Source organism: Ovis aries, chromosome 24 (assembly GCF_016772045.2).
Source record: "Ovis aries strain OAR_USU_Benz2616 breed Rambouillet chromosome 24, ARS-UI_Ramb_v3.0, whole genome shotgun sequence".
NCBI classification, from domain to species: domain Eukaryota; kingdom Metazoa; phylum Chordata; class Mammalia; order Artiodactyla; family Bovidae; genus Ovis; species Ovis aries.
This window is the reverse complement of record NC_056077.1, coordinates 15,417,450-15,489,538: the sequence shown is the minus strand read 5'-3', so window position 1 is coordinate 15,489,538 and position 72,089 is coordinate 15,417,450. Positions and strand designations below refer to the sequence as shown.

The 72,089-nt window shown below is 43.9% G+C and overlaps 1 long non-coding RNA gene across 2 annotated transcripts; it reads right to left on the bottom strand.

Moving 5' to 3' along the window:
- Positions 1-19,739: 19,739 nt before the first annotated feature.
- LOC132658596 (uncharacterized) lies at positions 19,740-52,816 on the bottom strand. 2 transcript variants are annotated; one of them, XR_009598452.1, is made up of 5 exons: positions 52,681-52,816; positions 51,243-51,356; positions 50,538-50,655; positions 26,359-27,419; positions 19,740-24,753 (listed from the first exon to the last, which is right to left on the bottom strand). It is a non-coding gene; the product is annotated as an uncharacterized LOC132658596 (long non-coding RNA). The 2 variants fall into 2 exon arrangements; XR_009598453.1 differs by having other exon boundaries at positions 19,740-27,419.
- Positions 52,817-72,089: the final 19,273 nt, after the last annotated feature.

Below are 72,089 nucleotides of genomic sequence, written 5' to 3'. Positions count from 1 at the left end.
TCCTCCTCTAGGGGATCTTCCCGACCCAGGGATCAAAGCAGAGTCTGTTGTATCTCCTGAATTGCAGGCAGATCCTTTACCAATGAGTCACTGGAGAAGCCCCAATTGTATAAATAAATGGAGTTAATTTCAGGCACGAACTTTGTGGGGGACCATATCTTTGTCAGTGTTAAACACATAATGGAGATAATGTTTTCTTTAAATTCCCTTCCCTCAAGACATGTAGCTCCAATTCTTTCTTCCATCCTACTCCACATTCCACTCATAACACGCATAATTTTGTGTATTTATATAGCATCTTTCACTTCTCAAAGCATTTATGCATTCAGACATCCTTTTGGAATTTACGAGAGATTTATCTGCTAGGAGAGAGAGGCAACAGCATTCTTCTCTTTTGGTAAATGAGATTCGCCCTTTGAAGACATGCCCAGAGAAGCATGCCACATCACACCAGGTTACAGTCAGACTGCCCTGCAGCATGCCACCAGCATCGCTTTGGCATGAGGATTAATTTAGGCTAGTTATTATTTTTAAAACTATTTGGCTGCACCAGGTCTTAGTTGCAGCACGTCGGACCTTTGTTGCTGCTTGTGGGATAGTTGAGTTCCAGAATGCGTGATCTTTTTTAGTTCTGGCACGTGAGCTCTTAGTTGCGGCTAAGAGTTGTGGTTCTAGTTCCCTGAGCAGGGATCAGACTCTGCCCCCTTACACTGGGAGCATGGAGCCTTAGCCACTGGACCACCAGGGAAGGCCCAAGACTGATTATTTTTAAGACGCCCCCCCAGACTCAGGAAGAACCTTTGACCTTCTCCTTACTGCCTAAAGGAATGTAGATAGAGGACCTGTGCCAGGAAGGAAGCGTCACCATATATCATGATAGTGTAAGAAATAAAACCTTAAAGTGACCCATTTTCAAGGACAGCTACCTTTTGAGCGACAGCTTGCTGATGTAACAGCTACAAGGGTTACAAAGCGGGAAAGTCTGGGCAAAGGAAGGGAGAGTAGAATGCTTAAGAGTTTTCACACAGGCTCATTCTATTGGTGAGCTCAAAACACAAGAGCGGGAATAAGTGCACAGGAAAGGGGGAAAAAAGACGTTAGGGCGGGGGCCAGCCCATAAAGACGAGGGGAATGAACTTAGGTGATGTTCGGAAAGAATGTTCACCCCATAGTACTCAACCAATAAGGAACTGGCGGAGGGACCTTGCATGCTAAAATATAAAATGCTTGTTGTAACTGCCATGGCTGTGCCTGCCCACCAGATGCGATCCTGTAAGACCATCATTAAAGCCTCGCTTCCCGCTGCACCTCGTGTCTCCAAGTCCATGCTTTGGGTTTGGGCCAGTGGGGTCTATTTTCCACAATAGTACAAAGCACGTGTGTGGGCAGGAAGGAACCTAGCCAAGTCTGTTTTAAAATTTCTTTCTGTGTCCCACTGTCTCTGCCCAACCCAGCAAACATTTGTTTACCAAACAAATTTGTTTATCAAACAAATGTTTTTCCATCTCCATATAAACTGCCTTTCTCCCTTTCAAAGTCAAAAACCGCTACCCCAACATCCCCTTCTGTCTTTAGCTAAAGACGGTATTTAAGGTGATGATTTCGGCCACTTCAGCAAGTTACCCAGTTTCCCAGGGTTCCTCCCATGCACACATGCTGTTCAACTTTGGTTTGGTTTTCTCCTGTTACTCTGTCTCATGTCAATTTAATCCTTAGACCAGCCAGAAGAACCCAAAAGAGCAGGGGAAAATGCCTTGTTTCCAACATGTCAGTTTTCACCCTGGAGCAAGCAGACTTCTCTGAGAAAACTGCCATTCAGATACTTTCCCTTGATGGGAAAGACAAACCAATTGAGTTTGCTGGGCTAGAGCCCATCAATGCTACTTAATTCTTGTCTCCTACTCATGGAGTCCCAACACTTGGGGCATATGGAAGTGAATGAACTATTTGATACAGTAATTCAAAGGTCAGGCTACTGTGTTCACAGACATAAATGTAAGATACAGCCTACCACACCTGAAGAGAAATCAGTTTGTTAAAAAAAAAAATTCTAAATCAGTGATTCTCACACTTGAGCGTGCATCAGAATCCCCTGGAAGGCTTGTTAAAATCTCCATGGCTGGACCCATCCTAGGGTTTCTGATTCAGCAGGCTTGAGAGTTTGCATTTCTTTTTTTTAAATTAATTTATTTTAGTCGGAGGATCATTACTTTATAGTATGTGATCATTTTTGCCATATATCAACATGAACCAGCCACAGGCATACAGGTGTCCCCCCAGTCCTGATGCCCACACCACACCTCCCTCCCCTTCCTATCGCTCTGGGTTGTCCCAGAGCACTGGATTTGGGTGCCCTGCTTCATGCACTGACCTTGCACTGGTCATCTGGTTTACATATGGCATAAATGGAACATTACTCAGCTATGAAAAGGAATGCACTTGAGTCAGTTCTCATGAAGTGGATGAACCTGAAGCCTATAAAACAGAGTGAAGTAGGTCAGCAAGAGAAAGACGAATACCGTATATTAAGGCACGTATATAGAATTTAGAAAGACAATACCAATGCTCCTACATGCAGGGGAGCAAAGGAGACAAAGACGTAAAGAACAAACTTTCAGACTCAGTGGGAGAAGCCGAGGGTGGGGTGATTTGAGAGAATCTGCATTTCTAACAAGCCCCTGGGTGAGACCAAAGATACAGCTGAGGCCCTCTGCTTCCAGAGTGTTTTTTAAGTGTCCTGTGCCTACAAGCAACCCAGAGCTATAGTTAAAATGCAGATCTGGCATCAGGATGTCCCAGCTGTCTTTCTAACAAGATCCAGGTCATGCCAGCCTTGCCAGTCTGTGGACCACAGTGAGCAGGGAGGCTCCAAGCCCCTGGCTCTCAAAGGGATTTATTTGCAACTACCCCCTTATATTAGTCACCAGTGAGTTTATTTAAAATGTAGATGAGGATGCAGTGATGCCAAAAAGAAGTCCCATTGAGAATGACTGGACCTGCCCTCGGAGGTGAAGGGGTACATCTGCCTACAGACTCACAGACGATACAGACAAAGGGTGCACATGAACCCAACTCTGCACCCCCAGCAGGACCATCTCAGAGCCTGGAACTCAGCTCTCTTGCGTTTGCACCAAAAGTGGAATTCTCTGAGTCTCTTTAAAACAGCAAGTTGCAGTAATCCTCTTTAAAGGAAGAAAGAGCCAGCAACCCTATTCGACTTTGAGGTGACACAGACTGTGTGCTGGAAACAAGCTGGATATTCATCAGTTGGACATCCCTCAGGATATCAAGTGGAGAAGGCGATGGAACCCCACTCCAGTACTCTTGCCTGGAAAATCCCATGGATGGAAGAGCCTGGTAGGCTGCAGTCATGGGGTTGTGAAGAGTCAGACACGACTGAGCAACTTCACTTTCACTTTTGACTTTCCTGCATTGGAGAAGGAAATGGCAACCCACTCCAGCGTTCTTGCCTGGAGAGTCCCAGGGACGGGGGAGCCTGGTGGGCTGCCGTCTATGGGGTCGCACAGAGTCGGACACGACTGAAGCGACTTAGCAGCAGCAGCAGCAGCAGGATATCAAGACAGCCCCTCTCATCTTCAGCACAAAGAAAAAGAGGGAGGGAGGGAAGGAAAGAGGGGGCAGGAGACAGAGGAAATCGTGCTCTTGTTACAAGATGGCATTCAGAATAAGGTAGAAATTCAAAACAAATATTGAACAACTTGCAAATTGCTTTTTCCTGGGACTTTTCTCTTGGCTCTTTTGGTTTGTTTGCTTTAATTGAAAGCCGTGTGCGGCAATGAGCTCACGTGATAGGCCATGATCAGTTGTTCCAGATGACTGGAGCCACGTGATGCTCTATTTCTCGTCGGTTGCAGAACACATTTTATGTTTCAGGAACTACAGTACAATCTTTCTAAATATCATATCACATAACACAGAAATGACTTTGGCACTCAGGTACAATGGCACTCCCTGAGTGATGGGGGGTGGGGGTGAGGTCGTCCCTGGGTCAAAGATGAGCAGAGATCATGAAAGGCAGATGGTTCCCTGTGAACCACCTGGGAAAGGGCAGAAAACTGCACTGGGAAAAACAGATACAGAAAAATGGAACACAGCACCCAGGGATCCCAGAAAAAAGCCCAAGAATGTGGCTGGAGAATTGGAGGAACTGGGGCAGGGGTCAGACATGAAGTCACCCACTTTGTTTCCAGAGAGACTTTAACCAGCCCAATACCTTGTATGTCCTCAAGACTAGAAGCCTGTACCAAATCACTTCCCCAAATGGAGCAAGTTGTACCAATTTATTGAATCCAAATATAGAGGGCTTTTTTTTCTTTTTGTTTTTGTTTTTGTCTACTTTGAGAGTCCCTTGGACTGCAAGGAGATCCAACCAGTCCATCCTAAAGGAGATCAGTCCTGAGTGTTCATTGGAAGGACTGATATTGAAGCTGAAACTCCAATACTTTGGCCACCTGATGCGAAGAACTGACTTATTGGAAAAGACCCTGATGCTGGGAAAGACTGAGGACAGGAGGAGAAGGGGACAATGGAGGATGAGATGGTTGGATGGCATCACCAACTCAATGGACATGAGTTTGGGTAAACTCTGGGAGTTGGTGATGGACAGGGAGGCCTGGCATGCTGCAGTCCATGGGGTCACAAAGAGTCAGACATGACTGAGCAACTAAACTGAACTGAACTTTACAACAGGTAAAAATACTTTTTCAAAACAAACCAACCAATGAACACATAGATTTACTCACAGTGATAGAGCTAATACAAACATTGCTGTATGATACGCCTCTGAGTGTGCTCAGTCCCTCATTCATGTCCAGCTCTGAGGCCCCATGGACTGTAGCCCCCCAGGCTCCTCAGGCCATGGCCTTTTCCAGGCAAGAACACTGGAGTGAGTTGCCATTTTCTACTCCAGGGGATTTTCCCAACCCAGGGATCGAGCTTGTGTCTCCTGTGTCAGCAGGTGGATTCTTTACCACTGAGGCCCCTGGGAAGGGTATGACAGACACTGGGCCAGTAGTCTGATTTAGTCCCCTCAAAGTGAATGTGAAGTCACTCAGTCGTGTCTGACTCTTTGTGACCCGTGGACTATAGCCCACCAAGCTCCTCCGTCCATGGGACTCTCCAGGCAAGAACGCTGGAGTGGGTTGCCATTTCCTTCTCCAGGGGATCTTCCTGACCCAGGGATTGAACCCAGGTCTCCCACATTGCAGGCACATGCTTTAACCTCTGCACCACCAGGGAAGCCCTTAAATACAAGAATACAGTCTCTCAGAAAACCTCCTACAGAGACATAGAACTTCAGATCCAAGTATTAACATCAAAGATTTCAAGGGAGGAAAGGAAGCCAGGTTGAAAGAAGAAGGGGGAGGAGGCGGGAGAGGGGGGCAAAAGGGGTGGCCTTACAGACATCTCCTGCCACCTTGAGATACCCAGGCATTATGGGACTTTTCCCTGGGCCTCCAGAAAAGGGAGGACTGGAACTCGGCCCTACCAGAAATCAGACCAGACCAGAACCAGAATTCAAGTTCTCTGCCAAGAGGAGGTGATCAGTCTCCAATCCTCAGCTCAGGCTGAGGGCCCTTCAACCATATTCCTGCGTCCAGGACCAGGGGACTAGGAAAACAGGGAAAGATAGGAAGGGTTAAGGAGAGGAAAGAGAGGGAAGGGGAGAGAGGTCAATAAAGTCTCTTGTTCCTTACCGGTCAGGGCACTCTGGCTAGTTGTCTGCATCAGGAGGAGACCAGGGACAAAAGGGTCCCAGTTGCGGTCGCTGGGTCTGGTCCATTGGCAGGCAAGCTGGCCCCTGAGTACCCTGAGTGGTCAGGATGTCAGTCTCAGCGAAGAAGAATCCCACCAGTGTCGCCATTTGTTGCAGGAAGACAGGCTCCTTCCAGGGCCTGAAACTAGGCTCTTGTCTAACACTGGAAATGAATTGTCCGAGGAGACACATGTGCTGACAAAGCAAGAGATTTTATTGGGAAAGGGCACCCGGGTGGAGAGCAGTAGGGTAAGGAAACCCAGGAGAACTGCTCTCCTCAACCACCATACAAAGCAGATATTATTATTTCCATTTTAGAACCAGAAAACAGAGGCAATAGCTTATTCAAAGCCATACAAGTCATAAATAATAGATCAGAGAGACTGGATCCCGAAACCAGAGTTCTACTCTGTTCTACCTTTGGTAGTAAGACACAATTAGATATAGAAACCCCTATATAATGCTATTATATATGTGAAATGTCTAATGATTCCGTTGCTTTAGAAAACAGTAGCAGTTTCTTACGATGCTAAATGAAATTTACCATACGTAGAAAGGACCCAGCAATATCGTTTCTAAGTGTCGACCCAAGAGAAGTGAAAACATATGCCCACAGAAAACTTTCAGATGAATGCTCACAACAGTGTTATCAAAAATAGCCAAAAATCGAAAACCACCCAAATCCCAACAAACTGGAGAAGAAATAAACAAAATGTGGTATACCCAAACAATGGAATACAATTCAGCAATAAAAAGGGATGAGACATTGAAATATGCTACAACATGGATGAGCCTCAAAAACATTATGCTAAGTGAAAGATGCTAGACAACGCCTACGACCACATATTGTATAATGCCATATGAAATATAGCAAAGCTAAATCCATGAGACAGAACAAAAATTATGGGTACTTGGGGCTGGGGATAGAATGGTAGTGACCATAAAACAGCAGAAGGGATATTTTCAGAGTGATGTAAGTGTTCTAAAGTTGGGTTGTGATGATGGTTGCACAACTCTATATATTTACAACTTATAATTGTGCTATTAAAATAGGAGAATTTTATAATTTGTAAATTATACCTTAAAAGCTTTTTTTAAAATGTAAAAAGCTTAAAAAAAAACTAAAATCTAAAAAAAAAATTAGACAAAAGAAATGACCATTGATCTGGCAAATGATGACATGATGAGCACGCATTAAGCGCTGACCAAGGTGCCCTCATGTAGTCCTTGCAACAAGGCCTCCCTGCCTCCCTCAACCCTGGTTCTACAATGTCACTTCAAGTTCAGGAATTCTCACATTGCTTGCTCCCAACACAGAGGCTGGCAGGCAGGAGCCGCTCAGTAAATACTTGCAGAATCGTGCAATATTGCATCATAATCAAAAGATCAGACTCTGGACAATAGACAGAGTGAATCAAAACCTGACATACTAGTATATGTTAAGGGGATCCAGAATATTTAACTTTCCCCCACTATTGCAAGGGGGAAGTTAAATGCTCAATTGGATCCCCTTGCGCCTTGGTACAACCCTACTATGGAGGGAAGCGCAGGTTCTAAGACATGTTTTTGCTTTCCTGATAAAAACAGTTGTTGCAGCTGGTGCCATCCCTATCTCCTTCTTCCTGACTTAGACACAGATCTGATGTTAGGAGCACAGCAGCTATTTTGTGGACATGGGGGAATAGGAATCATGAAATTCTGGCCTATTATTGTTGAACTATTGAAACAACACCAGTGGCTACACATCACTAGACTTTCTGACATGTGAAAAAAGTCTCATTTAAGTCTTGTTTGAATTTTTCTATTACTTATACCTGAGAGCATAGATTAATTAGTATTATTTGGAGCAGAACTACAGTAGTAGTTTTTCCTTATTAGAATGCCTTAGGTTTCTCTTGCTTTCCTGCTCCCTCTTCTAAACCATGTCTAAGTCCTTTGGGGTCTGACTAGAAGACTCAGAGGCACATTGAGTTGTCCCTACTTTAGCTCCAGGGTTTTTTTTTAATAATTTTATTTTTAAATTTATTTTTGGCTGCGCTGGGTCTTCGTTGCTGTGTGAGCCTTTCTTAAGCGCAGTGCACAGGGCCTACCCTCTAGTTGTGTTGCGCAGCTTTCTCTTAGCAGTGGCTTCTATTGTTGCGGGGCATGGGCTCTAGGGCATGCGGGCTTCAGTAGCTGCAGTTCCAGGGCTTTCGAGCCCAGGCTCAATAGTTGTGGTGCAAGGGCTTAGTTGCTCTGAGGCACATAGGATCTTCCCTGACCAAGGATCAAACCCATGTCTCTTGCATTGGCAGGTAGATTCTTTTCCACTGAGCCACCAGGGAAGCCCTAGCTCCAGTTTTAAATTTGCATTTGGAATTCCTCTTTCCTAATGCTGGAAATTAAAAGATGCTTACTCCTTGGGAGAAAAGTTATGACCAACCTAGATAGCATATTCAAAACCAGAGACATTACTTTGCCGACTAAGGTCCGTCTAGTCAAGGCTATGGTTTTTCCTGTGGTCATGTATGGATGTGAGAGTTGGACTGTGAAGAAGGCTGAGCACCGAAGAATTGATGCTTTTGAACTGTGGTGTTGGAGAAGACTCTTGAGAGTCCCTTGGACTGCAAGGAGATCCAACTAATCCATTCTGAAGATCAATCCTGGGATTTCTTTGGAAGGAATGATGCTACTCTAGTACTTTGGCCACCTCATGTGAAGAGTTGACTCATTGGAAAAAGACTCTGATGCTGGGAGGGATTGGGGGCAGGAGGAGAAGGGGAAGACAGAGGATGAGATGGCTGGATGGCATCATTGACTCGATGGACGTGAGTTTGAGTGAACTCTGGGAATTGGTGATGGACAGGGAGGCCTGGCGTGCTGCGATTCATGGGGTCGCAAAGAGCAGGACACGACTGAGTGACTGAACTGAACTGAACTGAATGCTGGATTCACTGAAAATATCCCAAAGCAGCAGCCCCAATGGGAAAAAAATGAGTCTAATTTCAGAAAAGACAAGCCCATCTTCTCTCCTCACCAGCAGTCTCATAATACAATGATAATTACCAGTAATAATAATAGACAGTTAATATGCATAATTCTCCATAATCAGTGCCCCTCACTATGAGCATTCTTCATTTCTCCCATCTCTGATCTTTGTGGAAGAGGGAAATTTCATTGCAGCATCTTCCAGAAACATGTAAATGGCCCTTCAACTGGCCGCCCTGACGTCAATTCCCTCACTCTTTTCAGAATAGGAGTCAGAACATCGAGCAGTCACCAATGGCACCAGACTACCTTGTCCCTCTGCAGTGGGACCGACACTGTCCCAATCTCCAGATTTACACTGAGAGAAGGAGGCTCCAGGGAGGCACCACGGAAGACAGGATGGAGAACTCCTGAAATTTGACAGTAATATCCAGCGAGTGATCAGGCGCCGTGGGATCCAAGTGCACTGGGATGTATTCTTAGAAGACAACTGGGATTAGGGGATGGGACACAGGAGAAGAGATTAGGAGACTACGGCAGAAAGCTTCAACATAGCCCCCTAATAATGTCCTCTCCTTATGTGTGAGCCAAGTCAGGAGATTCTCTTCTAACCAACAGAACGTGGCAAGTGATGGGCTGCACCTCGGTTATTAGGTCACAAAAGACTGTGGTTCCCATCTTGTTCATATTCTCTCTGGCTCTTCTCACAAGCTTGCTCTGGTGGAGAGAGCCACACTGCGGAGAAGAAAGGATGTCCTCTGCCAATAGTCAGCAATGAGCTGAGACTTTCTGCCTGACAGCTGATGAGGAAGCAAATCCCACCAAAAAACACTGAATGGGCTCGGGAGCAGAGTCTGCTCACTGCAGAGAAGAAAGGATGGCCTCTGCCAATAGACAGCAATGAGCTGAGACACTCTGTCTGACAGCTGATGAGGAGGCAAATCCCACCAAGAAATACTGAGTGGGCTTGGGAGCAGACTCTGTTCCCACTGAACTCAAGATGTTAAAGTTCCAGCTGACAACTTGACGGCAGACTGTGAGAGACCCCAAAGCATGGGGTCCGGCTAAGCCATTCCTGGATTCCACACCCACAGAAACTGTGCTGCTTATAACTGCTAATTTAGGAGTCATTTGTTATGTGGCAACATTATGATATACTTTCATTAGTTTTTATTGGCGTAGAGCTGCCTTATAATGTGGTGTTAGTTTCTGGTATACAGCAAAGTGAATCAACTGTATGTACACATATATCTCCTCTTTTGGGGATTTCCTTCCCATTTAGGTCACCAGAGAGCATTGAGTAGAGTGCCCTGTGCTACACAGGGTTCCATTAGCCATCTGTTTTATACGCTGTTGTTATTCAGTCACTCTGTCCTATCCGACTGTTTGTGATCCCATGAACTTAGGTACTCCAGGCTTCCCTGTCCTTCAAAATCTCCTGGAGTTTGGCTAAAACTCATGCCCACTGAATCAGTGATGCCATCCAACCATCTCATCCTCTGTCATCCCCTTTCCCTCCTGCCTTCAATCTTTCCCAGCATCAGGGTCTTTTCCAATGAGTCACTTCTTCACATCAAGTGGCCAAAGTGCTGGAGCTTCCATTTAAGCATCAATCTTTCCAATGAGTATTCAGGGTTGATTTCCTTTAGGATTGACTGGTTTGATCTTCTTGCTATTGAAAGAACTCTCAAGAGTCTTCTCCAGCACCACAGTTCAAAAGCATCAGTTCTTCAGTGTTCAGCCTTCTTTATGGTCCAACTCTCACATCCGTACATTACCACTGGAAAAACCATAGCTTTGACTAGACGGACCTTTGTCAAGAAGCTAATGTCTCTGCTTTTTAATACACTATCTAGGTTTGTCAGAGCTTTTCTTCCAAGTAGCAAGCATATTTTAATTTCATGGCTGCAGTCACTGTCCACAGTGACTTTAAAGCCCAAGAAAAAAAAGTCTGTCACTGTTTTCATTGTTTTCCCAACTATTTGCCATGAAGCGATGGGACTGGATGCCATGATCTTAGCTTTTTGAGTGTTGAGTTTTAAGCCAGCTTTCTTGCTCTCCTTTTCACCTTCATCAAGAGGCTCTTTTAGTTCCTCTTCACTTTCTGCCATAAAGGTGGTGTCATCTGCATATTGAGGTTATTGATATTTCTCCCAGCAATCTTGATTCCAGTTTGAGCTTCATCCAGCCTGGCATTTTGAATGATGTATTCTGCATATAAGTTAAATAAGCAGGGTGACAATATATAACCTTGATGTACTACTTTTCCTATTTGGAACCAATCTATTGTTCCATGTCTGGTTCTAACTGTTGCTTCTTGACCTGCATACAAGTTTCTCAGGAGGCAGGTAAGGTGGTATTCCCATCTCTTGAAGAATTTTCCAGTTTGTTGTGATCCACACAGTAAAAGGCTTTAGCATAGTCAATGAAGCAGTAGATGTTTTTCTGGAATTCCCTTGCTTTATCTATGACCTGACAGATGTTTAATACCTGCTGCTGCTGCTGCTAAGTCGCTTCAGTCATGTCCAACTCTACATGACCCCATAGACAGTAGCCCACCAGGCTCTGCCGTCCCTGAGATTCTCCAGGCAAGAACACTGGAGTGGGTTGCCATTTCCTTCTCCAATGTGTGAAAGTGAAGAATGAAAGTGAAGCCGCTCAGTTGTGTCCGACTCTTCGTGACCCCATGGACAGCAGCCTACCAGGCTCCTCCATCGATGGGATTTTCCAGACAGGAGTACTGGAGTGGGGTGCCATTGCCTTCTCCTAGTAGTATGTATATGTCAACCCCAGTCTTCCAACTCATCCAACCCCTACCCGCCCCCCCACCTTGGTGTCCATATGTTTGTTTTTTACATCTATGTGTCTATTTCTAGTTTAAAAATAGGTTCAACCCCACACATATGATATTTTTAAGTGAAAATAAACACAAACTCTTTGAGTATTCAAAGTCTTTCTCTGACCCATGTTATAAGAAGAGTTTTGCAGTTGTTCTGTTTGGAGTTGTTTTTTTTTTTTTTTTTCTTTTTGTTTTTTTGCTTGTTTGATTTTGTTTTGGGGGTTTCAGTATTTATTTTTGCCCAAGCAGCTACTGATTAAATCTGGGCATTTCTTGGGTGAGTCAAGGCAGTATCAACTGTTATAATTGCTACTATTTAATCCGAGTTTGTAATATGTCAAGCACTGTGATGAACTCTATAATTATTATCTTATTTAATGCTTATAACAACCCAGTGAAAGAGGTGCTATGATCCTTTGTCCCCTTTCCGCACATGAGGATGCAGATGTTTAGAGAGTTACAGTTCTTGCCTGAGTCACATAACTAGTTAGTTGCAGAGCCAGGAGGCACACCCAGGGATTCTGACTCTCGGCCTGTTCTAATCACTTAGCAAAACTAAAGAAGAGAAAGGAGCCAGGAAGGCTAGAATAACTTATATCAGAAAGGGCACAGATCCAAAATGTTGTGAGTCAGGGGACAAGGAGGAGAAAAGCTGAGAAAGACTAAGTTTGAAAAGAGAAAGATTGGGGAGGGTTGGAAGGAATGATGAGGAATTGGGGTCACTGCTGCGCCTGCTGGTGGCAGGGAGAAAGGGAGAGAGGAATTAAGGCAGGGAAAGGAAGGACAGGGAGAGGAGGTGGAAAGAAATTGACTGATGATTTTGCTGTACAATATGTACATAACCCCTTTTTAGCATTTTCCAGAGATGCAGTAAAGATAGATTGAAACTACTTTCAGTGTAAGAGATGGGTAATACACACAACCATAAAAGAGACGGGCACTGCATCTGATTACTTTGTCTCTTCTCCATTTACAATTTCTGTGTCTTTGACCTCTTCTTTGTCTTCTGTGAGTCTGAGCTTATCCCTATTATTGTGAAAATCTCTGTCCCCCTTTTTCACACAGCTGTTCCTATCCCAGTTCCCACCCTTACCTTCTGTCTCCTGGATGATGACAACAGCCTCCTAAAAGACCTTCCTGCCTCCAGTATTCCCCCTGCAGAGCTCGTTTCTCAGTTAGCGATTAGGTGCTCCCTTCGGCAACATACACACTAAAATTGGAATCAGTTAATGATTAGGCAACCTGTTCAGTTATAACCTTCACCAGGACGTTGCTCTGCTCACACCCTTCACTTATAGAATTAAGTCCAAGCATCAAACGATGATATGAAAGACTACTGCCACCTCTTGTTTGGACTACAGTGATTGTTTCCAAGTAGTGTGAGAAAGGAGTAAACAGTAAGTCCTCTCTCACCTCCTGATCCCCAGGATTCACATCCCAGAGACAACTGCAAATCTTATTTATACTTCCAGAGATGTGAGACACGAATGTAAGCATTATGTATAGGAGCATCAAACTTCACCCACTACAACTTATATGTACAAAAAAGGCAGCAAATATAGTCAATGGATCTTAGACAAAGGAGAAAAGGGGAAACAGTGGCAAAAAGACAGTTTCATCATAAATGGGGCTGGAATAACTGGGCAGGCAAAAAAATAAAAAAAAAATATGTCTAGATACAGACCACACTCTTTACAAAAATTAAGTTAAAATGGATCATAAATCTAAATGGAAAACACAAAACTATAAAACTCTTAGAAGATTTAATAGGCAAAAATCTAGATGACCTTGGGTCTGACGACGCCTTTTTAGATACACCACCAAAGACACAATCCATGAAAGAAATAACTGATAAGCTGGACTTTGTTCAATTAAAAACTTCAATCCTGTGAGAAGACAAACTACAGACTGGGAGAAAATATTTGCAAAAGAAACATTTGATTAAAGACTATAATCCAAAGCATACAAGGAACCCTTAAAACTCAGCAATAAGAAAGCAAACAACTTGATTAAAGAATGGGTCAAAGTCTCAACAGACACCTCAGCAAAGAAGACAGACAAGCAGCAAATGAGCGTATAAAAAGAGGCTCCACATCATTTGTCTTCAGGGAAATGTACACTAAAGAAACAGTGAGATCCTGTTACATACCTATTAAAATGACCAGAACCTACAACACTGACAAGGATGTGCAGCAACAGGAACACTAATTCATTGCTGGTGGGAATGCAAAGTGGAAAAATTCCTTGGAAGACAGTTTGGCAGTTTCTTATGCAGCTAACCATAATTTTACCATGTGATCCAGCAATCTCACTTCTTGGTATTTACCCAAAGGAGTCAAAAACTCATCAGTTCAGTTCAGTCCCTCAGTCATATCCAACTCTTTGTGACCCCATGGACTGCAGCATGCCAGGCTTCCCTGTCCATCACCAGCTCCCAGAGGTTACTCACACTCATGTCCATCGAGTCAATGACGCCATCCAACCATCTCATGCTCTGTCGTCCCCTTCTCCTCCTGCCTTCAATCTTCCCCAGCATCAGGCTCATTTCCAATGAGTCAGTTCTTTGCATCAGGTGGTCCAAGTATTGGAGTTTCAGCTTCAGCGTCAGTTCTTCCAATGAATATTCAGGGTTGATTTCCTTTCAGATTGACTGGTTTGATCTCCTTGCAGTCCAAGGGACTCTCAAGAGTATTCTCCAACACCATAGTTCAAAAGCATCAATTCTTTGGTGCTAAGCTTTCTTTTTGGTCCAGCTTTCACATCCATACATGACTACTGATAAAACTAGAGCTTTGACTAGACAGACTTTGTGGATAAAGTGATGTCTCTGCTTTTTCATATGCTATCTAGGTTGGTCATAGCTTTTCTTCCAAGGAGCAAGTGTCTTTTAATTTCATGGCTGCAGCCACCATCCAGAGTGATTTTGGAGCCCAAAAAGATAAAGTCTGTCACACTTTCCATTGTTTCCCCATCTATTTCCATGAAGTGATGAGACTGGATGCCATGATCTTTGTTTTTTGAATGTTGAGTTTTAAATCAGCTTTTTCACTTTCCTCTTTCACTTTCATCAAGAGGCTCTTTAGTTCCTCTTCACTTTCTGCCCATAAGAGTGGTGTCATCTGTGTATCTGAGGTTATTGATATTTCTCCCGGCAATCTTGATTCCAGCTTGTACTTCATCCAGTCCAGGATTTCACATGATATACTCTGCATAGAAGTTAAATAAGCAGGGTGACAATATACAGCCTTGACATACTCCTTTCCCAATATGGAACCAGTCCATTGTTCTATGTCCAGTTCTAACTGTTGCTTCTTGACCTGCATACAGATTTCTCAGGAGGCAGGTCAGGTGGTCTGGTATTCCCATCTCTTGAAGAATTTTCCACAGTTTGTTGTGATCCACACAGTCAAAGGCTTTGGCATAGTCAATAAAGCAGAAGTAGATGTTTTTCTAGAACTCTCTTGCTTTTTCTATGATCCAGCGGATGTTGGCAATTTGATCTCTCATTCCTTTGCCTTTCCTAAATCCAGCTTGAACATCTAGAAGTTCTCAGTTCATGTACTGTTGAAGCCTTGATTGGAGAATTTTGAGCATTACTTTGCTAGCAATTCTTTGCACTGATCACTGAGGCAGGCTTTCTTATCTCTCCTTGCTATTCTTTGGAACTCTGCTTTCAGATGGGTATATCTTTCCTTTTCTCGTTTCCCTTTAGTTTCTCTTCTTTTCTCAGCTATTTGTAAGGCGTCCTCAGACAACTATTTTGCCTTTTTGCATTTCTTTTTCTTGGGGATGATCTTGATCACCGCCTCCTGTACAATGTCACAAACCTCCATCTATAGTTCTTCAGGTACTCTATCAGATCTAATCTCTTGAATCTATAGGTCACTTCCACTATATAATCATAAAGTATTTGATTTAGGTCATACCTGAATGGTCTAGTGGTTTCCCCTACTCTCCTTGGTATTTACCCAAAGGGGTCAAAAACTTATCTTTATACATAAACTTGCATGTGGAGGTTTATGGCATCTTTATTCATAATTGCCAAAACTTAAAAGCAAATAGGATGTCCTTCAGTAGGTGAGGGCTTTTCCAGTATTCTTGCCTAGAGAATCCCATGGACAGAGGAGCCTGGCAGGCTATTGCTGATGGGATTACAGGGTTGGAAATGACTGAGCAAGTAACGCTTTCACTTTCACTTTTCAGCAGGTGAATGAATGCCTGTGTGTAAGTTGTTTCAGTTGTCTTTGACTCTTTGCAGTCCTAAGGACTGCAGCCTGCCTGCCAGGCTCCATGGGATTCTTCAGGCAAGAATACTGGAGTGGGGTGCCATGCCCTCCTCCAGGAGATCTTTCTGACTCAGGGACCAAACCAAAGTCTCTTATGTGTCCTGCACTGGTACATGGATTCCTTACCACTAGCACCACCTGGGAAGCCCCAGGTGAATGAATAAATAGCCTAAATTTCATGCAAACAATGAAATATTATTAGCATGAAAAAGAAATGCATTATTTAGCCATGAAAAGACATAGAGGAATCTTTGATGTGTATTACAAAATGAAAGAAGCCCATCTGGAAGGGCTTCATTCATACTGTGAGCTTCCAACTCTATGATATTCTGGAAAAGGCAGAAATGACAAAACGATCTGTGATTGCTAGGGGTACAGTTGGTGAGTGAGATGAATCAGCAGGACACAGAGGATTTTAGGGCATTGATAATACTCTGTATATTATAAAGGTGGAACATGGCATCACGAAGTGAAAAAAGTTAAAAGTGTTAGTCACTCAGTCGTGTCCAAGTGTTTGCAACCCCATGGACTGTAGCTTGCCAGGCTCCTCTGTCATGGAATTCTCCAGGCAAGAAAGAATACTGGAGTGGGTTACCCTTCCTTTCTCCAGAGGATCTTCCCAACCCAGGGATTGAAGCTGAGTCTCCCACATATGAGGCAGATTCTTTACCGTCTGAGCCACCAGGGACATGTCATCACACTTTTGTCAAAACCCACAGAATGCACAACACCGAGAGTGAACCCTAAGGTAAACCATGAACTTTGGATGATTTTGATGTCTATATAGGTTCAACCTTATTTTTTAAAAATGTAGTACTTCGCTGAGTGGTGTTGATCACGAGGGAGGCTGTGCACTGCAGCAGGAAGTGCACAGTAAATCTCTGTATCTTCCTCTCAACTTTGCCGTAAACCTAAACAGCTTCAAAAATAAAATAAAATCTGTTTTAAAATTAGCAAACTTTATGTTCCCCAACTTAGTCTTGCCCAGTGCCCCATTCCACCCATAATGTGAAAACCAGCAAATGTGCCAGGTTTGGGGGAGAGGTGGGATTGTTTGTTTTGTTTTTGAGTTTGGAGCAGAGAAGGGTTTATTGCAGGATGAAGCAAGGAGAAGGGTGGCTCAGGGTCTCAAAAACCTGAGCTCCCTGAAAGGTTTTGGAAGAGCATTTTTAAAGGCCAGGAGAGAGAGGCAGATCGTAGGGTCTGTGGTCACCTCATGCACAAATCCCTGATTAGCTGATGGTGAGGTAGCAGGATGCTGTCACAGGAGTTATCATTCCCAATCCTTAGGCTCCCGGAAGTCTCGGGGGTCTGGGGGCTACGTGCTCTTGGTCATCAGGTAGTTAACATCTTCCATTAGGTGGGGTTTTCATATCTGTAAAACAGCTTAGAAATGTTCATCAAATGCTATTATCAAGGGACTTCAGAGAGGAGCTAAAGTAGAGGGTGTGGGGCATCGTTTGTCCTGGGAAGGCCCCACTGGGTCCTGCTCGGTTACAATTCTCCCCCTTTTCTTTGACATTCTCAATCTTGAGGAGGACAAGTTTTGAAAAAGAAAAGGAACAAAGGTTCAGTAACGAGGTTTAATCTTAAACTTGACAGAGTTATCCACAACGTCCTGCTCGGTTACAACTCCAGCAGACAGTGCTTTGAGAAGAGCTGGTGGTTCCTGAGTCTGGCACAGATTACTGTCACAGTTACTCCGTGTTTACTTCCAAAGCATTTCTCTCCTCCATGGCCAAAGCAGATGTCACACTAGTGATTTTAGTGCTTTTCTGGATATGAAAAGATGCAAGAATTTGGACTCATAAAATCTTCTGAAAATATCTATCTGAAGGCCTGTTCTGCCAGTTTTCCCCAGAGCACAGAGTGCCTCATTCCTGATCCCCACCCTGAACTCCTTTCAGGGGATGTTGAAGGTCAGCAGCTGCAGTGGCTCATGATTTAATCCTTATAGAGATGGGAGGCAAGGGCCAATTTTCAGTTAGCAGGGTCCCTTCAGGGTCATAAATTTGACCATAGTATGAAGGGCATTTCATGACCATTTTGCCCCATAGTGCTAGGAATGATCATTCGCAGGACTGAAAAGATTTCACTGCCAGGCCACTCAATGTGCCATTACTGGACTAGGCCTTATTAACATAATGTGACAGTTTTTTGTTGTTTTCTTTTTATATCCTCATATCAGGATGTTAAAAAAGTTGGTTCCGACTTTTTAGGAATAGTATTCAATCAAGTCTGAGGTTCAAACTCCATACCAAAGCTGTCGCTATCTTCCACAAGAAGTCACCCCAGGTCAGAAGAATATGTACATGTCCTCAGAGGAGGACAGAACCCTCAGGCCCACCTGACATCCTTCTGGACTTTTCTGGCACCCGCAACAGTATGGCCGGGACTGGCCTGTCTCTGGTGTCTCTAGATGGGAAGGCAGCCTCTCAACGTTTGTACTATTATCCCGGGACCCACCTGTAGTTTGGGCCACTTACCTCTTGTTGCCAAGTCTGTATCTTCTGAGCCCTCCTGGCTCTGATCCCAGATGGTCCATAAGTTCCCCCAGTATCTTCACATCCCCCTGCTGGAACTCTTAGGGACCTCTAGACACAGAGCTTCAGGGAATCCATTCCCCCATACTCCTCTCTGGCAAATGCCAAGGGTGTGAAAATATTTACTCTGAACTGCAGGAAATCAGGAAAGTGCCCTACCAAGCTCTGAAAGACCCCCCAGATTTATCTTCCTGATTCTAATGCTACTTCTGGTGCATCCATCAGGAAGCATGCATTTGAGACACACAGATCTTTCTCCTTCCCATCATCTCTGTTGCTCCTTCAAGACCAGAGGGGCTTCCTGTAGCACCTCCAGCAAGCAGGACACCATGATTGGTTATGAAACTCCATGCTCTCAGTTGGCCAGGCTTGCACCCTGGTGTGTAAAGAGCTTTTTGGAGTTTAGAAAGGGCAAACAAAAAAATATACAAAATTTCATCTCAGTGAAGTTTGGCTTCAAAGATTGCTTTCTTGCCATTCATTGGGGCAAAAAAGAAATGTCATCTTTGAGACTCAAGACTGAATCTCTCTGTTCCATTCCGTGTGGCTCTCTCCTCCAGGACAAAAGCCCTGTGGCTTAGCTTCATAACCCAAAGGGTGCCATGAAGAAAGAAATTGGCTTCTGAGGGAATAATGAATCCCCAAGAGGTATTTCAATCTCTGTTTTATTTATTTCCTCTCGGATATTTGTTATTTTCTTTCTTCTGCTGACCTTAGGTTTTGTTCACTCTTTTCCCTAGTTCTTTGGGTGGTATGTACTGTTGTTTATTTGAGATTTCTCTTGTTTTTTTGAGGAGAGTCTGTGTCACTATGTGCTTCCCTCTAAGAACTGCTTTTGCTCCACGCCGTAGATTTTGTATGGTTGTGTTTTCATTTTTCTCGAGGTGTTTTCAAATTGTATCCTTGATTTCATCATTGACCCACTGGTTTTTAGTAGCATGTTTCTTAGTCTCCATGTAATCACGTTCTCTCCTTTCTCTTTCTGTGACTGATTCCTAGTTCCATGTCATTGCGGTCAGATGTGGTCAATTTCCCTCCTCTTAAATTTGTTGAGGTTTGTTCAAGAGGTATTTCAAACACATTACACCTATCATATTTGGTGTGTATAGGTATAAGTGTGTGTGGTGTGTGAGAGTGCATCTATACACAAGTGACAACCTATTCTACATCAGGGGTATGCAAAACTATGGCTCCAAGTCAAATCCAGCGTGCCTCCTGTTTTTGGTATGGCCAGCAAACCCAGAATGATTTTTATAATTTTTAATGACTGGGGGAAAAAAAGAGCAGCATTTTGTGACCTATGAAAAATTTTTGAAACTCAAATTCTAGTATGCATAAAGTTTTATTGAAACACATGCTTAGCCCTTTATATGTTGTCTATTGATACTTTCACACGAGGAAAGCACAGATCATAACAGATCATAAAATATTATAGTTACCATCTGACCTTTTAAGAAACACTTTGTCACTCCCTTTTCTATACTATTCAGTTCCTTTTCTTTCTTCTTAAATATATCTTGGAGACCATTCCTTATAATATGCTGAACCTACTTCTTTCTTTTAGAAGGGTTTTTTTCCCCCAGAATTTTCCCACCACCAACACCACCCCAATGAATATTCTTGTACATCTGACTTTCTATATTTAAAACACAACACTTCTGTCTGTATTCCTCCCCTACCATAACTATGCGCCCCATGAAGGAGGTGATCTTGTTTATTTATTGTTATTTATTTATTGTTATGATCCCAGAGTAGAACTAAATAAAAACATGAATTGATGGATGATATCTGATTCCAAATATAAAATTAAAACAATCTTGGAATAGTTCAAAGAAACAGATTTGAACTTCAATCAATCACGTGTCCTTTCATATTGAAATCTATCTTCTGCACGACTCTTTGTAGGCATATAGATCTCCTCTGCCTGCCTTTTTCTTAGCAATTTGACTTATGTTTAGCAGCCATTCCCCAAGACAGCATATTCCTCTGTGACAAGATTTAATTAAACTTCCAGCAAAATAATTAGCCAGGCTATCTCAAAAGACTATTTTAAAATACCAGAGTGATACCAAGGAGCAAATAGAGTTAACACTGTCATGAGAGATCAAAGCCATCGAAAGACGTGACTAAAAATTTAACCTCCAGCAGCCGACTAATGAAGAAGTACACATTGGAACTCCTGTGATAGCCTCCCTCTCGAGCCCCATCGACAAATTCATTTGACATGGAAAATTTCCCAGAGGAAGCTTAAAACTGGTAAATTTCCATTAATTACACAGCAAAGAATGTTCTCTTCATAATTTATTATCTATCAGGAAACTTTGGGGGACACTGTAACTACCCCTTTTTGTACAGACTCTCCTTCTTCACTGGGGGAGGATGAGGGGACTGATGAACAATCTCTCAGCTGATATGAGAGCTCCTTTGGTAGAACTGCCTTAACTGTGATGGTGGTAATGGCGTCAGTTTTCACAGCGGGTCCCGTGGTGATGGTGACAGTGGGGACGGTGACAGATTCATGACAATTCCAACAAGTCCAGCTCCCAATTTAGGACCCACTTCCTTCTCCCAGGATTCTTGGGAAGGATGAGAAAAGTTCAGGAGATCCAAAGTGAGAAGACTCTATCTTTCATTTTGGCAGGACTACGTTTTTGCTGGGGTGTGGGGGCTTTCTCCAGTTGCGGAGCGCAGGCTCTCGAGCACATGGACTCAGCAGCTGTGGTGCATGGACTTAGTTACTCCGCAGCATGTGGGATCTTCATTCCCCAACCAGGGATGGAATCGGTGCCCCCTGTATTGGAAGGCAGATTCTCAACCCCTGGAACTCCAGTGAAGTCCCCAGTGAAGAAGACTTTAGGCTTTAGCCTCTAGCCCTTGGTCATTCTGCAATCATAAGAAAGTCCCCTGTCCTCTTTAAATGTCATTGTTCACCTGTACAGTGGGCATCGTACTCTCCTCTTTACCTATCTTGCACACTTGTGTGGATGACAAAAGATGCTGTCCACACTCAGGGCGATGGAAAGTGTAACTCTGCACAGCAACCCCATTCTTACTTGTGTTTTTCATGGCCTTCCATGAACATATCTATCCCCAGGCAGCCCCAAGAGATCTAAAAGTGGAAGAATAAAGGTCAGGCTCAGGTTATTTTGCAATTAACATCAGGATACAGTGACTTTCATTCTTTCCTGTGGACCTACAGTTGGCTATTATGTCTTAATTTTTTTCCCTGTGCTGGGAATATATTTACAAAGGTTTATTTACTCTTTGAAGATGTAGGTTAATCAACTTTCCAAATGGAAGTGAACAATTATTGTGCTTTCACATTTCTTAAGTATTCAGAATATCCCAATTATTATCCCCTACGAGCGATATTAATACCCAATATTTAAGCACTTCTGTGTCAAGCATGGCACTAAGTACTTTTGAAGCTGGTGCAATTATCAGACTCATTTTATGAATGAGCAAGTTAACGTCTATGGGTATTTTTCTAGGTCTAAAACTTTTTAAAATTTTCTCTGCCTCTCACACCCAATCTCCCTTCCCACTCCTACTTAAATCATTACCACCCTTCTCATTAACACCAACCTCACCACCAATCAGACATCCACAGATCTTACTCCTCTGTTCCTTGTCTTCCAAACTGCAGTGACAGACATCTGAATGAACATTTCAACAGTTAAATGGACCAGCGCATGTAACGGACCCAAAACACAGCGACTGTTAAGTGGTGGCTGGAATAGGGTCTGGTGATCCAATGCAGGAGTTCAGGGTTCCAAGGTCTTGATTCAAACTCTGGCTCCTCTGCTTGTTAAAAAGGGAGACCTTAGCCAACATGCTTCATTTCTCCAAGATGCAAATGCTTGGTGGGGATAATAGCACCTCCACTCATTGCGCTGCAGTGACGATTGAGTGAGTTGCCTACAGCACCGCGCTCAGGACCCCGTCAGGCACTATCAACATCCCACATGTGCATCTCTCATGGTTATCGTTATTTCCAACAATGTGAAACTTTTACTGGAGTTTTTTTCCTAGTGCTGTGCTCTTGCCAGAAAAACCAAATTAACCTTAGGAAGTTTATTACTTTTAAATCTTGATTGCAAACATGCCCCACCCCCCAGCAAGACCCTCATCCTCTCAATTCCTCTGTTAATACTTCTGCTGATTATTTTTCTTAAAGAGGATTAGCTTCTTGTCTCCCCCAACAAGCTCAGCAGAGAAAACAGAGATGAGGGAAATCTGTTTCAGCCATTAGCTCTGTCTCTCATGCCACTTGTGACCTCAGCGGGGCCCTGGCCAACCCTCCTCACCTCCCATCTGCACTCAGGTTTCCTTTAACAGAAACTGTAGGAGATCAACCTGCTACAGCCTGTGACCCCACCAGCAGAACAGGCCCCCAACACAGGGCTTGCAGTTCAGGGAGCCTCCAAGTGCAGTTTAAAGTCAGTATTCACATTGACACTATGGTCAGCCCTCAGAATTTGTCTCCAAATGGTTTCCATATTCAGAACTCTATTCTCCAATGCTTTGGCCCATTGGGGAGTGATTTGCATTCAGGGAGGGAAGGCTAATATTCCAGTCTTAGCAATTATTGAAACACATCCAGTCAGGACTCTAATAAATTATCTTAACCCAATTACTAAAAACATTGCAAAACATTACTATGCATCGAAGACCGTTCTGCCCAGGAATCTTTATTGGCAGCATAATTAAAAACGTACTAGCTATGGCTTCTGCTCAAATATTTGGGGATGTTTTGTGCCATTTGAATTAGTTCTCTTGGACTCTGGAGACAGCGAGATCTGCATGAATCTCCTCCATCAGTCCCTCCCCCAACTCCTTGTTTCCAACCCGCTTGTCACTGGGGTCTCTTTCCTCATCAGTGCTGCCCACAAGCCCTTTCCCACCCTAGTCCTTCTTACAGAAAGAAATACTTAAACAGGTTCTGTCTCCTCTCCTGCATCCATCTTCCTTCTCTGTTCAAAGCAAAAGACTTTTGTTAACCATCATGTATTGGGTACCCGCTGTGTGCCAGAAACTTCCACATTATCAGAATAAATCCTACAGTAACATTTCAAGGAACAACACTCCCACTGCAAGAATTAGAAAGTTTAAGAATTATGAAGGTTAAGTGAATTGCCAAAGTTCATGTAGCTGATGAGTGATAAAAACAGAATCAAACAGATCTGGTGGTCCCAAGGCCTTTCTTTCATTCTTCAGCAAGTATTGATCAACTACTTAGATGTGCTGGGCACTATGCTAGGTCCTGGGACTGGGATGGTGAACAAACCAGGCAGAGTCCCCCGCCTTGTGGGTCTTGCAAGCATCTGCCAGGTGTGTGGGTCAGGATACATCAGTGATGCTGAACTAACAAGCAAACCCCAGATGTCAGTAGATAGTGCAAACACCGCTTTCTTACCTGACAGTGGAGGTTTACTGGGACCACAGGAGGTCTCAGGGCCATATCCAGTTTTAAAGTAGATGAGGAAATATAAGCCTAGCCAAGGACTGAGAATGAGGAAGTTGGAAATGTCTGGTAAATAACACTAATGGCAACTTCAGCTCCTGCCAGACAGAGGGAAGGGAGGGAGGGATGTCATTTTCAGAACAGCAACGAGGAGCTCTGCAGTGAATTTACAAGCAAGCTGTAATACTGGCCAAGGTACCCGGCACTCCACTCACAAACCCGACATCCATCTCCAAACATCACCATCAGACCACAGGGATCCCGTATCAAACCCTACCATAATCACAGGGGCATGCGACACTCACTCCTTCACAATTCGGCTCATCTTCACAGCCCGCAGTGAGCACCAGAAAGCTGGACACAAGAGCCAAGATCTAAGGGCACGAATGGACCCAGCCTGGAGCCATCAAATGGAGAAGGCCGCGGCAGCGCTGCCTGTTGACTTAACTATTGAGAATCACTAAAAAGCCCTGACCAAACGGCCGCAAGGATGGGGTTCTTCCTTGAGATCATTAAAGACATCATTCGGTGTTGGTTCTCCTTTCACTGTGGGAGAGTTCCTGGACTAAACTGCATTATCTAATTTAAACTGTACAACAATGTTGAGGAGAACATATTGGTTCCATTTTACAGATGACACAGGATCCAAAAGATTAAGTAAGCAACTCACAAAGTGGCAGAACAAGGCTTTGAACCCAACTCTGTCCCATACCTGAGCACCCAGAAGCCTGGAGCATCCAGAGCCTTGATCAGAAGCGCTGTAGCAGAGACCTTGATTCCAGCGCTTCAGAATCTAAGAGGCTGGAAGCTGTGGCTGAGACCAGAGATCAGAAAAATGGTTTGCAGTCCAAGACAGAAGTGACAATATACCAGAGTTACTGTGAGAAGAGAAACCTATTTTAAGCAACTACAATGTGCCAGAACACCAGACAAGCCCAGACGGTGCATTTCCACAGTGCACGTGACCTAGGCTTAAGGCATCATCTCGTTTACTCTTCACAACATCACTGCTAGCTGGGTATTTTATGGATAATAAATCTGTGTCTAAGGCCACACAGGAGACAGAGTCCCCCCCCCCAGGAATCCTGGGACTATCTGACTGCGTATTTTCTACCATCACAGTTCCTCTTGAGGGGTCATAGGGGAAGACCAAGGAGCCCCCAACACATGCAAACATGGATTTTCCATTGAGGTCTAGTTGAGTCACAATATTATGTAAGTTTCAGGCATACAACACAGTGATTTTCAATTTCTTTTTGATTTACAATTTTTAAAGATTATATTCCATTCATAGTTAATGTAACACATTGCCTATATTCCCTGCACTGTGCAATCTATCTTTGTAACTTATTTTACACATAGTAGGTTGCACCTCTTAATTCTCCACCCTTATCTTGCCCCTCCCTGCTTCCCTCTCCCCACTAATAACCACCAGTTTGTTCTCTTCATTTGTGAGTCTGTTTCTTTTTTTGTTATGTTTACTAGTTTGTTTTACTTTTTAGACTCCACATATAAGTGATAATATACAGTATTTGCCTTTCTCTGTCTGAATTATTTCACTAAGCATGACAGCCTTCAAGCCCAGTGATGCTCTTACAAATGGGAAAAATTCATTCTTTTCTGTGGCTGAGTAATATTCCTTTGTATACAAGATGTAATATATATATACACATACACACATTAAGACCTTTTCATGTGCCTCTTGGCAAATGTGAATTTTGATGACTATTTCAAAAAAAAATCACAGCATCATCTGGGAATGGGTCTTGGTTCTTCTCCTAAATGGAATTGTGTCCCACTCCAAACCAAGCCCATTACCTTGCCAGGGGATAGCAACACCACCACCTCTACCACCAACAACAGTAATAATAATAGAAAGAAAGAGGAGAGGTCAATTAGGGAATTCTTAGTTAATGCTGACATGTTCTGAGTACCTTACAAGCACCACCTCATTAAATCTTCACAGAAAGCCCCAAAAGGTAATAAGTACTATTATTCCCTTTTTACAGGCAAGGAGGCTAAGATTCAGAATTGTCACATATGTTTCCCAAGGTCAGCTGCTAGTGGGCAGAAGAACCAAGGCTCAAACCCACACCTGCATGCAAAGTCCATCCTCTTCAACAGCTAGAACATCTGCCTCGGAGGAAAAGCAGAAAGGGCTTTATATGGATCACGGCTTGGGGAGTGAGGGACACAACTTTTTCCCCTTCCTGTCAGGGGTGAAAAAGGAAGCAGAAAACAGGCTTGTTTCCTTTCCAAAGGAGATTCTTTCTCAAGGGTCTGCTAGGTAGCCTCCTCTTGGTACCCCACCCAGCTCTCCTTTCTGGCAGGTGCACCCATCCTCCAGCTGCTGTGAGTCTCCACTGACAGCGACACACAGCTGCCCACCACCCTCTCCAGGGAACTGCATCAGCCTCTCGCACTGAGGCAGGACCAACTCTGTGCTGGATTCCAGCTCCAGAGCTCCCCAGTGTGACACTAACCTCCATCCTGCTTGGTTCCTCTGCCCCATCCTGCTTCCATCACTCCCTTCCAGCCCCTCATCTTCCAAAAGTCACTGGCACAGGAATCCATGCCTCAGGCTGTGCATCTGCAGAACCAAATGCTAGTTACCCCATCGTCTACTCCCAGCACTGCAGCTCCTGAATGCGAGCTTCTGCTTCTCCGCCTCAGAGGCAGGAGAAACAGGAGAAGGGAAACTGAGGGACTTGAGGACCCAGGGATGGAGGGAGGTGTGAGGCCAGGCAACTGACAGAGGGCAGCCAGCCTGGCAGTGCCCCGCCGCCCCCACGCCAGCCTGCCCTCGGCCTCATACACTTTGGGTAATTAAGAACAGATGGCCCATTGCCTCCGCCAAGCCCCATTAACTCCTTAATGCTGCTCTTCTGGAGGCCGGACGGTAGACTGGAAAAGCCAGCTTCAGAGGTCATCTAATTAAATGATGCCCGGCACACAGGGCTGGCCAGTCTCTCTTCTCAGGCTGGCAGCTGCCCCCGTTGCTTCATCAGAGCTGCCGTCGGTGACCAGATGGGCTGGGAAGGGGGCCTGGGTGGGCTTAATGGGGAAAACATGCTGAGCTCACAGAGTGTTGGCTTAAAAGTCAAGGGACAGGCATTGCCCCGTGGCCTTGGACAAGTCATTTAATCTGGGTCTCAGTTTCACCACCTGCCAAATAGCAACAGTAATAATAACCATAGTAACAGCATCAGCAGTAATTTTAACATTGTTCTAATGGCAATTATTATTCCTTTAATAACCAGAATAATCAGTCTAGTGGTAATACACTCTGCGCCAAACCTTTTACATGTGATCTCTTCTTTAACTGTCATAACTTCCCTTTGAAATGGTACCTGTTATGATCTCCTTTTTATAAGATGGAAAAACAGAGGCTCGGAGAGGTTCAGCAGAAAAAAATCATCAAGTTCACACACCTGGCAAGAATCAGAGGGAGGACCTGAACCTCAGTCTCACTGACTCCAGGGCCCCTGGTCTTCCCCATCAGGTGCCAGCACTCCACGCCCCCTGCCTTGCGGGATGTTCAAATCTGAGGAAAAGAAGAAACCACAGAAGCGTTTTGCGTTCCTTGGCACACCAAAGAATCTTTGACTTCTCTCCCTCCAAAAAGATTTTAATTAAAGCACCTCATTCTTTATTCAGTTCGTTCTTTGCCCACATTATCTTCTCAGACCTAAAAATTGCAGGCTTGTCCTAAAAATTCTAGGTTCTGTGTAGTGCTTCCAGCTACCTTAAACAAAAGAAAGGTAAGATATGCATATATACGTGTTTGGGATAAAGCTGATTAAGGAGGAGGCTCTGTGAAGGGCGCTATGTCCTTGATCAATGAAAGAACCCAAGAAACTGAAAAGTTAGTGTTTCCTTTTTTTTCTTCTATGTATTCATTCAGCTTTACTGCATGAGGTCTTAATTGCAGCACGCGGGCTCCGGAGTGCTAGGGCTCAGTAGTTGTGGCCCACAGGCTTAGTTACCCCTAGGCATGTGGAACCTTAGCTCCCCAACCAGGGATTGAACCGGTGTCCCCTGCCTTGGCTGGTGGATTCCTAACCACTGGACCACCAAGGAAGGCCTGCTGGTATCTCATTTGAGAAAGCTGGGCAAGCCAGGTGAGCTGCAAGTGAACAGAACCCAGGCAAGAGATGAGGGATTCAGGCAGACCTGGAGGGCACAGGGAGCTGACCTTCCACGCATACCCCATTGGGGTTGACTGATTTAAGTGGGGCTGGTTGCCTGATTTGGGGCACGGACGTGAGAGACATCAAAGAAATAGTCATTCTAGTGTGCTTTGGCAAAAGCTGTTTTAATTCTTGGTCTAGGTGATTGTTATATGAGCGTATTCAGTTTGTGAAAATTCATTGAGCTGCTCACTTATGTAAATGTGCTTTTCTGAATATATATATTATACTTCAATCAAGAGTTTGTTAAATAAAGGAAAATAGCCCCAGTGAAAAACAGCAAGTGCTTTGGAACGCCCAAATTGCTACCCAGGTTTACTGTTTTGATGTTCTTACTGTGTTGTAAACAACTCCCCTCCCTCATTCTGAAAGTCTGTTCTCCATCTCAAAACAAAGGGGTGCTCAGCTCACTGGATACCTGCTCACTTGAGTCTCCACATTGTGTGGGAATGGTCCTCAGCTCACCTCTGGAAGGGCTCATATGCATCATTTAGGTAGATTTTATCACTCTCTGGTCTCCAAATGCCTTAAACTCCCAGGTCTTTCCCTACCACATCCACTCCTTGGTAGAGCCCTTGATGAGCCTCAGGCAGCTCGGTGGAGTTCTGCATCCACCTAGTTCAAACCAAAAGTAAGTTCAGTTCCCTAAAAATGCCAGATGCCAAGAGCATGGATCAGCAGTGCCCTGTTGGGTGGCCACCTCCTTAGCCTCCTTCAACCCACTCTTTCTTTTTTATTTATTTTTAATTGAAGGATAATTGCTTTACAGTATTGTGTGGGTTTCTACCAAATATCAACATGAATCAACCACAGCTTCAACCCACTCTTCATCCTGCTCAGCTCTGCTATATCTCCCTGGGTCTCTATGTACCTTGACTCCTCCATTTTCTTGTCTTTTTTTTTTTTTTTAAGATTTCTTTGAGGTGGACCATTTTTAAAGTCTTTCTTCAATTTCTTACAACATTGCTTCTGTTTTCTTTTTTTTTTTTAATGCTTTGGTTTTTTGGCCACAAGGCATGTGGGATCTCAGCTCCCTGACCCTGTGCACCGGAAGTCAAGGTCTTAACCGTTGGACCGCCACGGAAGTTCCTCCATCTTGCCTTCTAATTCCATCTGAGGCCTCGGATTCTTCACTTTACTGCTCCCTGCCTCCCCCAGTTTCACACCATTTTCTCCTCTGGTCCTCTCCAATCACCATCACCATCCACCTCGTTCAAACCAAAAGCTTAGAATCACCTCTGCTTCTCTCTTCTCCCCTCTGCCCACTCCGTGATCCATCAACGTCTCCCTAACCTCCCCCGACACATCACTCCACCCCAAGCTCCCATTTATCCTCCCTCCAAACTACCTCACACCCAGAGCCAGCTTTTTAAAATGTAAGTCAGATTAAGGCAGAGCCCTGCTCTGAACCACCATTGGTCTTCTAATCCCATGGAGAACAAACGCCAAACTTATGATCAAGCTTTGCAAGGCCTGTTCAGGTTGCCATCTGCTTGCTTACAGCCAGCCTCCTTCAGCCCCAGTCATGAGTACCAATCTCCATTCCTCAGTCACTCCGAACTCATCCCCAACACAGACCTTCCACGTGCACTGTTCCCTCTAAACACTTTTTCTTTGGCTTTTCCCATAGATGCTGCCTTTTCATTCTCCAGTCTCAAGGAAAGCTCATCTCTATGGAGAGACCCTCCCTGACCACAGTCTAAATTGTCCCTGAATTATTCTCCCTCACATTACCTTGTTATCACTTAATCAGAATTTTTCCTCATCCTACTCTACTGTGTGTCTTCCACCCAAAGAGCAAGGATCATGATCACAGAGACCTTCTGTCCTGTTCCATGATGAGTCCCCAGCTCCTGGCACAGTCAGGACTCGATAAATGAATACACCTGGCACTCTCCCCAGCGTTACTCACCTGGGCTGCCCAGAGCAGAAGTGGCCTGCCTCTGGCCCATTTCCCAGCTGGCATCCCAATTCATGAAAAGATACATGGGTCATGAAACAGTGGTTCTTGATCCTTCCTGAGATGCTTCTGCTTCCATAACTTCACACCTTGCTCTCAAATTTTCAAAGCCAACAGGAAAAGCAAGGTCCTTCTTTTTTTTAAGATGATTACTTAAATTTATTTATTTATCTATTTATTTGGTTGTGCTGTGTGGCATGCAGGATCCTGGTTCTCTGACCAGGGATTGAATGCATGCTGCCTGAAGGCACAGATTCTTAACCACTGGACTGTCAGGGAAATCTCAACAAGCTCCTTCTTGAATCAGGTCTGCAACACTCCTTTCCAAGTACCAGTGGTCTCTTGGGTGGACTCATGCTCCTCCTTCAACTGGGAGGCAGCCAAATGAAACAACAGATACAAGAGTCTAGACCCCAGAGTAGGAAGGACCCAAGCTCAAATTCTGGCTTCATCATATTTATTAGTGATTTGCCCTAATACTAATCCTCATCAGCCTTAGTTTCTCCTTCTGTAAAATAACAATAAATCTGTCTGCCTCAAGATGGTCTGAGGCATTATGGACTTATTTAAAGGGTAAACCATTTCCATGAGTGTTACAAGGTCTAGAAGGTAAATAGCAGAATAGATGATGTGTGTGCTGCTGTGCTAAGTCACTTCAGCCGTGTCCGACTCTTTGCGACCCCATGTCTGTGGGATTATCCCAGCAAGAATACTGGAGTGGGTTGCCGTTTCTTCCTCCAGGGGATCTTCCCAATCCAGGGATCAAATCCCCATCTCTTATGTCTCCTGCACTGGCAGGCGGGTTCTTTACCACTAGTGCCACCTGGGAAGCCACAGAGCCCTCAGTAAATGCTATCTATAATTCATACCAATTTCTCTGGGAAGCTCACAGATCTTAGTCTACATTTTCCTTCCTCTATGTCTGACTTAGGTGCTCTACCCACAGGCAGCTCTGAGGCCCAGTACTCAATGTGTTCCCTGGATCCCATCTCATTCTGAGTGAAAGCCAGTTCCTATACCGAGATTCTGCATAACTGAGTCCCATCATTTCTTTAACCCTTTTTGCATCACTCTCCCCATCACTCCACTCTCCTCCAGCCACACTGGACCCTGTGCTGTTCCTCAAACCTTCCAGTCACTCTCCAGACCCACTATTTCCTCTTCTTATAACCTGCTTGCCCTCAGCAATCTGCTTTATTCTCACCCTCCCCTCCCTTGGGACCTTGATCAAATAACTGCTTCATGAGGCTTTTCTTAAGCCACTGTGGTGGCTAACTAATGGTCCCCTGAAGACATCCAGGTCCTAATCCCAGGAACCTATGAACAGGTTGCACTGTGTGGTAAAATGGTCTTTGCACACGTGATTAAGTTAAATCTCAGTAGGAGAAGACTGTTCTAAACTATCAAGGTGGGCCTGATGTAATCACAAGGGTTCTTATAAGAGGAAGCAAGAGGGTCAGAGTCAGAGAAAGAAAGACATTGGAAGATGCTAAGATGTTGGCTTTGAAGTGGGGGCCGGGGTGGGGGGCGGGCTATGAGCTAAGGAATGCAGGTGGCCTTCAGAAGCTAGAACAGGCAATAAAATGGATTCCCCCAGAGAGCTCAGAGAAGGGACGCAGGCCTGCTGCATCCATTTAAACCTTTGACCTCCGGAACTGTGATACAATGCGCTTATGCTATTTTAAGCCATTGGATTTATGGTAACTTACTAGAGCAACAATAGAAAACAGATTCATCCACTAATCTAAAATTATATTCTCCACCAAATGTATACACATTAACATGTATTTGCACAAAACACACACAAATGTATGCATCCATGTAGACAAATAAAACATACACATTCTTTACCCCCTCTTTCTTCATGATCTTCACAACACTCACCATTTGACAATCAAAATAAATGAGAAAACGATGGCACTTATCTCCCACAAGACACATATACACCCAGAAATAAACACTTCTTTGAAGACTGATTTTTGTCTATTTTGGTGACTGCTAGAAAAAGGCCTGGCATTATTGAGTAGACAGACATTCAATTTGTTGACTGCATGCTTTCTTCATCTTAGCACTTATATATATTCTATTTCTTATGATTTATATAAAATCTATGTCATCCCTCAACTTTCAGCCCTTGAAGATAACAACCTGTCTCTCTCAGTCACTACTATATCATTCCATCACTAATACAGCACCTTGTCCCCCATAAGATTCCCCACAAGCACACGCAGAACAACTGTGTCAACACTGTCACATTCTTCCTATACATCTGAGCCCCAGCGTTGTCAGAATTCCACCCCGTCAAGAGCCCTCACATTTTACTTGATTGCAAATATGTTTAATTCCTGGTTCACTGGAGCAGCAAGAAGGAAAAAAAGCCACTTGAGTTTGCAATTTACAAAGCAAATCTGCCCAGCAGAAATATTCATCTTCAGAAGACAGTGGGATCCAATCATTTTTTAGAAGAGAAGGCAACCCACCCTGTTCTTCATACTTCGTAGTTGTATTGTTTGCAAACCTTCTGCAAGCACTTTGAGGCCAAGGCTGATCATTTTCCTTCAAGGAGCTCATTTCCTGGAGCTGGTGGTAATTTTGTCTCTGAGGAAGGAACACAGCAGGCAGGAAAACTGAGACTGTGTGACCGAAGTCCTTCTTGGGGAAAGGATGTGTGAAAATCCAGCCCATTCCCCTTGACTTGCTAATTAGAATTCCAGGAGGACAGGGCGGTGCAGCCATTGAAACCCTTGGAATAATCAGATGAACAGGGATATCCCCAAGAAGGAGTGGACTAGGACATATTTGAATTATATTATATTCACTTTAAATAACCACAAAGAAATAATTTAGGTGAGTTAGGGACAATCCATACGTGTTAGTTGCCTTTGCTTTTTTATTCCCTCTTTCATAGATCTATCTCATCCTGCCACGTTGGAAAAGATGTTTGCTTTTTGATTTCCAGACCCATATGTGGGCCCCTAAGGAGCAGGGGCTTCCCTAATAGCTCAGTTAGTGAAGAATCTGCCTGCAATGCAGGAAACCCTGGTTCAGTTCCTGGGTCAGCAAGATTCCCTGGAGAAAGGGTAGGCTACCCACTCCAGTATTCTTGGACATCCCTTATGGCTCACCTGGTAAAGAATCCGCTCACAATGTGGGAGACCTGGGTTCAATCCCTGGATTGGGAACATCCCCTGGAGAAGGGAAAGGCTACCTACTCCAGTATTCCGTCCTGGAGAATTCCATTGACTGTATAGTCCATGGGGAGGCAAAGAGTTGGACACAGCTGAGTGACTTTCACCTCACTTCAAAGAGTACAGACCATGTATCATTTTTCTTTGCATTTCTGGAGCCATTATAGTGCCTGACACCTTCTAGTCATTGTATTAAATGTTTTAATAGGTGAGCCTCTCAAACCAAGAATAAGTACTCCTGTACCAAATGCCTGTGTCTCCACTGGACTGGTACTCACCCAGGGCACTGGTTCAAACTATAGCATCTCAGGCCCCTTCCCTAGAGAACTGAATTCTGTCTATCTCACAGCTCTGATCATCAGGCAAGCTTAAGAAACATGTTTACATCCAACTGTTTAACACATCCTTACCTGAAGTGTCCATGTGTTATATTTCCCATCACAGGGCAATCTTCATCAGGTGAAGTTTCTCACATTCTAAAATAGGAAGCAGGGCCTTTCCATTTCCAGCCATGTATTCCCTCCCTATTGATATTCAACCCTCCAAAAGAAGCCTTATATAGTTGGCCCTGAGTATCTGTAGGTTCCACATCTGAGGATTCAATCAACCACAGATCAAAAAAATTTTTTTAATTCTAGAAAGTACAAGAAAGCACGACTTGAATTTGCCACATGACAGTAACTCTTCATATAGCATTGACATTGTATTAAGTATTATAAGTGAGTAATCTAGAGGTGATCTAAGTAACCTAGAGGTGACTTAAAGGATACACGAAGATGTGCATAGGTTCTATGCAAACTCTATATGAGGGACCTGAGTGTCCTGGAACTGATCCCCATCCCACCGCTCACCCCACCCCCAGCAGATACCAAGGGATGGCTCTCTGTTCTCACTCTCATTACCAGAGCCTTCAAAGATTCCTACCATAGGACAAGACAGTAGAGCCCATGGGTCTGTATTCTGTCTGACGGTGCCAGACTTGACTGCCTGGAAGTCCTCACATCTGAAAGCCGGCCCTCCTGGCTCTTGGACTCCCTGACACAATATCCTTCCTGCCTGTTCAGCAGATGTGCTGGCTTGTGCTTATTTTATCTCATTACCTGCGTCTCTCTTGAGGAACAAGGCCTAGGCAGTGGCTTTAGACCTGTCCTCTGGAGCACTCTGGGCTTCCCAGGTGGCGCTAGTGATAAAGAACCTGCCTGCCAATGCAGGAGACGTGAGAGATGCAGGTTTGATCCCTGGGTTGGGAAGACACCCTGGAGGAGGGCATGGCGACGCATGCCAGTATACGTGCCTAGAGAATCCCATGGACAGAGAATCCTGGTAGGCTACAGACTATAGGGTCAAAAAGAGTCAGACATGACTGAAGTGACTTAGCATGTGTGCACACGGGGAGCCTTTAGCCACCAAGGAGGCCCCAGGACTCCATCTTCTTCCCACTAGGACAGATTCTTATTTTCCTAGTTCCCACAGTAGACCTTCTCCTGCAAAATTTGATTCAAACAAAGAGTTCCATGGATCAAAAAGGTTTAAAAGCTACTAGTGTAAAGCACCATTTTTGAGCTGTACCATAATATTATTTTGACCTTCATCTCTCGAGGTCCCATTAGAACAAAAAGGAACTGCCCTTTAGGATGTTGAAAAGCCAGACCCCAGAACTATAGCTTTCATTTATACTCCGCTGACTGACCAAACTGACTGACCCCTACGCCTGGACATCAACTTTTGTCAATTCTTGGAAGTAGAAGAAACCTCGGAACAAATTAATACTTTCTGTATTAGTCAGTGATATACTGCTGCATAAGAAATTACCCCAACACTTAGTGCCTCAAATGACAACATTTATCAACTCACAGTTCCTGTGGGCAAGGAATCCAGGCATCACTTAGCTGGGCCATTTAATTCAGGCTCTGACGAGACTGCTGTCAAGATATCAGCCAGGCCTGCAGTCATCTCAGGCCTGAACAGAGAAGGCTCTGCTTCCTAGACCACCTACATGGTTGTTGGTAGGATTCAGTTTCTCAGAGGTAATGGACTAAGGGCCTCAGTTCCTCTCTAGCTGTGGGCAGAAACTTGTGCCAGGGAGCTTCTCCATCCTCCAACTGACAGTTCACAACATAGCAACGGGCTTCCATCAGAGTCAGCAAGTGAGGAAGAGCGTGCAGACTGGATAGGAGCAACCTAACCTTTTAGTTACCTAATCTCGGGAGTGCCATCCCATCCATTCCGCTGTTCTGTTCATCAGAAGCCAGGCCCTAGGACCAGTCCACACTCAAGGGAAGAACGTGGATACCAGGCGATGGGGACCACTGGGAGCCGTTGTAGAAGCTACCCACCATTCCTTCTAAGGGATGTGCGTGTGCATGCTAAGTCACTTCAGTCGTGTCCGACTCTGCAGCCTTGTAGACTGTAGCTCGCCAGGCTCCTCTGGAGCGGGCTGTCATGCCCTCCTACAGGGGATCTTCTCCATCCAGGGATCAAACCCATGTCTCTTAGGTCTCCTGCATTGGCAGAAGGGTTCTTTACCACTAGCGCCACCTGGGAAGGCCTTCTAAAGGATACCTATCAGGTAATCTAGTCAGAACCAATGGGATAAGATATGGTCAGACAGACCTAAGTTCAAACCTTGGGTCTGCCTCTTACTATTTTAATTGAACTTTTTATTTTGTATTGGAGTATAGCCAATTAATTTCAGGTGAACAGCAAAGGGATTCAGCCATACCTATACATGTATCCATTCTCCCCTAAATTCCCCTCCCATCCAGGCTGCCACATAACATCAAGCAGAGTTCCATGTGCTCTCCAGGTCCTTGTTGGTTATCCATTTAAAATATAGCAATGTGTACAAATTCCCTAACTATCCCTTCCCCCCTCCTTCCCTCCACCTTCCGCTTCTTCCCCACAACCATAAGTTCTTTCTCTGTCAGTCTATTTCTGTTTCTGTTTTGTAAGTTCATTTGTATCATTTCTTTTGAGATTCCACATATAAGGGATGCCATTCGGTATTTCTTCTCTGACTTACATCACTCAGTATTCTCTAGGTCTACCCATGTTGCTGCACATTGCATTATCTCATTCTTTTTAATCTGCCTCTTACTATTACACCTACTCCTGATAATAATGACAATGATTGCTCTTGCTACTAATTATTAGGCTCTTCGCAGATCTTCACAAGCATTAACGTTTTCCGATGGTCACAACATCCTTTTGAGAAAGTCCTTTTACTGCACCCACTGCACAGATGAGGAAACTGAGGCTTAGAGGCATTTAGCCACTTGTCCAAGATCTCACAGCTAGTGAGCAGAAGCCAGATTCAACCACAGTGCTTCCTGTGCTGAGACCCCAAGGTTATGCTCTGATTGCTAACTTATCTCCTATGACCTCTTCCAGGAAAAAGTGATACTAACACTCACCTTCAAGGGCTAGTGGAGAAGATTAAAGAAGCTAATGAAATAAAGACACATAGTCAAAGATCAATACAGGGAGGCATTTTGTGTAACAAACATTTGCAGAGCACTTTATCTCTGCCAGCGCTGTGCTGGTTCAGGCTTTACTTACCCAGTCTCATTCAGTACTCACTCCAGCCCACAAGATAGGGATAGTAAGTGCTTACACTGGCTTATTATAGCTGGGCTCGCTGAGCCTGTGAAATGACTCGAGGAGGAAGGTGCTTGGAGCACTGCAGGGCATGTGAGCCCAACCCCCAGCCTCTGGCCCCTGGATTCTTTGCCAGGGTTCTTGGGCTGCTGAAGTCAGCTTCATCCTCCCATGTGCCATGTGCAGCTGCGCCTGCCCTGGGAACATGCTTCAACAGCTAACTAATACACCAGCTCACTCCTCCCACCAGAAGTATAACTCTGAGCTACATATTACACAGTGTCCATCAGCACCTCCTGGAGTGACTTCCACTGTGTTGTCTCACTGGCAGTAGGCTGAAAGATACCACCTTTAGGACTGCCTTCCCTTCCCTGTCTCACTTCTCCACTCACCTACCCATGTTTTCTGACTCTTCCAGTTAAATTAGGGCTTCCCTGGTGGCTCAGATGGTAAAGAATCTGCCGGCAGTGCAGGAGACCCTGGTTCAATCCCTGAGTTGGGAAGATCCTTTGGAGAAGGGAACAGCTACCCACTCCAGTATTCTTGCCTGGAGAATTCCATGGGCAGAGGAGCCTGGTTGAACCTCCCAGATAAATTACTTGCACTCAAATCTTTGTCTCAGTGTCTGCTTCCAAGGAAGCTAAAACTGAGACAATACTATTATTACTGTTATCCCATGTTTCAGATGAGAACTCTGAAGCACAGAGAGGTGAAGTTAACTTGCCTAAGGTCAAACAGCTAGGAAGCAGTAGAGTCAGAATTCAAACCCAGGCAGTCTGACTCTTTACATGATGCATGATCATGTTTTTCTTTCTGACTAAGCTGGGTAAATAGAGTAAGATCCATTGCCTTATGGTGCCGAGCAAGGTGTCTTTCCACACCAAAGCAGTGTCACCGGCGGCTAGGTGTGCAAAGAGTTTCATGAACTACTACAAAGACCAACTCATTCTCTAATGAAAATGTCAGCTCCCCCGACACAGCTAGCTGTGATCCCCTGAAAGACATGATTATGGAATCCATGCTAATGGTATTATCATGCAGCAAGGATTTCTGGTGTGCTTGTAAACCTAAAGCTGTAATTGCCAAAAAGAACCCGTCGCCCACAAATCAAGCCCCTCTGTATTGACAATTACATCCAGTGTTGCATGGAATTTAATGCCTAAATAATGAAGTCAAAGAACAATGCTGGAGATGGAGCATTTGAATATACTTGATTGATTCATTTCTTGAACCCATTTAATAACCCACTTAGTTGGTGACGGTTAAGTGCAGCAGACTTAGAAAGAACATAACACACTAGAGAGAAAACATTTCACAGATTAATAACTGGATATGGGTACAAGCTGGCGCTCCCCTAATAGCAGCACAAAAATAGGTTATCGTCAAAAATCTGAATTTAATGTTCCAAAGTGAGGATCCGTGCTTTTCTTTTCCACAGTTCCATACTTATCACCACAGGCTAATGAAACATAAATCAGAAATCAGGAGCTAATAAATGCAATTCTGGGGGAGTATTTCTTTTATCTAATACCTTCCAAGATCGTGATCTTTGTTCAAGATCTTTAATGCTCAGATTACAATGTCTGAATAGTAAGCATATTCGATTATGATTGGACTCTCCAAAAGGCTAATTTATGAACCCTGCAGCCTAACACATGTGCATCATTTAAAGGAGGATTTGCTCACAGTTCATTTATACCAATTTCTCCAGTGTAGAGATAAACGCTCTTCCGTTGCCTCTATGAATACAGTCATTCACATATGTATCTGGCTGGTTTGTTTGATTTGTACGGAAGGATGTACAATTAAATGATACTGACTCGGTGTGTAAAGCAATTTGGGCAGGAATTTTGCTTTGGGGGAGGAGGTGGTTGGTCCACAGCAGTCACTCTCTCAGGTGGGACAGTGACAGAATGGGCTTCCTCCTGCCATCGTTCTTTCTGAAATAATTTCATGGTGTCTGTCGGAAAATATTTTCCCCCAAGAAACTCAGTCTTAATGTGAGTTTATCAACATCCTCATCCCAATAATCTGCTGTGAGATTTACACCCTGTTTATCATGGAATGGCCACACCCTGGAGCAAAGTGAGAACTGCTTTGTGACTTTGCTGTAGGGAACTAGCAGAGGAGTGAAAGCATTCCCACGTGCTTGAACCATCCTGTGCTGAAAAGAACCTGGTCCACTCATCCTGCAGGCTACTGACTTTTGCCACAGCCTCAGTTATTTGTTTCGTAATTATTGCCAAAGAGTATACAGGATACCAATTCAGTAAAATGGCACAATCAGCACTCAGAGGTTAGGACAAAACTGGGGAAAATGTCACACAGAGACTTACATTTCAACTCTGCATATTTATACCAACTGATTCTGAGACCCCTGGCAATCAAGACATCAGGGGAACCTCATCCCTTATTTGGCTCCATAGGGAGAACAAACATTTTCCTGGGCAAGCACCTGTAAAGTGTGCCTCGGAGAGCTAGTAACATCCCCCCAACATCCTCTCCTCCACACACATCCCTTCCATGGACAGGCTCCTCTTGTTGAGTACAGAATGCCTACATGCAATTTGAAAATAAAATAAGTGCCCCCTGGGTGGGAACAGGCAAGCTTACTGAGCCTTAATACAAGGAACAATACATCTCTTCCTCCAGGAAGAGTCAAAGAAAACAGCACAGCAAACAGATGCTGGCTCGATTTCAGCTTCCACATACTCCTTTGGCAGGACTGTACACAGGGACCTGGATTTAATTCTAAAATTTTTTCATGCAGGGCTTCAGACGGGACCACAGAGAGGTAGGGTGGGCAAAACTCTCAACAATGGGAATACTATTGGTCTCCCTGAAGCAAGGGTCAGCCTCTGGTGAAAATCAACATGTGTCTAAGGGAAATTCAAAGGAAAACAATTCTACAGGATCCGAGATAAAGTAGTCCTACTTCTCTCAACAAGCTCAGGATATACCTTCGAAGAGAATGGAGAAATTGGTAAACACTCAGCTAAGTAACGGGTGCCATTAATAAGAGCAATGCCCAACCCAGAGGCAGACCTGCCAGGACGTGTAAGGGTCTTCCACCCTGGGGCAGGAATGGCAGAACGGAGGCAAGGCTGAGATACTGGTACAATTTCTACCTTCTCTCTTTTATTTCAATAAGTAAGCCCCCTCTTTCCTTTTTTAAAGTCCCTCTCTTGATGAGCTTGATTTAATGAGCCATTCAAGTGGGCTGGCAAGCATAGAAACAGGCTATAAATTAGGAAAACAGCCCAGAAATCATTTGGTTCCACAGAGTAAAGGATAACTGTGGGTGGTGGGAGCTTAAAGAGGAATGCCAGAGTTGCGTCTCTTTGACAGTGGGGAAGAAAGAGAAGGGAATGAGAAATGAAATGAAGCTCTGGGACTTGCTACTTTGAAGCAATCCTCTGTAATCCTCTAATATTGAAAAGCCAACCAAAGACACCTGGTTAGCATATCAGGCTATTGTATTTTCCATAAGCATGGTGCCACTCAGTGGGAGAGTGCTATATGCCTATAAACAGTCCTCAAAAGAGACCCTCCCACTGAAAAAGCCACACCCCAATCGTGAGGGGAGGAGCCTCTTATAGATATAATTGGTACTGGCCAACCAGGGAGCACTATGCAAATTATAAGTCTTCTGATTGGACAGAGTCCGGGACGATGCCAACCTATGCCTATGCAATAGGGTTTAACCCTTCTGTTCCTGTTTTCACCGTCTGTCCGGAACCAAGAATAGCTTCACTCTTAGACTCTTAACTCATTAAGCAGGCAGAAAAGGTTTGGGGGCTCCTGGTGCTTGAGCTACAGAAAGCTAGCTAGTACAATGGAAGACCAGGGGGATATTCCTCCCCCTGTTCCAAGAGTTTTCTTCATGACCTATCGTATTATGGTCAACATCCAGAATGAACAACTAATAACTGCAAAAATGCCTTGAGGGGCTTCACCTATTTACATATAAATAGTTCTGACCAGAGTTGGCCACCAGCAACGGTTAATTTAATTTACTATCCCTTGGCGAAAGAATAGTCATTGGTTTTCCAGCACTTTTAACCTTGGTAGACCCTTGGGAAATAAAAATTAGATTGAGAGAAAATTACCAGTGGTGGAGAACAGTATAAAAGTGACAGTAACATATATAAACCTCCGGCAGGAGTGGAATAAAGTGGCATATTATTGTTTGCTGGCTCCCAACGTTCAATATTTCTTCTGTGATTTACACTTCACCATTGTCTCACCCCCCGGAGTATTTCTGACCACTCGGGGCAGTCTCTCCCAAGATACACATCCTTGTTACTGTCAGAGAAGGACCAGATTACCTGGCTAAACAGCAAGAGATATTTAGACAAACAGCCATGAGAAAACGGAACTCAACAAACAAGAGTTTAAAGAGACGCCTGGAATGAAGCAGGGGAGTGTCTGGGTGGCGGAGGCTGTTCTTCTGCTTTCTCTGTAGAATTCTACAGTAATGCTCAGCTCTGATGCCAGGTTCTGGCTAATGCTGCCCCTTTCAGCCTCACTGCTAACCATGGATGTTGCCACTCCATGAAACTTCCTGTGTTTACACACACACACACACACACACACACACACACACACACACACACACACACCTATTCCACAATGGTGCCTCTTCCCTGAACATTAACTCACATGATATCCTCTGCCTGGACCACCTTTCATCCCCTTCCCTGTTTTGCCTATCTAGCTCCTAACTGCCCTTCAAAGCAGCCCAGGTTATCACCTCTTCTAGGAAGCATTCCCGGATCATCTCTAGGCCAGGTGAGCACCTGCTTTGTCTCAGTCCCAGGAACTTCCCTCTTATATTGTTCGTATCCATCTTGTCCGTGTGTTTTCATCATCCCCACTCCAGAACACACGAGTCTGTTGTGATTGCCTAAAGAACTGAAATTTAAGTCCAGAGAGAAAGGTCAGGGTTCAAAACAAGCAATGGAGGCATGGAGCTCAGGAAACTTCTAACGGACATCTCCAGCTGGACAGGTTTCCTCACATAGGCTTTTTCCTTCCTGCATATACCACAATTGTGTCCTGATTGTATTTGTGTAATTATTTGATTAATGCACACACATGCATACATACACAAGATTATAAAAACCCATATTTTTAGTATTTAGTACAGTGCCTAGCACATATATACCCTATAAACATGTAGTAGTTAATTAATAGCTTAATTAATTAATCAGCACATATGAACAGATAAGAGAGACAAAAGCAGAAATAAGGTCATAGATGGGGCTAAATTCCAAAGTTCATTTTTATGTCTACCTGGCACAAAATAGACATGGACACTGTATGAAAATAATGGATATTGAGCTCTAATTCTAATGAAATTATATCCAGGCCTGGGACGGTGTGTGTCTGAGACTTATGTTTAAACAAATATTGAAACCACCATGGTATTTCTCTTTCCCAATAGATCCCAAAACCTACAATTTATGGAGTATAAGCAGATTTAAACAATGAAGCTGTCTAAATCTGACCAAAACCTTCATTTTACATGTAATGAAGTAAAGCAAGATTTTATTCACTTATCCACTGGCATGATAACATCTCTTGGAGAAAACACTGTCTTTGTTTAGGAGACACTTTAATTAACAATTTGAAGTAGTGAATGAGGCCAAAAAGTTATGTGCAAGTCACAGGAGAAGAACACCAAAGTGGCTTGGATAAAAGGCGACCACAGTTAACCATTGATTCTCTTATTTTCTCAAGTTCAGTTATGAGTGGAATTTGCAAGTTTGGGGCAGAGAAGAATTGCTCCGATCATAGGAAGGGATCCAGAGCACCAAACTGGGTGTCAAAGAAGGAAAACACAGACATAATATAATAGTAATACACTTGGGAAGTTTTCAATTTGCTTGTGATGTGGTAACTTATTGTGATAGCTCATTGCTTTGTCTCCCCAACAACCTCTTCAGTAAATTGTGCTTGACTCTTGTGTTAGTGGGTTTTACCTGAGGGCGTGGGGCTCAAACAATATGATCAGTAGCATCATATAGCAGACATTTGGATGTTAAAGGAATAGGGAAAATGATTCTTAGCCAAGCTAAACAACTTGTCAAAGGACCCTCTGCTAGCCACAGACTGAACCATTTCAGATCAGCTTTATCTCTCCCTCTCTCATATATTAAGGATTTCAACCAGCCATTTAGCATACAATTCTGAAAGGAAAAAAAAGAAGGAAGGGTGAGTTCATTTTGATGAGTTAACGTCAACACTTATTGACATCTAATACATGTGAAACAATTTACATGGACTCATAAATTTCATAACTATGAAGCAGTTGGCATTATTTCTCTTTTATAAATGAAGAATAAAGGAATTCAGGAACGTGGAAGTAAATTATTCCAAGTCAGGCAGCCAGTAGTGTTAGAACCTGGACTTGAGTTCTCATCTATCTTTCCACCATATATTATAGTAGTCACGTATGGGTGTGAGAGTTGGACCACAAAGAAGGCTGAGCACCAAAAAATTGATGCTTTCGAACTGTGGTGCTGGAGAAGACTCTTGAGAGTTCCTTGGACTACAAGGAGATCAAACCAGTCAATCCTAAAGGAAACCAACCCTGAAGATTTACTGGTAAGACTGATGCTGAAACTGAAGCTCCAGTTTGGCCACCTGATGTGAAGGACTAATTCATTGAAAAAGTCCCTGATGCTGGGTAAGATTGAAGGTAAAAGGAGAAGGGGGCGGCAGAGGATGAGATGGTTGGATAATATCACTGACTCAAATGACATGGATCTGTGCAAACTCCAGGAGATAGTGAAGGACAGGGGTGCTTGGCATGCTGCAGTCCATGGGGTTGCACAGTTGGATACAACTTAGCGGCTGAACACCACCACTACCACTAACCCTTAAAAGGGCTGGACTATGGCCAAGGAAAGAAAAGGGAGTTTGGGAAATGATGCCACCCATTCAGGTATGGTTTCCAGGGAGAACTGTTGCCATGGAGTATTTTAATACTCTAGGGTGTCAAACAAGGTGTACGGGTAAGATACATAACCATGACCCTGGGAACTATGGGACTTATGTTTGGTATAATCACCAAGGAAGTCACATAGCATGGTGTTTTGGAGTCAGGCAAATCCTGGCTTGAATCATGGCTCTGATTTATTATCTGAAACAGTTCACCTCTAAACATCCATTTAGAAATAATAATCATAAACATAAATTGAACAATTAATCAAAAGAAGAACAGCTCTTCTGAATCAGGGAACAACTGTTACCAGAGAATATGAACTCTAAATCTCCTTCATGGGATTCATAGCAGCGTCAGTTAACAAAGAGTAAGAGCTCAGCCTTGTAATTTCCTTAAGGCCTAACAATAAACTGGAACATCTGATGTCTATAGAATAGTCCTCAGCTTTATAGAAGAAACAAGATTGATAGTGTGACCTTGGGAAAATTACTTCACCTTTTTGAGACTCAGGGTTGTCATCTGTAAAATGGGGGTTCAGTTCAGTTCAGTTCAGTCACTCAGTCGTGTCCGACTCTTTGCGACCCCATGAATTGCACCACGCCAGGCCTCCCTGTCCATTACCAACTCCTGGAGTTCATTCAGACTCACGTCCATCGAGTCAGTGATGCCATCCAGCCATCTCATCCTCTGTCATCCCCTTCTCCTCCTGCCCCCAATCCCTCCCAGCATCAGAGTCTTTTCCAATGAGTCAACTCTTCGCTTGAGGTGGCCAAAGTACTGGAGTTTCAGCTTTGGTAGTCAAGCACAAAAGTCACTTTTGTAAATGATCTGAGATACTGTGTACAAAGTGCTGAGCCCAGTGTCTGGCACGTTAACGGGAGTGATGATGGTGGCAATGATGGTGATGATTACAAATAGGACAATGCCAAAAACAATGATGTAAAGACAAGACCATGATGAGAGAACGGTGTGTTAGAAGGTATTGCTCCTGGGGGCTGATGCTGATGCTGCTAATGATGCTAAATGAAGACTGACGTGGTAGCAGATGACAATGATGACGATGACAATGACAGCAAAGACTACATGATTCAGTGGTAAGACCACGATGAATAGTGTCTGTGACGCTGCTGTGTTTGTGCGTGTTGATGACATTGCTACAGGTGAAGGAGATGAAGAAAGAAGAAACAGTAGAAAGAGGAAGGAAAACAGAAAAAGGAAGAAGGAATTCAAAGAACAAAGAGGAAAATTTCCCTAAAGCAGCCACCAGAACTCAGAGATGACCAGGTCTCACAAACCCAAACCTAAGGTACTTTGTTCCTCCGACTAGAACAGATACCCCCTTCCTGACTGGAGGAACATCAGGTACGACAATGGAGATGGGATCTCCCTCCCACCTCATTTTCCAGCATGCTCCTCACCCAAGAATGAGAAAAGAACCTTATTGTTTCAATCCTGTGTGTAGAGTCCTATAGACGTGTGCTCACCATAACCTTTATAGCCAGATATTTTCTGTGCACTGGAGCCCAAACCATGAAGCCTAACAAATATAGGGTCAATCCTCAAGAGCTGAGTGTCCAAGTAGACTGAGATCTCACCTGGGAGTACCTGGCCACATCACCTCCTCGACGTCATCATTCATGAAATGGAAACTATACCTTTTCAAGAGTTCTAAGAATATCAAGTGGATGAACAAAATCCCACAAGTAAGTATACTCTGAGTTCTCTCAAGTAGCTACTATGAATATCTCAATTTAGATAATTAAGAAGTGCTGAATTATTCTAATGGTTAGAAGTATTTAACAAGTTAATTAATCTCTCTGAATCTCTTTTTGATGAACTAATAATCTTATACAGCAGTATCTATCTTATATGACAAGCTTTGCTGTTGTTGTTGAGTCGCTAAGTCATGTCCAACTCTTTGCAACTCCGTGGACTGCAGCACACCAGGCTTCCTGTCCTTCAAACTGTCTCTAGAAGTTTGCTTAAACTCATGTCCATTGAGTTGGTGATGCCCTCCAACCATCTCATCCTCTGCCACCCTCTTCTCCTTTTGCCTTCAATCTTTTCCAGCATCACAGTCTTTTCCAATGAGGCAGTTCTTTGCATCACATGGCCAAAGTATTGGAGCTTCAGCATCAGTCCTGCCAATGAGTATTCATGGTTGATTTCCTTTAGGATTGACTGGTTTGATTTCCAAAACCATTGCTTTGCCTATACTTACCTTTGCCAGCAAAGTGATGTCTTCACTTTTTAATACGCTGTCTAGGTTTGTTATACCTTTCCATTCAAGGAGCAAGCATCTTTTAATTCAAGGCTATAGTCACTGTCTGCAGTGATTTTTGGAGAAATCTGCAGTGATTCTGGGCAAGCCTTAACTGAGATAATCTGTATGAAAAGTTCAACATAATATCTTTCTTATGGCACCCTCCAGTAACATTAGCTGAGATTATTATTAGTGTAGGAGACAACAAGAAAATAAAACAAATATAGCCAAGGTACATTACTATTGTGTAAATCTTCTGCTTGAAATTTTCAGTGGTTTTCTTGCAATTCTAAGGATAGAATCCAAATATTTAATACAGCTGGCAAAGCCCTTTATGACCTGGCTCCTGCCTAACTCTCCCCACAGACTAAATCTTCCTAAACTGCTTTCACACCTTCCAGGTTTCAAGGTCTTTCTCTCTTCACACTCTTTCATCATGCTGCTCACCCTCCTAGAACACTCAGCCTCAGGCTTGGAGGAGCTACCTTCCTTCAGGAGCCTAACACCCTTGAATATCCCATATCACAGTGTGGCTGGGTAACTTCCTGGTGACTTATCTGTTTCCACAACTACTTGGGATTGAGATGGTATATGCTCAGTCATTCAGTTGTATCCGACTCCTTGCAACTCTGACTCCATGGATTATAGCCCAACAGGTTCCTCTGTCCATGGGATTTCCCAGGCAAGAATACTGGAGTGGGTTGCCATTTCCTCCTCCTGAGATACTGACTGTTAATATTCACCTTCTAACAGCACCTGGCACAGAGGAGAGCTTGCTAAATGAAGGGAAAAGTGCTATGATTGACGTGAGCCTGGGGCACAGCGAAAGAGCATGGAGGGGGGTCAGAGGGAGCCAAATGGAGAAGCTATCCAGACAGATAAAAAGAGTAAGAGCATTCCAGAAAGAGAGGACAGCATGGACAAACAGAAGTATGACAGCATGGTACGCTGGGGAAACTTCATATAAATGGGTAGCACTGAAACGCAGGATTCCAGAGTAGGGTGGTACAAGATGATGGTCACTGTGTGTGCTGGCAAGCAGCTGGCCTTTATCCTGTAGACACTGCACAACCATTGAAGAACTGAAAGCAGAGGACTCATCTGACCAGACTGCAGCATGAGGTTAGTGACTGGGACTCAGGATCTCTCTTGCATTATTTCCCATCCTTTCTTCTCACCTGTCCCATCCTTTTTCTCTCCTTTATTCTACCCTCTCAAATAAATTCTTTCCTTTCCTATAGTTTCCATTTACATGGATTTTGTTGACCCTGGATGTTAGAGAACCATGAATTTCGGGAGGTAGTCCTACCAGCATTAATTGAGATTCAGGTGAATAACCTTCCAATCCAACATGACCCAAAACAGAAACAGACACTTCTCCCCAACATAAGGACTCTACACATGGTCTGAAAGTGAGACAGAAGTGATATCTTCATCTTGATATAAAGGGAACATGCTTGTTGCTTGCTTAACATAATTATTTACCTGAGAGTGTCTGTGAAACCGGAGAAGGCAATGGCACCCCACTCCAGTACTCTTGCCTGGAAAATCCCATGGACGGAGGAGCCTGGTGGGCTGCAGTCCATGGGGTCACTAGGAGTCGGACCCGACTGAGCGACTTTACTTTCACTTTTCACTTTCATGCATTGGAGAAGGAAATGGCAACCCACTCCAGTGTTCTTGCCTGGAGAATCCCAGGGACAGGGGAGCCTGGTGGGCTGCCGTCTATGGGGTTGCACAGAGTTGGACACGACTGAAGTGACTTAGCAGCAGCAGCAGCAGCAGTCTGTGGAAACACTAAGCTTTTCCAGCAATCAATGCACTACCTTTTTAATTGAAAATATGACTCTTCTCATCCCACCTTTTTTATGTAACTTCTGACTAATCTCTTTCAGTGTAAAATTACCAGGAAATTCCACTGAATAACATGGCTAATGAAATTATTCTAAGACAATCGCTATCAAACTCAAAGTCCTAGACTTAAATTTGAGGATGAAGGTTAGGGTTAAGATCTAGGTTTAGTTCTGTAAAGCAATTAGCCATCAGTTTAAAATAAATTTTTTTTTTTTTAAGATTTAGGTTTAGGGTTAAGGTTTTGAGCTTGGATCAAGGTTAATGTCAAGGGTAGGTTAGATCTGGGTTATGTTTGAGTAGATAAGAATAGGTAATGTTAGAGTAGGTAAGAGTAGGGTTGAAGTGAAGTGAAGTTGCTCAGTCATGTCCGACTCTTTGGGACCCCATGGACTGTAGCCTATCAGGCTCCTTCATCCATAGGATTTTCCAGGCAAGAGTGCCTGGAGTGGATTGCCATTTCCTTCTCTAGGGGATCTTACCGACCCAGGAATAGAACCTGGGTCTCCCACATTGCAGGCAGATGCTTTACCATCTGATCCACCAGGAAGAGTAGGGTTAGGTTAGGGTTAAGGCTGGTGTCAGGTTTAACACTACAGTTATAGTTAAGGGACTTCTGGGGAAAGGGAAATGAGATTGAAGGGCAGTTAAGATTCTAACGACTTTAACACACATACATCAAACACTTATTTTACCTTTTTTTTTTCTGTTGAACTTCACTCAAAATAGTAATAATAAAAAAGGAATCTACTTTTGTCTGATTCATGAATGGGGTTTGAAAAATCACTGATCTAAGCAACCTCCAAAGCCATGTATCAGATTCAAAGACAGACACCATGGGCCATTTTTCAGGAACTCATCATCCTCATGAATAAGAAGCATTTAGACTCCTGCAGGCATGGTATCTTCATAGCTGAAGCTGCCCCATAACAGGAGAGGACAGCTGCGATGCTCTGGGGTGAGAGAACAGTCTAGATGCCCTTTCCTCCTGACTGGCAGGAGCTGGGAAGTATGATCAGGAATAGGAATAAGACCATACATGCCCTCTCTTGTGGTAGGTGGAACTAAGAGAAATAGTATAGAATGATTATTGCCTGAGCCAGTTAGAAGTTCCAAAAAACAGGCCTCTGGATTCAAGAGGTTAGGAAGAAAAGCTATGGTATGAAACCAAGGATGGCTGGGGAGCTAATAATTGATCAAGTATAGAGAAATTTTTGAGACTGAGGATTAGTATCCTTTTTATTACAGTAGGTATCAGCAAAAAATTTCTGTAAAGGGCCAGATAGTAAATATTTGAGGTTCTGAAGCCAAAAATAGTCTCTGTCATAGTTACTGAACTCTCTGCTGCTCTAGAACAGAAGTGCCCATAGACCATATATATACAAATAAGCATGCTCTGTCCCAGTATTTAGTTTAAAAAATTAGGCAGCAGACCGTATTTGACCCTGGGTCATGATTTGGTGACTCTTGTACTAGGGTATTTGAGAACAACTTTTGTGATCCTCTATAAGAAGAGTGTTCTGAGAATTAAACCAATATAGAGATATAGAATGAAGATACTAGAGAGCAAAATCAAGGCTGTAACATTAGTAGAAACCCAGGATCCAGCCATACCTGAAACTATCCTCCCTGATATCTTCATTTACATAACACAGTGAATTATTCTTTTTAAGTAGCATGAGTGAAGTCTCTGTCCACTGAAACCAGAAAATCCCCAATTGGTAGCCACAGCACACAAGATGTCACCAAAAATGTCCAGTCTCATCCCAAATCTTCTGACTCCCATTCCAGTTCTCATCCATTTCAACCAACATCAGGCAGAATGAATGCCCTAGTTGAGATATCTTTTGTCCTAGCCAAAGACCCATGTCACCAACATGGGTTGGATTCTGCTCCAAGAAACCCCCACTTTTTGAAATATCATTAAAGGAAAGTATGTGCTTAAGAAATACTACCCATGGATGTGGAAAGTTGACAACAGCCCTGGAGGGCCAGATGGATTCCAAACAGCTGTGACTTGATGGAGGCGCTCCATTTGGCAGGACCAGGAAGAGCTCAGCAGGAACAGCATCAATTAGCAACCTCTTCTTAGAGAGGATGATTGCAGCACATCACTGCAGTCAAGCTTCATGCAGCCACTACAGATGATGGTTATAAAGCCTCTGGAGCAACATGTAGACATGTTTGATACGATTTTAAAAGAGAACCTCAGAATACACTGTAATTCTCTTTCATTGATGAAGAGATGATTAATTGATACAAACTCTCCAGAAAGCAATTTTGCAATATGGTTTGAAAACCCTTAAAATCAAAACCCTCATAACTTTCAATTCAGCAATCCTCCTCTCCTGTAAGAAACTATCCTAAGCAAATAATCAGAAATGTAAACACAGATTTCTGCCCAAGAATGTTCATCACAGCGTTATTTATAATAGCAATAAAAGAAAATAGTGCCCAAATGCCGAAGGTAAGAAGTTGATGAAACGTATAATGGTATATAGCCACAGGATGGAAAGTTCTGATAGCCAGCAAAAAATACAATTAGGAAGAATTTTTAATAACATGAGAATATATTCACACTATAGTAGGTTAAAAAACAGAACACAAATTGCATATATCCTGTGATAACCTCTAAATAATACATGGTGAGGTCTTCTTACTTACCTGAATATGGTGATGAAATGTTTGTGTTGGCAGGCTCAGGGCTCCTCTTATGGGTTTATTTGCACGGGGATGTTTTTCCAGGGGCAAACGAGCTAACAATGAGGCGATAGGAGTTGTCCTAGAAAGAGAAGAAAGCAAGGACAATTAAAGGGATGTACAACAAAGCAGTACCTGACCCCTCACGCTAACATACTGGAGGGCCCCACTGAGGAGAAGTTGAGGAGATTCTCAAGATCTCAAACAGCTCTTCGCCAGGGAAGCCTTCCTCTTTCCCTACATGAGGTTTGATGCCTCTGATATAAGCTCTCAAAGCACTTGTTTCATTTCTATTTCAAAGCACATGATAAATGTTGTCATCGTATATCAGATGATATGCCATTCTCATGCACCAGTCCTGTCTTATTGAATACAGTAGTCACTTTCTAAAAATTGTTTATTAGCATAAAGTTGATTTACAATGTTGCGCTAGTTTCAGATGTACAGTAAGTGAATCAGTTATACATATATCCACTGTTTTTTATATTTTTCCCCCCATATAGGTTATTACAGAGTATTGAGTAGAGTTCTCTAAACAATACAGTAGGTCCTTATTAGTTATCAGTCATTTTAAATAGCAAATTCCATGGACAAAGGAACCTGGCAGGCTCTAGTCCATGGGTTTGCAAAGAGTTGGACACGGCTGAGCAACTGAGCATACACACATACCTTGAAATTTAAGTATAAATTAATTCAAAGACTTTTCTGATGGTCCAGTGATTAGGACTTCACCTCCAGTGCAGGGAGTACAGGTTTAACCCCTGGAAATAGGATTCCACATGCCTCAGGGCCAAAAAAAAAAAAAAAGAAAAGCAGCACATAAATAACAGAAACAATATTGCAAGAAATTCAATACAGACTTTAAAAATGGTCCACATCAGCAGAAACCAATACAATATTACAAAGTGATTGTCTTCCAATTAAGAATAATTTTTTTAAAAAATAAGTAATCAATAAGGACCTACTATATAGCACAGAGAACTCTACTCAGTACTCTGTAATAACCTATATAGGAAACAAATCTGATAAAGAATGGATATATGCATATGCATAACTGAACCATTTTGCTGTACATCTGAAACTAACACAGCATTATAAATCAACTATACCCCAATATAAAATAAAAATTAAATACATTTTAAAAGATCTGAGAAGAATAAATAATAAAAATGGTCCACATCAAGAAAAAAAAATTAATAATTAATTAATTCAGATAAGACAAATACTGGAGTGGAGAGCCATTTCCTTCTCCACAGGATCTTCCTAATCCAAGGATCAAGCTCTTGTCTCCAGCTTTCTAGGAAGATTCCTTACCACTTGAGCCATCGGGGAAGCCAGATAAGACCAAACAAAAGTCTATTTCTTGGACAAACAAGCCACATTTCAAGGGCCCAAGAGCTGCATGTGGCTAGTGGCCATCAGCAGGGACAGTGGACAGCATAGATATAAAACACCTCCATCATCACAATCTTCCAGAACGTGCTGTCTTGCTTACACTCCCTGCTCCCTAAAGTCTGGCCCATTACAAACACTCAGTAATATTCACTGAATGAATATATAGCAAGGAAACATTCTCATTAAAAAAGAGGGTCCCGGTATAGCACCTCCTTCTTAGATTTGTCCCTTTTCCTAATATCCAGCACCATCAAGCTCTAGTTATGAATACATGAGGTAAAGAATAAACAGAATAAATGATGATAAAAGAGCTCTGAGCTCTAACTAGGAATCCAAATGTGCAGCATCAGCCCTGACAGCAAGGGTGTCATGATGACATGTGTCTTATCCACCTTCTCTGGAGGAATTCTGAACTGGAAGTAGTTTATCCCTGTTACTGGGACCAGGGTGCTTGGGATGACGCAGCTAAGTTGCTGATGGTGGCCAGCCCATTCTCTCTTCTCTCTTCATCACTGTTTTTTTTGGTGGTTTTTTTTTTTTCTTCCCTAATAGCTAAAGGATTAAGCTTAAAATCTGGGTCTTGGTCACGAATCTGAACTCTGGAGCTTTAGAAGACCCAGGCTATTCAACCTTTGTATGCCCTTCACAAAAGTTGCCAGCAAGTCACGAACCTCAGTATGGAGCAAGAAACTGTACTCTAACACTTCCTTACCTACAGGAGGTACTCAGATCAATGCTGAATTAACAGGTAACTCTTGGTCTTGGAGAGAAGGTACCTGGTGAGTAACAGCATTCATTCAGCAAATGTTTATTGGGCACCTACTGGGAGACAGGCAATGCTTAGGCACTTGGAGACACACCCCGTGAACAAAACAGAAATAGAAACATACATGTTCATGAAGCTTACGTGCCAGGCTTTTCAGCCCTGGCTGAATATTAGAATCAGCTGGGGATTTTTGAAACTTCCTATTACTTGGGACACACACACACATATGCACACAGATTCTTATTAAAACAGTCTATGATAAGGACTAGAAAAAGGATTTTTCTTAAACTTCACAGCTGGTTTCAATGAACAGTCACCCGGAGAAACGTCAGAACCAGTGGTTCTGAAAGTGGTGATCCCCAGACCAGCAGCACCTGGGAATGTGTTAGAAATGCAAGTTTGGGACTTCCCTGGTGGTCCAGTGGTTAAGAATCCACCCTGCAGTGCAGGGGAGGTGGGTTTGATCCCTGGTCAGGGAACTAAGATTCCCACATGCTGCAGAGCAACTAAGCCTGCACGCTGCAACACTGAGCCCACATGCCACAACTAGACAGTCTGTGCGCCACAAGGAAAGATCCCACATGACAGTGAAGATCCTGCATCCTGCAATTAAGGCCCAGCATAGACAAATACATGTGTATGTGTGCTCAGCTGCTCAGTCATGTCTGACTCTCTGCAGCCCTGTGGACTGTAGCCTGCTAGGCTCCTCTGTCATTTCCTACTCCAGAGGATCTTTTCAACCCATGGATCGAATGTGTGTCCTCCACTTGGCAGGCAGATTCTTTACCACTAGCGCCACTGGGAAGCCCCAAGTAAATAAATAACTATTTTCAAAAAGATAAAAGAAATGCATGCTCTCAGACCTCTCCCTAGATGTACAGAATCAGAAACTCTAGGATGGGGACCCAGGAAGCTGTGTTTTAACACGCTTTTCAGCCAACTCTGATGCATTCAACAGTTTGAGAACCACGAGTCGAAACAAAATTACCTGGAGAAATGAGTTTTTAAAGAAAGAAGAATCCTGCTGTCTGTCTTTTCCCGATGCCTTCCTGCCAAGTCATTAAACCTGGACAGGAATCGTAAGAACAGCTTCCCTCAGCCACACTGCTGGGTTTCAGAGCCCCTCACCAGCTGCTCAAGGAACTGCCTCCCTAGCTGGGACTCCTACCCCCACCCACTTCCCCAGTTAGCAAGGCCTCCCCACTGCCAATGAGCCTGGCCCAGACACCCTCTGCTGACGTCCCCATAATCACCTGCAGGCGCAAGGAGCCCCCACATCTTATGACGTTCCCGTCTCCCAGAGAGCTGCACAGACAGGGCACAGGCCCGCACAGAGATGCACGGCCCACCACGGCACACACATGCAGCCTCAGGTTTCACAATACGCAGAAGCGCTTTCCTCTCTGTCACACACGATGTCACAATCACATGCACAGCACTCATTGTCAAGCACACACTCACATCCTCTTACTCTGTTTTAGACACACACACCCATCACTCTACCAGCAGCTCCCAAATTTGTCTGCATGTTGGCCTCACCTGTGAAAGTGGGAAAGTGTTAGTCGCTCAGTTGTGTTCAACTCTTTGCAACTCCATGGACCGGGGATCGAACCTCAGTCTCCTGCCTTGCAAGCAGATTCTTTACCATCTGATGTACCAGGGAAGCCCACCTAGGAGTTTAAATTCTGATGCCCAGGACACACCCTGCATACGTTAAACAAGGATATCTGGAGTTGGGAAGCAGGTATCTGTGTTTTCAAAAGCTACCCAAGTGGTTCCAATGGGTAGCCAAGGTTGAGAATACTGCTCTCCACTCTGGTCCTTTGACTAACAGGAAGAAGAAATAGTAGAGGGTCTCAGCTTCTTTCAGAAAGGAAGAGACAAGATCAACAGGGGAAACTGGAATTCAAAGATTTCCCAAAGTCTTCTGTAGCATCCTTTGATTCACAAGGATCTGGATCACTCATCCGGTGTTTCGTGAGCACGTCCTACCAAGTCTTATTTCATCTGCTAATGCCCATGCATTAAGGACCATCAGGAACATATTTTCATCAGACAAAATTGTGTTTATTGACCCACTGCACTGAGGCGGGGTGGGATGGGGGTGGGGCTGGCGGATGGCAGTGGTACACCAAGGAGAACATGGGGCATCTCAGCAAGAGACTATTAGCAAGAACGCACTGTGGAATTGGGGCTAGGGGTGTGGGATTCATGGGAGGTTTCAAGGGAGCAGGGCTTTGCTCTGGATTGGATGTGTTGAACTTAGCATGAGATGATAATTCCATGACTGGGTGTCTTAATGAATCTTATCTAGAAATTCAGAGGAACAAAGTACGACTAAAGCTTTAACTTTGGAGTACAGAATGAAGGCTAATAGGGTTCTGCCAAGAGAACGCACTGGTCATAGCAAGCACCCTCTTCCAACAACACAAGAGAAGACTCTACACATGGACATCACCAGATGGTCTACACCAAAATCAGATTGATTACATTCTTTGCAGCTAAAGATGGAGAAGCTCTATACAGTCAGCAAAAACAAGACCGGGAGCTGACTGTGGCTCAGATCATGAACTCCTTATTGTCAAATTCAGACTGAAATTGAAGAACGTGCAGAAAACCTCCAGACCATTCAGGTATGACCTAAATCAAATCCTTATAACTATACAGTGGAAGTGAGAAATAGATTTAAGGGACTAGATCTGATAGAGAGAGTGCCTGATGAACTGTGGACGGAGGTTCATGACATTGTACAGGAGACAGGAATCAAGACCATCCCCAAGAAAAAGAAATGCAAAAAAGCAAAATGGCTGTCTGAGGACACCTTACAAATACCTGTGAAAAGAAGGGAAGCAAAAAGCAAAGGAGAAAAGGAAAGATATACCTATTTGAATGCAGAGTTCCAAAGAATAGCAAGGAGAGATAAGAAAGCCTTCCTCAGTGATCAATGCAAAGAAATAGAGCTTGAATGGGAAATGGGAATGGGAAAAACTAGAGATCTCTTCAAGAAAATGAGAGATACCAAGGGAACATTTCATGCAAAGATGGGAACAATAAAGGACAGAAATGGTAGGGACCTAAGAGAAGCAGAAGATATTAAGAAGAGGTGGCAAGAATACACAGAAGAACTGTACAAAAAAGATCTTCACGACCCAGATAATCACAATGGTGTGATCACTCATCTAGAGCCAGACATCCTGGAATGTGAAGTCAAGTGGGCCTTAGAAAGCATCGCTATGAACAAAGCTAGTGGAGGTGATGGAATACCAGTTGAGCCATTTCAAATCCTGAAAGATGACTCTGTGAAAGTGCTGCACTCAATATGCCAGCAAATTTAGAAAACTCAGCAGTGGCCACAGGACTGGAAAAGGTCAGTTTTCATTCCAATCCCAAAGAAAGGCAATGCCAAAGAATGCTCAAACTACCGCACAATTGCACTCATCTCACACGCTAGTAAAGTAATGCTCAAAATTCTCCAAGCCAGGCTTCAGCAATATGTGAACCATGAACTTCCAGATGTTCAAGCTTGTTTTAGAAAAGGCAGAGGAACCACAGATCAAATTGCCAACATCCACTGGATCATCAAAAAAGCAAGAGAGTTCCAGAAAATGCAGGTCAGGAAGCAACAGTTAGAACTAAACATAGAACAACAGACTAGTTCCAAATAGGAAAAGGAGTACGTCAAGGCTGTATATTGTCACCCTGCTAGTTTAACTTATATGCAGAGTACATCATGAGAAACACTGGGCTGGAAGAAGCACAAGCTGGAATGAAGACTGCCGGGAGAAATATCAATAACCTCAGATATGCAGATGACACCACCCTTATGGCAGAAAGTGAAGAACTAAAGAGCCTCTTGATGAAAGTGAAAGAAGAGAGTGAAAAAGTTGGCTTAATGCTCAAAATTCAGAAAACGAAGATCATGGCATCTGGTCCCGTCACTTCATGGGAAATAGATGGGAAAACAGTGGAAACAGTGGCTGACTTTATTTTTCTGGGCTCCAAAATCACTGCAGATGGTGATTGCAGCCATGAAAATTAAAAGATGCTTACTCCTTGGAAGGAAAGTTATGACCAACCTAGATAGTATATTCAAAAGCAGAGACATTACTTTGCCAACAAAGTTCTGTCTAGTCAAGGCTATGGTTTTTCCTGTGGTCATATATGGATGTGAGAGTTGGACTGTGAAGAAAGCTGAGTGCTGAAGAGTTGATGTTTTTGAACTGTGATGTTGGAGAAGACTCTTGAGAGTCCCTTGGACTGCAAGGAAATCCAACCAGTCCATCCTAAAGGAGATCAATCCTGGGTGTTCACTGGAAGGACTGATGTTGAAGCTGAAACTCCAATACTTTGGCCACCTGATGCGAAGAGCTGACTCATTTGGAAAAGACCCTGATGCTGGGGAAGATTGAAGGCAGGAGGAGAAGGGGACGACAGAGGATGAGATTGGTTGGATGGCATCACTCAACGGACAGGGGTTTGGGTGGACTCCGGGAGTTGGTGACAGACAGGCAGGCCTGGCATGCTACGGTTCATGGGGTTGCAAAGAGTCAGACACGACTGAGTGACTGAACTGAACTGAACTGAAAGCTATAACTGATACAGAAACAGAAGTCATGCCCATAGGGCAGGAAATAAAGATGCTTAGACATTTGTATGGCCTTGACAGGGGTCTTGCTTTGTGCTCAGACACAATTATGGAATGATCTCATGTTTATCTTGCTCCATTTCAGCCACAGAGCAGCCTTGTCCCATGTCATTCTTTTGTGACATTGTTGAAAAGGAGAGCAGCAAGGACTAGCTGTGGCTGCCAGGCCAGCCCCGACCATCAGGGGCTACACTTCTTCCTCTTCTGTCTCCTCTGTTCTCCAAGTTGACTCTATATTGTCTCTTTGCATTTTTACAAATGTGCCCATTTGTTCCTCTAGGAAATGAACTTCATCTTCTTAATCTCCTCTATAACACATAGCATAGCGCTAGGCACATAGACAAGGGAGCCCCCACATTCTGAAAAGTATATTAGGTTTAGATTTGGAATCAGAAAACCCAGCTCCGAGTTCCTACTTTCCACTTGCTAAATAGATAACTTGGGCAAATAACTCAGTCTCTCTGAGCTCAGATAGGGATGACAGGCCTTGCCTACACCACTGAGATTCTGGTGCAGATAAAAGGAGACAACTCTCCAGCCACAAGGAGTGGGCAAAGCAGCAGATTCTCAAGGAATGCACACTGGGGAAGGCAGCTGGAATGGAGAGCGACTGATCTGACCAAACCTTGGTTGGGCATGGGGTTGCTGTTGTTGCTTAGTCTCCAAGTAGCGTTCAACTCTTTTGTGAACCCATGGACTGTAGCCCACCAGACTCCTCTGTCCGTGGGATTTCCCAGGCAAGCATCCTGGAGTGTGCTGTCCTTTCCTCTTCCAGGGGATCTTCCTGACCCAGGGATCCAACCCACATCTCCCGCATTGGCAGGTGTATTCTTTACCACTGAGCCACCACGGAAGCTGCTTGCTTGGAGTAGCAAAGGACAACTGGCTTAGGGGACCTCTGAAAACTCAGTGTGGGTACGAGAAGTGGAATCAACAGGTGGAATTCCAGCCTCCTAGGTGACCCTTTAGTTCCTAGAAACAAGCTTCAAGCATAAGTGATTACAGGTTGAATTTGCTTAGACTGCCATTGCACAACATTTTCTGAGTGCTGACTATGTGATACAGAAATGGAAAAAACACAGTTTCTTCCCAAAGATACTCTTAGTCTAGTGGAAGAAAGAGAGACACATATAAAATCATTGCAATTCAGCATGGAAAACGGAGCACTTAAGAGGTACAGCATAGCATAGAGCAGGGAGGGGTTAATTCTCTATCAGGGCCTGGGGAAGAGTGGTGAGGAGATGTTAGGGAAAACTCCACAAAAATGAGCGGTGCTTCAACTAGGTTTTCAAAGGATGAGTAGGAGTGTGCCAGGCAGATGGAGGAGGAAGTGTCAGATCAGAAACCCATTCATAACTAAGTCATTTCAAGGGGGTACAAGACTGCTGTGTCAGCTGTTTTATCCCCAGGTCATAACAAATTGTCCAGGACATAGTGTTTACTTAAAAGGAGAAGGAGCAATTAATGAACACAATAGCTATTGTTATCAGAGGTTTTAGCCCTCTGGTAGAATTCCAACCATTATAAAAAGTATGCCTCTATCCAGTGTAGCTCTCTTTACAGTCATAGTTACATTATACTTAAGTCTCCTGGCCCCATATTTACAACTCTTTGAAATTCCCTACACGCTCAACTGATTTCAATATCCAAAACCAGATTTTTTAAACAAAGATTATACAAATATTGAGTGTTTTTTTAATTCAATTTTTAGTTAGTGCTGTCTGTCTTGAAATAACTAATTCAGAAAGGCTATGACCCCAAAGCACAAGACTCCATCTACAGCCTCTTCCGAGTATTCTGACTTCCAGAAAATCAAGTTTAGTTAGTTAGCTGTAAGTTAACAGGCCACAAGGGAGCCCTGGGCTTGTCCCATGGCCCTGGCTTCTTTAGAGAAGACTCAGAAACTAATTCTAGAAGTAGCTGCCAAAAGAGCTTCAGGCTTCACAGGCCATGTGTACCAGCTTCCCCTGGGTGGCCAAAACTGAAAGTGATCTATCTGGCCAATTTTCTTGAGTTAGAATTAATATACCACATTATATTAGTTTCAGATACACAACATAGCAATTCACTATTTCTATACATTATGAAATGACCACCACAATAAATCCAGTCGCCACCTGTCACCATACCAAGTTGTCACAATATTATTGACTATATCCCTTATGTGTATATTATACCCCCATGAGTGACTTAGTTTATAGCTGAAAGTTTCTACCTCCAAATTCCCCTGGCCTGTTTTATCCATCCTCCCACCTTCCTCCCCTCTGGCGACCACCAGTTTTACCACCATTTACTGGCCAGAGAGGCCCTTCTTTCAGGATGCTTTAAGGATATGTTACATACAGTTGAGGGGAGCGGGTACCCTTCTATAAGGGTGGCTAGACTCTCCAGCCCTGCTGTGCTCAATCTGCCACCAGCCAATGGCGAACTAACCCCTCCCACCATCCCCACCTGTGAAATGGGCATGTGAGAAAATAGCCACATTCTCAAATAACATATTCTTTTACATACACATTGAAATTGCCATCCAAACTAAATGAATTAAATGTAAATAGCCATTTGACTTTCTATCTGTACTTCTAGTTTGTATTTTTAAGTTGACCAAAAAAAAAGCATAGTCAACTCAGGGATACAGACTAGTTGAATACCGAGTGTTGTGAGAGAGGACCCTGGGAAGACCTGGCTAGGATTAGGAAGCAGAACTAGGGAGGCCAGGTCTATAAGTCACTGCCCCGGACACCACCTGCAATGCGGCCTTAGTACGCTTGGAGGGGTTCACACTCCTGGTCTGAACTTCTCCCGGTAACCCCTCCTTACCTCTTTTCATCTTGCCTTTGACCTTCCCAGGTACTGCCCTCCACTCTTGGCGTCATGCCCTCTCCTCTCTCTAAAACTCGGGTTCAAAATTACTTTCCAGTAAATCCTTATTTACTTTCTTCTTACATCAGCATTGGAAGGTATAATTTATGTACAATAAGCTGTATCCATGCTGAGCATTGACAAACGTATAGACCCATATAACCACCATCCCATCAAATATAACATCCCAAAGAGTGTTCTCATGCCCCTTTGTGTCCAGCGCCGTCACTACTGACTAGTCTTCCTGCTCTGGGGTTTACCGTGAATGGAATCACACAGTATGTGTTCCACTGTGCCTGGCTTCCCTCTTTCAGAGTGATGCTGGGAGTCCCCACGTTGCGTTTCTGTGGCTGAGGAGTATTCCATCGGGTGAACCCACCACTGCTCATGTATCCATTCACTTGAGGAAAGACACTGAGTTTTCCCAGTTTTTGAGTATCATACAAAAAGTGTCTGTGAACATTCCAGGTCCGATGTGGGAACACGATTACTTCGCGTATCTTGTCCTGTTGTCTAACTGCTTCCAGTGCTCTGTGAAGGCCAGGAGTGGAATGGGATCCTCCTAGCTCTCACCAGATTTTCCTCCTTGCCCCTGATCTGATGTCCCTATCCTTTTTGAGAATGTGCTGTTTGACTCAACTCTCAGACAGCATCACCCCCAACCCCAACCATGTCCCTGACCTGAAAATGGAAAGCAGATACTTAAAAATCCAGCTCTGGTACCAGGTTAATTTCACCACTGACAAGCCACATTGATGGCATGACTCCCCAACATGACAGAATGAGAAGGACATTCCAGTCTGCCATGTCCTTCTCCAAACCCTCCACATCGGTCTAACTCAGAGAAGCCTCAAGGACAGACCAGTACTCTTCAAAATTGTCAAGGTCATGATACTCTGGCTACCTGATGCAAAGAGCCGACTCACTGGAAAAGAGCCTGATACTGGGCAAGACTGAAGGCAGGAGGAGAAGGGGATGACAGAAGATGAGATTGTTGGATGCCATCATTGACTCAATGAACATGAGTTTGAGAAAGCTCCAGGAGTTGGTGATGGACAGGGAAGCCTGGCATGCTGCAGTCCATGGGGTCACAAAGAGTCGGACACGACTGAATGACTGAACAACAACATGAAAAACACAAAGACTTCTGGACAAACTGGAGATACCTGAAGGAAGTCTGTAGTTTTGGCTAATAGTAATACACTCACATTGGTTTCTTAGTTTTGACAAAGGTGCCGGATGACGTCAGCTATCAACAATAGAAGGGCCTGGGGAGGGGTATCTAGGGGTATCTGTACCATCTTTGCAGATCTCCAGGAAATATAAAATATTTCCAAAAGTTGAAAAAACACACTTTTAAAATGTCAGGCTTTAACATTCTGAGCACACGAGCAATAACTCTGAGCTGCAGCCACCCCTCTAACCTGCCACGCCACCCTCACCACCGTGCATCCCCCAGGAAAGGCTGGATCACCGCTTGTCTACCTGTACTCTTTACTCTCCCTTTGGGTAGATCTGCCTGGGATTTCTGATGATCAAATTGCTGTCCCGTTGCTATAGACACAAATCCTTATCGGGGTTTTTCTGCACAGACTGACCAATGTCGTGTGTGGGTGCGAGTTCAGTCGTGTCTAGAGTGACACCATGGACCGTAGCCCACCAGGCTCCTCTGACCATGGGATTTTCCAGGCATGAATACTGGAGCAGGTTGCCATTTCCTTCTCTAGGGGAGCCTCCTGACCCAAAGATCGGACCCTCATCTCCTGCATCGGCAGGCAGTTTCTTTACCAGTTGAGCCCATAAACCATCCCAAACGAAGGAAAGAGCAGCACGTCTGAGCACAGACGGGATGTGTTCTAATGCACGGCAAACCCCAACCAGCTCCACCAAGAGGCAGGTGATGCTGGAGGGAGACACATACCACCCAGGGGCAGCAAGACACTGTCGGATGCCCTGCCTTTTCCACCACCTTCCCTTTTCCACTGGGAAGCAAAGCATCCCTGAGTGGTTGAGGCAGCCTTTTACAAACCCTACTCTGGGCTCTAGTTTTATTTCCCAAGGTTAACGATCTAAATAAATTGCCAAGCCTTCCCCTTCTAAGCTGCTTGAGAAACGATGCTTTCTGGTCAACGCGTATCAGATCAGTACTTTCTCCCTTTGAAACTTACCACTGACACAAGTTTTCATTCCACCTAATGAACCAATATTAGTTTAACTACATGTTGTTAATTAAAAGCAAGGTCTAATGCACGCTTTCTTTTTCCTACAAGAAAAAAAGAGAAGCAATATTTCACTTGAAAAGTTCCCAAAACAGAATAATAGTCCTAGAATTTATAGGCCTCTCTTAATGGATATGTTGAAATATCTTTTAAGGGTGCCCTACCCTTAGGGATCTCATTCGCCTTCCAAGTGAGATCTGACCACAGATAACTCTCTATAACCCAGGCCATTCAGCTCTCATGCATGGGAGGAAACATTTCCTCCTGGGTTCTCAATCTTTTTTTCATTCCAAACCATTTAGTTGGTGGGTCAACATGAATTGTGTGCCCAAGAAAACAAAAGCCACCTCTCCTGGTGGATCGAGCCAAAGATCTAGGGAAGCGTCTTCACTTGGGTTCCTCTGGAAGGAAGGATTTGAGTGAAAATGATTTATTAGGAGTTGATCCAAGGACACATGAGTAGGGGAAAGGAGAAGTGAGACAGAGAAGGGAAGGAAACCAATGCAAAGTATGTGTTAGGAGATGAGTTACCACCCTGGGCACCTGGGGCTTAGCCACTCTGGCCTGCCTGGGACCAGGGCAGAAGATGCACTTCAGAGTCACCCCACGGAGACACCAAGAGCTGTGTACTGTTCTCCAACTTCTGTCATCACTGGTTGGTGCTTTTCTGAGGTATTAATCTCCCAGTCCTTCCAGCCTCCCAATAGCAGAGACAATGTGGGATCTGGTGACCACAGAGAGCCTTCAGGCAGAGACAGAGGGACCAGTAGTTCAAAGTTAAGCCAATTTCCACGGAAATGGTGAGAGCCAGAGGAATGTGGGCAGAGGACCAGCAGCTCCTGCGGATACAGTGGGTCAGAGCAGAGGCAGGGATGGAGCCCCGCCCTCCAGTCCTCTCGTCGCGTTGGGTAAGTACTGTTTCTGCCTTTGGCAGCCAGAGAAGAAAGACTGGGGGCAGGTGGGAGGGAGGCACAAGAAGGAGGGGATATATATAGTTGTTATGACTGATTTGCACTGTTGTACAGCAGAGACCAACACAACATTGCTTATCTTCCAATTAAAAAAAATAACAAACATCTAAACAAAATAGATGTTTGGTTTAGAAACAAAATAATAAAATAATCATTTTATTATTATAAAATATAATATTATTTTATAATGAAATAATAGACACCAAAAAAGAGAGAGAGAAGAAAGCCTGCCACATTTACAAATATGCGGTGGTTAGTGGGGTTCCCAGAGCCTGCTGGGTGGACTCGGTGTGGTGTGTCGTGGCTTTCCGTTCTCCTCTCGTGTGGTCCTTGACACAGTAGGAAGATGACTGAACCAGCAGGCCTGGTTCTGCCACTAATGGTGCCCTTGGGAAAGTCACCACCTTTCTAAAATTCAATTTCCTCCATTTGTATATAGGGGATAATAAGAAGCATCTCATGAATTCCTAATTTTGATTGAAAGCTCATATTATCTCAAGTGAGAACTGAGAAAACTGGGGCATTCAGTGTTGCTAACAGAATCTAATGAGATAATAAACACATTGGGTAAGTAGCACCCTACAAAAATAAGGTAGTATTAATAAGACTGTCTTATGGAGCACCATTGCCAAGAAATATAGCCATCCCAAGGCAGTCCTTGGGTTATTAGGGATATTGTAATCAATGTATGAACATGGATTAAAGGGTTTTAAGAAACATAAGAACCATGTGTAATCCATTATTCCTATTTAGATGCTGAGTCTCCCACATTGAGGAGAAGGCAATGGCACCCCACTCCAGTATGCTTGCCTGGAAAATCCCATGAACTGAGGAGCCTGGTAGACTGCAGTCCATGGGGTCGCGAAAGGACACGACTGAGTGGCTTCACTTTCATTTTTCACTTTCATGCATTGGAGAAGGAAATGGCAACCCACTCCAGTGTTCTTGCTTGGAGAATCCCAGGGACGGGGGAGCCTGGTGGGCTGTCGTCTATGGGGTTGCACAGAGTCGGACATGACTGAAGCAACTTAGCAGCAGCAGCAGCTCCCACATTGCAGGCAGATTCTTTACCAGCTGAGCCACAAGCGAAACCCAAGAATACTGGAGTGGGTAGCCTATCCCTTCTCCAGCAGATCTTCCTGACCCAGGAATCAAACCGGGGTCTCCTGCATTGCAGGCGGATTCTTTACCAACTGAGCTATGAGGAAAGCCCTTTAAATAATGATAATTATAAAATACAATTTGAGAAAATTATAGCAGTTTGAATATAGGCCAGTATTATATTAATATGATATTAAAGAATTAATTTTGTTAGATGGGATAATGGTATCGTAGTTACCACAGGAAAATGATCTTATATTTTGGAGATCTGGATTTGCATATTAGGGGTGAAGCATTTATGTATTTGTATTTACTTTAAAATGATCTAGAATAATATGACAAAATGCTGACAAATGCTAGGTGATAGCTAAATGGGTGTTCATCTTACTGTCTTTTCTGCTTTTCTATGTGTTTGAAAAGTTTCATAACAAAAACATCACAGCGTTTTTACAGAATTTTTAAATAAATATTTCAAACATGAAAAACATAACATCGCTGGGACTTACCAATGCTGAGTGAAATTTAGTTCATTTACCTTTTAATTGAAATTTTTACTGAGATAATTGTAGCTGGCAGTTGTAAGTAGTAATAGTGTGTGCGCTTTGCATGGTTTTCCCCAATAGTGACATTTTACAAAACTATAGTATAATATCATAACCAGGATATTGACAGTAATGAAATCTACTGGTCTTATTCAGATTTCCGCATTGTTATCTATATCCCTTTGTCTGTGGAAGGATGTGGACGTGTGTGTTTAGTCATATAAATTTTATCACATATGTAGGTACATGTAGCCACCATCAAATATTTTCATCACCTCAAGGATCCTTCAGATTGACCTTTTAAAATTACATCCACCACACTCCCTACCCACACCCCTCCTCATCTCTAAACCTTGTCTCCCTTCCCAAAATTATACCATTTCAAAAATGTTATATAAATGGAATTATATGGGAGGTAACCTAAAAAGTCCATGTGAAGTGACAGGTAAGACTGGGTAGGAACCAGAAGAACTGAGTCTGAGCCCAAGCTCTACCACGAGAGCCGTCGGTTTCTTCAGTATATTACCAATCTATCTTGGCCTTTGTTTCTTCATCTGTAAAACCAAGTGGCCACTTGCTTTCTAGGGAACAAGGCTTTTCCAGGAGATAAAAGTATGCCCTTGGCAAGAATCCCAGTATGAACGGTACGCTCTGAAGTTATGCAGGGCACTTTCTGTGCAATTCAATGCAGAGACCCTGCCTCCAGGCTGGCATATTTCCTCCTTTCAAATGAATATGTTGGCAAGTGGGTGTTTTCTCCATGTCTGCAAGCTTGATTGAATCAATCTCCCTGAGAGAGAATATTCTACTCCCCTGTGCTGATACAGAAAGTTTCCGAGCCTAGGAGGTCCTGGATTGTGATAAATTTCTCCCCAAAATAAAGGCCACCTTGTGAAATCCCTTATCAGACAGTTAAAACTCTCCTAGGGATGTCCTGACTTTGCTGCCAACTTCTTTAACATCTCAGCAAATGATCTGACCATTTCAGGGTCTGCGTTTCATCTATAAAAAGAGGATGTGCAACAATGAGGACCACCCCCCCGCACCCCAGTCATGCCACCCGAAGAGGGCAGACAGCTGCCAGCAGAGGATGCTTTGTGCTCTCAAGACTTTAAATATGTGACACGTGCACCTCTCTTCAGCCCAAGTGCGACTCCAACGCTGTTTAATTTATGTTCAATTATTTATTCTGCTGTAATGCCCTCTCCAATTACTAACAGATAATTGCATAAGAGGAAATGAAACCCAACATGCCAGACTAATGTGAGATCATTTTATGAGCAAATTCCTGGCTGGGAAACACTGGCTGAAATGGGGCACAGGTGATTAAGTACAATGAAAGCAGGGAGACAGGGCCCCCCTTTAATTAGCTCCTTAACTTATTTAATGATGCATTGTGGGTCCTGAAAGATGTTATTGTTTGAGTTTAATGTGCCATACCATACAGGAAAAGGAGCCTGTGAAGGAAAAAGCCAAAATGCTTATTGGCGAACATGTCCTTGGTGTGGTCTGCTCAACCCCATGAGCAAGCCAGGAGACGGTTATTCTGCTTTCTCTCTCCCTTCTCTGAACATCAGGTGCACGTGGGAAGACCCTTGCGGCAGCCCTCAGACTCAAAAGTTTACTTGGCAACCTGGCAACTGTGTATATTTCTACTTCCTGGCTCAGCACATTGGCGATCGATGACAAGAAACTAAATTTTCCCTCTAAGTTATTCTTCGGAGAAGGCAATGGCAACCCACTCCAGTACTCTTGGCTGGAAAATCCCATGGATGGAGGAGCCTCATAGGCTGCAGTCCACGGGGTCGCTAAGTCGGACATGACTGAGCAACTTCACTTTCACTTTTCACTTTCATGCATTGGAGAAGGAAATGGCAACCCACGCCAGTGTTCTTGCCTGGAGGATCCCAGGGACGGGGGAGCCTGGTGGGCTGCCGTCTATGAGGTTGCACAGAGTCGGACACGACTGAACTGACTTAGCAAGTTATTCTTCATCTTGGGTAAGAATCAGAGTCCAAAAGAGAGGAGCAAGAAATGCCATATTTTTTCTTTTTAAACTGAACTGTAATTTTAGACCCCATTTCATAGGGAAGGTAGAAACTTTGTCTCAGTAACTTTGGGGTCTCCTCCTTCTGGAGTTACCTGGGTATCTTCAAGCATGTCTGACTTCACCTATACGTGCATGCCCACCTGTTTCTAGTCCCTGCTTCCTGGATGAGAGCACTGGGATAAATGCAGCCCTTTCACCAGAACAAGCATATATTCTAGCTGAGCAGCGCCTAGATTCAATCACCCTTTTTTCGCTCTTCTCTCTGAGGCCATCTCCACTCCTGTTCAATATATTCTCCTGTCTAAGTTCAGCTTCTTCTTGTTCCATTGATGTCCCTTTTGTGGCCTTTTCCACTTGAGCAAAACACCAGGGCTCATAGATCAGAGAATCTGAAATGTGAGCGAGATTCAGAAATAGCTTAATCCAACTCCCTCCCTCTTACACTGAGGTGACTCAGGAGTTGGGGGAGAGTGTGATCCTACAAGGAATTTTCTGGGATGGAAACTGCTCTGTATCCTGACTGTGGTGGTGGTTGGATGAATACACACACTTGTGCTGAGAGTTCATAGAACGAAATACCAAAAAATTAATTTTCCTGTATGATAACTTAAAAAATACAAACCTACCAAGCTTGAAAGTTGGGCTCAAAATCTTGGTCTCCTGAACCTTATAAAAGTACTCCCTAAGACAACAACAATTTAGTTGACAAAGTAGGTCAAAATGGCTTGTGTGCATGCATGCTAAGTTGCTTCAGTCATGTCTGAGCCTTTCTGACTCTTTGTGACCCCATGGACTGTGGCCTGCCAGGCTCCTCTGTCCATGGAATTCTCCAGGCAAGAATACTGGACTGGGTTGCCATGCCCTCCACCAGGGGATCTTCCCCACCCAGGGATCAAACACACGTCTCCTGCATTATTTTTACCACTCACGCAAGATGGCACGATCACGTATATAAATATGTGGGTCATCCTGACATGCTTAGTGTGTGTTGTATATTACATACTGTATCATATATATCATTCTCATATATTCTCATATTGATGTATTAGTTATATTAGTATACATATATATTCTTATTTATATTCCTTTCCTAAGAGCTAAGCACAGTGTCTGGTCAAGAAACACTTATTGAATGACAAAATTCGTAGTTTGCATAAAGCAAGCACCATGGAAGAATACAAGTGAGATCCTAGATACACAAGTGGGGGTTGCTTGAATTTTAGGCTTTCAACAATCTGTTTTCTCACTTGCTCAATACCTCTGCCAGCTGTGGGCTCAGCTAATCACCTGTAATAATAAAGCCGGCGCTAACGGAAGCTGTCGGTTTCCTGTCGCTTAGCTGCGAGCCTTTCAAATCACCCATAGTGGTTTTCACTCTGTCCCTTTTCTTGTCCCTTGGGCTCCAGGCTCATTTATGACCTGCAGCCTCAGCAGTCCGATTTCCATGTCTCCTAGTCACCTCAAATTTAACAAGGCCAGAACTGAACTGCTGAGTTCCTGTCCCCTAGATAAAACCCCAAGCAAAAACAAATTGTCTCTTGCCCGCTTCAGTAAAAGGCAACCGGCTGCACCAGCCAAAAACTAAACCGTCACTCTCGATGCCTTCCGTTTCCTCAAATCCATCATCCTCTCTTTCCTCACTCCATCTGTCTCATCCTGGTTGTCATCTCTCTCCTGACTGCTAAAATCTTCTCACTGACCTCCCAGCTTCCACGGTTTCTCTGCTACAGGTCATTCTCTGCGCAATGAACTGGACTTAAAAATTAAAATTACATCATGTTGTTAAAACCTACAGGGCTCCCTTCCATGCTCAGGATATAGTCCATTGCCCACCCTCTAGGATTTGACCCCTGCCCTTCTCCTCAATCTCTTTTCTTTGCACTGTCCCTCCTACTGATACTTCAGCCACTTTTGCCTTTTTCACTGTGTAGCAAATATGCCAAGTTCGTTCTTTAGGGCCCCTTATTTTAACTTGGCCTCTATATCTCTTCCCTTGGATTGTGTCTGGCTGTTTCTTTTCCTGCAGGTCTCAGATGTGAGCTGTTCAGATAAGACTTCTTTACCCAACCCAGAAGAGCCTAATATCTTTATTCATAAAAATAAGTTGTCTGAAGATTTCCCTGGTGGTCCAGTGGTTAAGGGAGAAGGCAATGGCAACCCACTTTCACTTTTCACTTTCATGCATTGGAGAAGGAAATGGCAACCCACTCCAGTGTTCTTGCCTGGAGAATCCCAGGGATGGGGGAGCCTGGTGGGCTGCCGTCTATGGGGTCGCACAGAGTTGGACACGACTGAAGCGACTTGGCAGCAGCAGCAGCCGTGGCTAAGAACCTGCCTGTCAATTCAGGGGACAACAGGTTTGATCCCTGGTCCAGGAAGATCCCACATGCCATGGAGCAACTAAGCTCGTGGTGGTGGTGGTGGTGGTTTAGTCACTAAATCATCTCTGACCCTTGCAGCCCCATGGACTGTAGCCTTCCAGGCTCCTCTATCCATGGGATTCTCCAGGCAAGAATACTGGAGTGGGTTGCCATTTCCTTCTCCAGGGGATCTTCCCAATCCAGGAATTGAACCCGGGTTTCTTGCACTGCAGGCAGATTCTTTACCGACTGAGCTATGAGGGAAGCCCTAACTAAGCTCGTAGGCCACAACTACGGTGCCCGAGTACCACAACTACGGCTCACACGCTGTAGAAAATGCAACAAGGGGAGCTGCCATAATGAGAAGCCCTCACACAGCAACAAAGAATTGCCCCGGCTCACCACTAGAGAAAGCCCACATGCAGCAAGGAAAACCAATGCAGCCAAAAATAAATAAAAAGTTTTTTAAAAAAATAGGCTGTCTGTGGTCCTTCTCTGGACTATAAAGCCCCCTAAGTGTAGGGTTCTTTTCTAGTTTGCTCTCTGCTGTAGCTGCACGCCAAGAACAGCGTGTACAGTAGGTATGCAGCAAATGTTTGATGGATAAATTAACTGGAAAGGAAATGCACACAAAGAAAAAACTAATTGGAATTTCCTTGTAGAAACCCTCAAAGACTGCATAAGCTGGGTAACACATTCAGTACAGTTCAATCGCTCAGTCGTGTCCAACTCTTTGCAACCCCATGAACCACAGCACGCCAGGCCTCCCTGTCCATCACCAACTCTCAGAGTTTATCCAAACTCATGTCCATCGAGTCGGTGATGCCATCCAACCATCTCATCCTCTGTTGTCCCCTTTCCTCCTGCCTTCAATCTTTCCCAGCATCAGGGTCTTTTCAGATGAGTCAGTTCTTTGCATCAGGTGGCCAAAGTACTGGAGTTTCAGCTTCAGCATCAGTCCTTCCAATTAATATTCAGGACTGATTTCCTTTAGAATGGACTGGTTGGATCTCCTTGCTGACATATTCCAGAGGACACTTTTAAAGGAACAATCCCTAAGGCACAGAAGATTTCAGTGAAAAACTACAGCCCAGAGGCAGGAATGCCTTTCTCTCTGTGTGCTGAAACTTCAACACTCAACACTTCTTCCCTCAGCCAGGGGTACTTTATCAGAGGGTAAAGAGCATGGCAGGAAGGTAGGTATTTAGGGACTGAATTAGTATGTTTATTGGGCCACATCCTCAGAGGCAGGCCACTTGTCTCATCAGAGTTACAGCTGTCTCCTAAGCATTTTCCTCTCCAACCAGCAATTTGCATGGGCAAACTTAACATATTGTACAATGTTGATTTATGGTGACAATTAAGAACGTATTACCAAAGTCTATTTCACCATTAACATCCCTGGGGACAGGATAAGTTTTAAATCTTCTGGCTGCTTCCTCCCTAAAGGCTTGGATCTTGGCTAAGGATTTAGAGATTATAAATTTAACAAAGGATGAAACCTACAAGAGGAGAGTCTTGAACAGCAAATAATGAGTTTAACCAGCATTTCAAGTTCTCAGAAAGATTTATAATGCCCCCCTGCCTGAGGCCAAGGAATCTTTTATTTTGAAGTTTATAGCCTCTGTGGTTGACTGTTTTAGCTCCAGATGTGAGAGTCTGGTCCTTGAATGGGATTCTTTATGGAAGCCAGTGATCACTGCTTCAGCAAAATTTTCCTTCTGTGGACCTTTTTGGAGAAGAGTATAATCACCAGGAGACATTAACGCTCATTTCCAAAGACCAAAAGAGGCACTGTGCTATACGCTGAACAAGCTGCCTGATGGACAGACCATTGACTACATGCTCACCTGACTACATGCTCATCTAGTCTAATGGCTAGACTTCCAACACTCTGACTCGGAAGAACCTTGGGGCTAATTCATCCTATAAATACAGACATCTGGTTCTCTGGTGGGGCTACATTACCTCTGGGATCACCAATCACAGGAATGAAACACTAGCAAAACCAATCACTGTCTATTGTGAGTTCAAACTCACAGAGTTTGAAAGTCAATTACACCTAGGTTCAGTTCAGTTCAGTTCAGTCGCTCAGTCGTGTCCGGCTCTTTGCGACCCCATTAATCGCAGCACGCCAGGCCTCCCTGTCCATTACCAACTCCCGGAGTTCACTCAGACTCGCATCCATCGAGTCAGTGATGCCATCCAGCCATCTCATCCTCTGTCGTCCCCTTCTCCTCCTGCCCCCAATCCCTCCCAGCATCAGAGTCTTTTCCAATGAGTCAACTCTTCGCATGAGGTGGCCAAAGTACTGGAGTTTCAGCTTTAGTATCATCCCTTCCAAAGAAATCCCAGGGCTGATCTCCTTCAGAATGGACTGGTTGGATCTCCTTGCAGTCCAAGGGACTCTCAAGAGTCTTCTCCAACACCTAGGTTAAACTTTCTCAAAGAACAGTCCATAGATGACTTCCATTGGCTTCTTTCCTCTGTATGTCTCCAAGGGCCTCATGGAGAGAAAAGGAGGTGAGATTCCAAGTCTTCTGAGACCTTTACCCTCCACTGGACCACGCTCTAGCATGACAACAGCCGTAGACCACCATGCTCAGTT